The sequence below is a fragment of the Saccostrea echinata genome, unplaced genomic scaffold (assembly GCF_033153115.1).
Source record: "Saccostrea echinata isolate AGI-Se365-2 ecotype Australia unplaced genomic scaffold, CSIRO_AGI_Sech_v1 ptg000009l, whole genome shotgun sequence".
NCBI lineage: Eukaryota > Metazoa > Mollusca > Bivalvia > Ostreida > Ostreidae > Saccostrea > Saccostrea echinata.
Genome location: NW_026889758.1, coordinates 21,897,587 through 21,969,675, shown reverse-complemented (window position 1 = coordinate 21,969,675; position 72,089 = coordinate 21,897,587). Strand labels below are relative to the sequence as shown.

Sequence of the window (72,089 nt, the reverse complement as noted above, 5' to 3'; positions counted from 1 at the left end):
TCTTTGTTATGTTTGATAGTTTTCAATGCTTTTAGTTGTATTAAAGTAACTTTCCTATTTGTCCTTTTAAAAGATTAAATTTGTTTTTATTAAATTACAATGTCAATCTAGACTTGAAATCACTAGGTTTTCAAATATAATTTGCTAAAGAATTATGAAATCTTTTTTTTACAATCTGTAGTAAGAGACAAAAACACAAGAGAAGGAAAACGTCGTCCTGTATCAGCCATGTCTGTAAACTACCCAGTACGTCCGTACTCAGCTATGACTGGCCATGATGAGGATATTTATGATGAAGATCAGTGGGTAAGAACAAATGGTTTGAAAATTTGATGTATAAATAAGATTGGTTGGAGAAGAGATGTGGCGATTTTATTTATTCTGAGGGCATATGTTTACATTTGTATGTTTTTAAAGAAAGAATGGTTTAGGATAGTTAAAATCATGTTCCAGGGCGATGTTGATCTGTAGTTTAAATCATATTCCAGGGCAATGTTGAACTATAGTTTAAATCATGTTCCAGGGCGATGTTGATCTATAGTTTAAATCATGTTCCAGGGTGATGTTGACCTATAGTTTAAATTATGTTCCAGGGCGATGTTGATCCTGATGATGAAGTTGAAAAACAAGTAAGGGAGATAATGCGTATGAAGCTCCAGACAAAGTCAGCAAATCAGATCCGCAGTGCAAATGCCACTTATGGTGGTTCTCCATATTATTCCAGTAGACTTGACCACACTGGCCACCCTCGTCCAGCCTCTGCTCGATCATCAGCTCGGTCAGTCCACTCTGCCAGGTACAGTATGGGGGGGACTGCCATGCCTACAAAGACCATCAGCCAGAAGACATATGATGGGGATGTCATTGATAAACACAATCATGTATTCACTCAACCAGAAAAACCATTCACTCCCCGTCTCTTGAAATCAAATCGTGTGTCCCGCATAGCACAAAGCAAATACTACACTGCTCCTCCACAAAAGAGGGAAACAAATGAAAGCACAAATGCCAAAGAAGTAGAGACTACATCATCAAACCCGAAACCCAGGGCCAAACCACGCAAGAGTGCTCCACTGGACAAATCTGGTGAGATGACTGATACACTAATGTTTGAGTCTCTACAGAGTAGAGATTTCTCTAGGTATAGTGATGAGAGAGAGCAGGTCGTTCCAAGGCTAGACATTTCTTTGGACAAAGATAATATGAACTGGATAAAGGAACAGGCAATGAAAGCGGAATTCCGATCCAAGAGTGGAAATCTCCGAACTGGAATGTCTCGCATCAATGAGGACCAGATGCTTGATTCTACTGACTTGGAACAGACTGGCAATATGACTCTGACTGGGGGATCCCTTAACAAAACAACACGGTAAATTTGATTCATTTTAAAAGGAGTAATTGTTTGAATTTAGTTTTGAAAAAAATGTTTTTTCTAATAATTGCTGATTGCATACTAATTGTAACATGGGACAAATTTTCTTAGTTTCATCAAATGCAAATCTGATATCAATGTCTAGCTGAATTTCTCTTTTAAGCAAACAGTAAATAGTACTGACCTATGCATTTACAGATCTTTTGGTACCAAAACACTTCACAGCAGCCAGAGACTGAATACAGAGTGAGTTTACCAAAAACTCTTATTTTTCTTGTGTAACCATTCCTTCTCTGTTCTCTAATTTTAATGTAGCAGTATGCACTGATACCTTAAACATTCCCTCCACTGTATACTGTAGTGCTTTTACCTGTTATCTTTTCAATGCATGATACCTAAAATTTCAGCTTGTTAAATGTAACTAGGTTGTAGAAAATTTTCACAAATTTTAGACTCTTAACATCTACAAGAGCATGACACAAAAACTCGAATCACATTTAGAAAATGTATGTACAATGAAGCAATGTCCCAATATAATCTGTATAGTATTTTCAGTAAAAGTAGAGTTACAATTTTTTGACATGGCATGAAATGAGCTCATTATCCATCATATTCTCTCTTCCAGTAGAATTTTCAAATATCCTATCTTGTAGATAGGATACTCTTGATATATAAAATAATTTTCACTGTACAAAAAATCACGGCAAAAATATGAAAAGTCACATTTTACATAAAGTACATTTTAAAAGGGAAAAAATGTTATGAAGAAAGAAATAGAACTTAAACTTTAAAAGAGAAAGTAACCAGAACACTGAGTAGAAACAGTGTCAATATTCTCTTGAACACCTTAAAGTTGTTAATTATTTTCCAGTATACAGCCTCGGAGGAAACATTCGCCTGTCCATTGAGGGGGCCCGTGCATGTCATGTGTCTGTTAGCATGGCATGCTGGTGTAAGGACTTTTGACAGAAGTGAAAATATTTTACTGAATGATTGTGATTTTCCGTTTGACACTCTAGTCTTGACTGCACAAACTTTTCTTGAGTCATACTTCAAATTGTTATATGAACCTGGTAGTATGCTAGGAATTTAACCCAGAAATACTGTGATGCATGTTAGTCATAATAGATTTTATTTTATATAGTCTTTGACTATTAGTATTTACAGATATTTTTATACTATTTATAATTGATGTGTATGCCATAAGGAACTTAACAAGTATTTAACTCTGTTTTGATTTAGAATTTAAAATTTGCAATGTTAATATAAGGTAACCCAGAAAAATTTAATCTAGTTCAAAGTATGAATTTTTCTGTAAATTTTGAAAGTTGCATTGTACATCAAAGAGCTGCAATAAAGTAAATATGTGGCCTGTTTGTGTTGTATTTTTATTTGTTGTCCAAATGTTTCAGATGAATTGTCAAAAGAAACTTTTCCATGAGTACTAACCTAGGACATTTCCCTCTCTGACATGTTGTTTCACAGTTTCTGCTTTATTGCACCAACTATTTTGCCTTTCTAATCTTTCAGCTTTAACAATCTAAAGAAACCAGCCAAAGGAAAAAGGTAACTGTGTGCATATGATGTATATTAGCAATAAGTACTTTTTGATATGTGCACACTTCAAATTTATTTATTTATTTATATTTGTTTAATTTTTTTCTTTTAGTCATTTATATATTGATATGAAAACATCTGTACTATACAACAATGAACACTCACTGTATTTAAGTTTTAACACATAACACTGCTTCCAATGAAAACATGCAATTTGATTTTTTATCACTTCTTGCTAAAAATTCCATTATTTTGACAAGGGCACTTGTGAAAGATTTCTGCTTATTTATAATTTGAGGGAATGATGATGTAAATTGTTATGTGGAAATATTGTATGCTGTGTGTAACAGAAATAGACACAATATAATGGTGGTCAGTATGAATTTGTCCTTGATTTATTTCATGGTCTTTTTGTCTTCAAATTTTTTCTGTCAAGAGTTGTAATCTATTGAGACAATTTTTCAGATTTGTAATATCAACGATTAGATAAAATTCTAGCACCAAATCATATAAACAACTTTTTTAGAGAGATTTCATGTTTGTTAGTATTGATTTTTACTACTATTATTAATCTTGACTGTTTCTGGTGATAGGGAAGAAGAGCTACAGTATGTGGAGTTCATTAAGGAGGTCACAGATGATGTTCTCAATCGAGGGGTGTTCACAGACAGGTAGAATACTGGACACTAATAATTAAAGCTCTTCAGTCTTTTGCAATTGTTTGAAAAGAAAAATTCCGCTAAATAACATTTATTTTTACTGAAAACATTTCAATTAAGTAGGTAAGACTTGATAGGCTCTTTATTATAGGATTGATTCATATTGTAGAGTGCTGAAGCAGGTGTTTGAGTCTCACATAGCTAAGAAGAAAGGCAAATTAAATGAGGTTAGTTGATCTAACTAGTTAATGTATATGTTTATATGAATTATATTAATTACTCCTGATATAATTATATATAAAACTCAGTTGCTCTTTGTACAAATTGCCCAATGCCAGCTTTACAGCAAAAGAAACATTGCTGGCCTGGCAGTAGATACTGTAAATTCCTTATTTTACGTGAGTACTTAATATTGCGAAATGGCCCAAGGGCGTCAAATCGCGGGAACAATAATTCGCGAATCGGTGATTTATCTAGAGATTTTATACACATTAAAGCACCATAAAAATAAAAGCGAGTAATTTTATTTCGCGAGTGGTGCTTCTCGCGTAATTACGCGATAATTTATTCCTCGCGTATATTTAGGAATCTACAGTAAATGACAGGTGTCGCAAAAAAATTAATAAATACATGTATCATACGATACAAATAATTGAATGTGTTTAATTAAAAACAAGATGTGTTTGTGAAACACTGATGCCCCCGTATTGCAGCTTTTAGTGAAGGTTAAACTTTCTCAAATGCAAATCAAATATATTGGTACCCAAAGTAAGGTCTTGTACCGAGGAATATACCTGTGAAATATGAAAGCCCTAGCAGCAACCATTGAACAGATATGGAAAAGGTTAAAGTTTTCCAAAAGCGAGTCAAACATCAAGGTCAAGGTCAATGGGCTATAATTGTTGGTATCTAAAGAAAGGTCTTGTCACAAGGATTACACATGTGAAGTATGAAAGCCCTAGCATTAACCATTCAAAAGTTATAGCCAATGTTAAAGTTTTTCAAAAGTAGGTCAAACTCATAGGTCAAGGTCAAAGTTGTTGGTATCAAAAGGAAGGACTTGTCACAAGGATTACACCTGTGAAGATTGAAAACCCTAGCTCCAACTGTTCAAAAGATATGGCCAATGTTAAAGTTTTTCAAAAGTAGGTCAAACTCTAAGGTCAAAGGTTCAAAGTTGTTGGTATCCAAAGGAAGGTCTTGTTACAAGAATTACACATGTGAAGTATGAAAGCCCTAGCATTAACCATTCAAAAGTTATAGCCAATGTTAAAGTTTTTCAAAAGTAGGTTAAACTCCAAGGTCAAGGTCAAAGGGACAAAGTTGTTGGTATCCAAAGAAAGGACTTGTCACAAGGATTACACATGTGAAGTATGAAAGCCCTGGCACCAACCGTTCAAAAGTTATGGCCAAGTTTAATGTGGGGAAAATATTTGTAAAACTGGGTCAAACTCCAAGATCAAAAGGTCAAATATGATGGTACCCAAAGAAATATCTTGTCACATGGAATACACATATGAAATATGAAAGCCCTAGCTCCAACCAATCAAAAGTTATGAGCAATGTTAAAGTTTTTGCGGACAAACAGACAGACAGACGGACGGACAGGGCGAAAACTATATACCCTCGAATCTTCAATACGGGGGGCATAAAAAAAATCAAGATCTAATTACATGTATTTACTTATTGAAATGAGCATGGGACCTGGATGAGCATACTTTGGGAGAATCAAATGAACATGATGGATGTGTCAGATTGATAATTTTATCTGAAGTAAATGCTTTTTAGCTCACCTGAGCCGAAGGCTCAAGTGAGCTCTTGTGATCATTGCCGTCCATCTAGCTGTCCTTCAGTCTGTCTGTTTGTAAACTTTTTACATTTTCAACTTCTTTTCAAGAACAACTGAGCCAATTTCAAACAAACTTGCCACAAAGTATCTTTGGGTAAAGGGGATTCAACTTTGTTCAAATGAATGCCTTCTTCCAAGGAAAGATAATTACAAATTAGTGAAAAATTATTGACCTCTTTTAGAAATCTTAAGAACTACTGGGCTAGAAAATGTGAAATTTATGTGAAAGCATCCTCAGGTAGTGTAGGTTCATAGATTCAGGTTTGTTCAAATCATGACTCCCGGGGTACCCGGTAGGGTAAAAATGTATATCCAGCCTTTCTTTTTCTGAGGAAAATTTTCTCGGCAAAAGTTTTCTTTTATTAAAAAAAAAATAATGTGGTATTCCTGGGGTTCGAACCCTAGCAATAAAAATCTTCAGTATCATTTTCTTTCAAGACTAGCGCGCGCGTGCCGGTGGGGCCACAATGGATGATCAAAGTTTTACATAGGAATACACTGGAAAAATCTTCATCTCAAGAAGAGCAAAGCCTTGATTGGTCATATTTGAATGGAAGCATCCTCAGGTAGTGAAGAATCAAGTTTGTTCAAATCATGACACCAGGGGATAGGATGGGGCCACAATGGGGGATGAAAGTTTTACATTGGAAAATATCTTTAAAACTCTTCTTCTTAAGAATAGCAAAGCCATGATTAGTCATATTAATTTAGAAGCATCCTCAGGCAGGTAGTGCAGATATAAGTGTGTTCCAATCATGTCCTCCAGGGTAGTGGAAGGCCACAGCCCCCCCCCCCCCCCCCCAACCTGCCCTTTTAATTTAAACTTTTCAACACTGAACTGATTTTTGCGTTTGCTAGTGAGAGTGCTCAAGTGTCAATGTTGCCCATGAGCCTCCTCTTTGTACATGTATATTTGATATACATGTATTAATAATTGTTTTAATGTTGATTGGGAAAAGGAAGAAGTAAATTTTTTTGGACTTGGTTAGTATTTGTAGGAAAAGATGCACTCTGTGCCCAGTTTCTACTTTTCACTGCGTCTCCAAATCATTGCAAGACAATATTAATTATTTTAAGAGCAGATAGGTAAAATATGAACAATTATCGATCAATTATCACCTTGCAGTACAAGTGTCACCTAAATAAATATCCCGTTCCTTGGGTCCCATGGCTAATGCCTGGGGCCATTTAAATGTCCAGGTAAAGGTGTTAATTAATAAATTATGTAATGCTTGCATACATATTGACACTTCGAGGTATCTAGGGTAAATTCCAAAAGATTGTGCATAGCAGGACTGCATTTTGCATTGGAGGGATCAAGGGTTTCGAGAGATTGAGAGTTCAGGACATCAAGAGTAAATTTGCTTAGAGGTATAGGGTTTGCGCATGCCCGACATGTAGGACGTTAATTTTTATCGGCAGCAAAAGTTGAGCCAAAAACCTGGAAATTTATTAATTTGTGTGTTGAAAAAAGTGTTGCTTGTATGTAATATGTTTTAAAGTGTGTTGGAGTGAGTTTTAAACGAAAAACAAACGAAATAGGCTCGGGAATTTGAAGGCACAAAAGTTGTGAACATATTTGTTTGTGAGCACCGGTGAGCGATATTCATACTGTGTCTTTAAACGTTTGACTGTTACAAGCATGGCTAGCCAGTTAAATCAATCAAAAAAGAGAGGGCTTGATGATATGGACACTCATACTAGCGATGGGGAGATTTCGGAAAAAACTGGAGACTTTCATATGAGAGATGTTATGCATGGTATAAATAATATTCAAAACACTCTGGCCAACCTGTTACTAAGGATAGATGGGCAAGGTCGCCATCTTGATGAAGTCACAAAGGATATCAGAGGAAAACATGGCATTCAGGAGAGATTAGAAAGTGTACAAGAACAAGCGAACGATACGATATATATAACCACTGAGCTGCATGAAAAACAGAAGAAGATGGAAAGAGAACTTAGCCGAATGAAGGATGACATAGTTCGACTGGAGTATTGTGTAAAGACTCAAAGTGAGCAAATTCTAGAGCTTAAAACTAGAGCAATGGAAGATAATATCATAGTGAGTGGAGTAGATGAAAAGGCGCCCGAGATTAAAAATCCAGAAAACCTTGCCAAGATCATTAGCAACGTGTTCACTGCAGAGATGGAGATACCAGCAGAGACTGTGGATAACCTACAGATCTATAAATTGTTCAGAATGGGTGAGTACGATAAACAACGAAAATATCCTAGGCCAATTTGTGTTCAATTTGCGAACAAATCACACAAAGATATCGTAATGAGGCACATTAAAATTCTTAAGGATAAGCAGTCACCAATAAGAGTGTCCCAACATCAACCGGAAGAAATCAGAGAAAAAAGGAAACACCTATATGATGTACAGAAACAATACGCGGACCGTAACATAGAGACCGTGTTGAAGGGTCAAAAACTCATTTTCACACAAAGCAAATCTGTGTATAGAGATAAAATTGGTAGCCGACCTATGGCCGATGAGATCATCAGTGGAGAAGAGGTAAAGATCGCGATCAGTACGGGGAAGACCACAGAAGATAATGGAAACCGGTTTGCTGCCCACTCAACGCCAGTAGATTCCTATAAACAGGTGAGGCGATCGCTTGTGGAAGTTATGCGTACAGAAAACACTGCCAGTGCAAGTCACAATATATATGCGTTCCGATTTTCCACTAGTGATGGAACAGCGCATGAGGGATCTGAAGATGACGGCGAGCACGGAGCCGGGAGAATGTTACTCAAAGCACTCGCTGATAATGATATAAATAACGCACTGGTGGTCGTCTCGCGGTGGTGTGGTAGTAAAATCGGACCCAGACGTTTCACACATATCAACGAGGTTGGGTTAAGTGCAGCAAGAAATATGCCAGTCCCCGTCTGACGCTAAAATCAAAATCATGAACAGTCACAGGTTAAATATATATTAATAGTAACTCACAGTTAACTCACAGTTAACAGTTGTGTACATTTTTTTTTAACTTTCATGGCAAATTTGTAATGCCTAAAATATTTATTTCAGTAGTTTTTCATAGGGTTATATTCATGCTGCATGTATATATTTATTTAAGTTTGTGTTTGATATTTTCCGGAATTTGCTAGTTTATGCATCGCAATTTTGGATTATTTTTAAAGTCTTGATTTCCGGTGTAGAAATCGTGCAACATGGATCGTGTTTACTTGTAAGTTTCGATCAATTTTCTACCTTATCACTCAACACAGGGCGGATCTATGTGCATAATTTCAATTTTAATCTAGTGTATAGTATAAAAATATGGTATGGATAAATATTTGTTGTAATTACATTGCAGACATATTCCGTTAATAGATATAACAAACATGGTAACTACAACAAACTGGAAAAAAAAACGAACAGGAAAGGAATTGAGTATATAGGTTTCCTCCCAACCGAAACTACTTTTCTATAATTTTAACAATTCTTTTTTTTAAGGTTAGCATAAAGTTAGGTTTTTGGTAAACTTTGCATATTTTTGAAATGACAGTAGGCGTGTTTGAGCTCAACTACTTCTTTGTATTGTATATAGATTTGAACTTTTTTATCAACTCTTTTTTTTCTTGCTGTTGGGGAACAGTAAATTTTGCTAAGCATCCACTTTGGAATGGATGACAATCCACATGAAAACTTCCTAAAAATACTTACATTAAATTGCCAAGGATTAGGGGATATGAATAAAAGGAGGGATGTCTTCAAAATTTTAAAAGGAAAAAAATTAAATGTGTATTTTCTTCAAGATACACACTTTGTTGAAAAAGATGAAAGCATAATTAAAATATTATGGGGATATAAGGCTTTTTTTAGTTCGTACAAATCAAATTCACGAGGAGTAGCTATCCTCATTAATAATAATTGTGATATGACATTAGTTAAAGAATATAAAGATGACAATGGCAATTATCTCATTCTAGATGTAACCATAGACAATCTTCCTTTTTTGTTAGTAAATATATATGGACCAAATTTAGATACACCAACCTTTTATACAAATCTTTTAAACATGATTCAAGATTACTACTCATCACAATATGTGATTATAGGTGGTGATTTTAATTTGATTTTAGATAAGGATCTGGATTCTATGAATTATAAAAACCTAAATAACCCGAAATCAAGAATGGAAGTCTTGAAGATGATGGAGACACTAAATTTAAAAGATATTTTCCGTGAAAATAGTCCAAATTTAAAAAGATTTACCTGGAGAAGAAAAAATCCAATAAAACAAGCAAGACTTGATTATTTCCTAATATCAGAATCATTACTCAATTTGGCCCCTTACGTAAAATTTGAAAATAGTTATCGTTCAGATCACTGTCCAGTTGTCATGGGTGTTAAAACAGATGAATTTCTTAAAGGGAGAGGGTTTTGGAAATTGAATAATTCTTTACTTGCTGATAAAGAATATGTAAATCTCATAAAAGAAAAAATTAAAAATATTAAATTACAATATGCCTGCCCTGTCTATAATTTTGATAATATTGACTCTATTGAAACTGATACAATTCAATTTACTATAAGTGATCAATTGTTTTTAGATACATTACTGATGGAAATAAGAGGAAAATCAATTTCTTTTTCAACTTATAAGAAAAAGAAAATAGCTGAACAAGAATTGCGATTAGAAAAAGAAATCTTAAAATTGGAACAGAACTTGACCCAAGAATCTACTGAAGAACTAGAAAATAAACATGAAGAATTAGAGAACATTAGAAAAATCAAATTTAAGGGTCAATGTATTAGGTCAAAAGTAAAATGGATAGAAGAAGGAGAAAAACCTTCAAAATATTTTACCAGTCTAGAGTCAAGAAACTATCAGAGTAAAGTTATACCTAAAATTGAAAAGGAGGATGGAACAATTATTTTTAACCAATTTGATATTTTGAATGAAGTTAAAATGTTCTATGAAAATCTTTATAAAAGTAGGGAGAATGTGGATTCTGGAAGTATTCATGACAAATTAAAAATATATGATGTCCCAAAATTAAATAAAAAAGAATCAGAAAGTCTTGAAGGCCCATTGACCAATTCTGAAGTCCTTAATTATTTGAAAAATATGAAAAATGAGAAAAGTCCTGGACCAGATGGTTTTACTTGCGAATTTTTCAAATTCTTTTGGCAGGATATAGGTGCCTTTATTACAAGAGCAATAAACAACTCATATGAATTATCACACTTTACTGAATCAAATAAGTTAGGTGTAATAACTTGCCTACCAAAACCAGGAAAACAAAAACAATTCTTAAAAAACTGGCGCCCAATCAGTTTGTTGAATGTGATTTATAAAATAGCCTCAGGCTGTATTGCTGAACGATTGAAAACCGTATTGAATAAAATAATAAATAAGGACCAAACTGGCTTTTTAAAGGGAAGATTTATAGGTGAAAATATTAGACTGGTTTATGATTTAATGCATTACACAGAACAAAAGCAGATTCCAGGCTTATTAATGTTAATTGATTTTGAAAAAGCTTTTGACACTATATCATGGAAGTTTATATACCAAACATTAGACTTTTTTAATTTTGGGAAGTCAATTAAAAATTGGATTCAAACTTTTTATAATGGAATTAAATCATGTGTAATACAGAATGGAATTTCTTCTGACTACCTGCTCCCTCAGAGGGGATGTAGACAGGGGGACCCAATTTCCCCATATCTTTTTCTAATTTGTGCTGAAGTTCTTGGGATTCTGATTCGAAATAATAAAGACATAAAAGGAATTATAATTGATGGGGAGGAATATAAACTTTCACAATATGCTGATGATACTTCAATTATATCTGATGGATCACCACAGTCTATGGATGGTATATTAAGAGAACTTGACTATTTTGCACTTATATCTGGTCTGAAAATTAATTTCACTAAAACTAAAATGGTTTGGATTGGCAGTAAAAAATTTTCCAAAGAAGTTTTTCATCACTCGAGATGGAAGTTAGATTGGAATAATTCTACTTTTGATCTTCTTGGTGTAAAATTTTCTATTAATTTAGATGAAATGGTTGATCTGAATTACCCCTCAAAATTAAATGAAATAAAGCAGTTGATAAAACAATGGCAGTTAAGAAAACTTACTCCAGTTGGTAGATTAGCAGTGATTAAATCCCTGATTATACCAAAAATGAACCATTTGATATTGACTATTCCGAACCCTTACAAGGAACTCCTAGACGAATTTGAGAAAGACCTGTACTACTTTTTATGGGGAAGTAAAATTCATAAGGTTAAGAAAAATGTTATGATTCAAGATTATAGAAATGGGGGGTTGAAAATGATTGAATATGTAGATTTTCTATGTGCATTAAAATCAACATGGATCCGAAGACTAATTAACTCAGATACAAAATGGCTAAAACTTCTTGAATCAGAATTAGGAATAAAAGTTGAATCTCTATGGGTAAGAGGTTTAGACTTTACTGTTAATATGTGTAATAAAATAAGTAACAAGTTTTGGAAAGAGGTTTTACTTAATTGGGTAAAGATCATTGACTCTGGTCAAAATAATATGCAAATTCTTCATGAACATATATGGTTTAATTCAAGAATTAAAATGAACAACTCATCCATATTTTTGAAAAGTTATTTCGATGCAGGCTTTGTTTTTGTAAGAGATCTGTTTGACTCTGAAGGAAAATTTGTAAGCCTTGAGTACCTCACAAATCTTAACGTAAAAACAAATTTTGTAGAATATGCAGGTTTAAAAGTAGCTGTTTTAAAAACATTGAAAAGTATTGATATTGAAAAAAGAGAAACTGGACCTTTTATCCCTAATTCACTTTATATTTTTTATAAAAGTACAAAAGGCTGTAAAGACATGTATAGTTTACTCATTAAGAAGAAAAAGGAAGCAATTAAGGCACTAGAAAAATGGGAAAATAATGGAATATTTTTTGGCGATATAGACTGGAATAAAATATTTGAACTTCCTTTTAAAGTAACAAAAGAAGCAAAATTTCAGTGGATGCAATTTCAAATTCTGCATAGGATTATTGCAACAAATAAATACCTTTACAATCTCAAACTAATTGATTCACCTGTATGTTCCTTTTGTAAACAAGATGTCGAAACGATTGAACACTTATTTTTTGAGTGTTTCTGCGTTAAAAAAAATATGGTGTCACATTGAGGAATGGTTTATAAATAAGTTTCATTTTACCATTAATTTTGATAGAAAGGATATACTTTTTGGCAAATTCAACAACAAAAACATGTTTAGACTACACAATATATTAATACTTACTGTTAAGCAATTTATTTTTGCTAGTAGGTTTAAAAATGTGCCTAAACTAAGCATCTCAATGCTAGAAAAAAATATTGTGGATAGAATATTAGTCGAAAAAGTTATACTTTTAAGAAACTGTAAATTTTCAGAATATGAAAAATATTGGAAAATTATTTGTGATATGATATAATGTATTTATTTTTCTCAAGTTTATATACAAATGTACAAGTATGTTAAAATACTTAATACTGTTCCCCCCACCTCACTTTTTTGCACCCTTTCACCCCCTTTTTCCTTTCTTTAATTTTATCTCTGTATATAAAGCTTTCACAGTGAATATTCATTAAAATGTACAATATGTCATATACAATTTTAATGTGATTTTGAAATGCAACATATATTTACTACAAAGAAATTATATTTAATATGAAGTATCAGGCAGTAGAAATGAAAGTATGTATTGAATGTTAACTAATATATTGTATAGTCTGTATATGTGAAAGCACAAATAAAATCTATGAATTAAAAAAAAAAAAAAAAAAAAAAAACTTCGAGCGATCAAGAACTTTGAGAGATTGAAGTTCGAGCCATCAAGAGCTACCTGTATATAAGATATATTAACAATTGTTTTAATGTTGATTGTAATAAGGAAAGAGTAAATTTTTGGGGAATTGGTTTATATTTGTAGGAAAAGATGCGCTCAATGCTCAGTCAAGTGCGACAGGATTTGGATATCAAGGATGAATCAGAGGGTGCTGATTTCTCACCACTGGACACAACTTCCTCCCTAGAGTCAAGACTCCACACCAAGTATAGTCGTGGGAGAATCGGGGAGCAAACGTTTGGATCCACTATGGACTCTCAAAACACATATAACTTCAGAGACACCTCATCAGGGGATATGTTCAGCACCATCCACTCTGAGAATGATGATCTATCTGCTACACAGGCACTCAAGAGCTACCAGTTAGACATTACAAGGCATGTAGAAAATGATGAAGGGAATGAGAGTCCAGGAGAAATTGTCCAGTCTGATGATGAACTGGGAAAGACAGCTCATGGCATAGAGGTTGATAACAAATCTGTTAAATCAAGCAAGTCTGCAAAATCATCCAAGTCAGCTCACAACAGTGCTCATCTTCCTGATGACAGATCTGTTAAGTCGGGAAAGTCATCAGGTCAACGGAGTGTAAAATCATCCAACCATATCCAGGATCATCAGTCTATAAAGTCTGAAAAATCGCAAACAAGTCAGAAGAGTGAGGGCTTTAAACCAGCACCCCGACCCAGGGCCTTGTCTCAAAATGAGGATTTCACAGGTAAAGAAGTTTCAAATATATACCAGATTAGATTAAATTTGACATTAGTACCCTATTAGTATAAACAGCTGTATGGTGAGACTCATATATTTTTGTGTGGCATATGAATTATATTCAGTTATGCTGTGTTGTGTAGAATCATCAGAAAATCAGTCCACAATACATGGAGATGATGATGAGGATGCGGAGTATGAGGAGTCGGGTACAGAAGATGGGAACAAGACCACTCACAGGACCGAGGAGGAGGACTTCTAAAGCATGGACTCCATCACTAGAGGAGCTGTTTTATTATGCCATAGGTTTCAGGAAAAAATTTATATCCAGTCAGAGAGTTTATAGCTGCACATTTTGCAGACATTCTGATTTTATGGATCATTAAATGTACATATTGGGGTTATTGTAGATATTAGGAGGTTATACACAAAAAAAAGTTATTTTTCTACAACAAAAATGTTTTCGCTACCATAGGTCATAAGTATTAAGCAGACATTTTTGAAGAATTGTTTAGTGACAATAAAGGTTTTGACATTTAGTCAATAAGATACATAGAATGATGTCTTACTGAATCTGACTTCTACAAGGAATTCTGGTTAATTTCTTTTCGGGATGCTCTGTAGATATCAGTGTTAGATGAAAATGTATGAAACTGTATCATATACATGTATGTATCCGCCTCAGTGATAGGTTTAAATTTGACAACAAAAGAGCATGACATTCACTTTAAGTTCTACAGGAATGTGAATATTTCTTTACAATTCTTGTACAGTACTTTGTTTTTACTTGGTAGATCCAGGATTGTGTTTAATATTAAGACAATACTGTTCTTTATTCAAGTTTTTCAAGGAGCAGCATTTGGCAAGTTTCAGCATCTATATGTACACATATCTACATTAAGCATTAGTTTTATATTAAATGCAAACTAAGGCCAATGTCAAAACTTTGGTTGGTTGCCCTCTCCCGACCAACTGGTTAAAAATGGCCCGATTGAAACCTTTTTTTTAGCCTCCAGTAAGCAATTTTTTTTATGCATTCCGGAAAATAAATTTTGAAAATTCAGCATTTATTTTGAAATTTTCTTTGAAAAAAAAATTCTCACCTACTTACCGACTCAATTTTGTCATCCTGAGTCGGGAGAAGGCAAGCAAACATTATTTTAAAGTTGGCCAAAGTTATTTACATTAAGGATTTTAAGGAGGGTTGTGTAGACCATATTTGGTATAGATACTCGGAGTCACATAGTGTTTCATTTTTCCTCATTATTAGTTTCAATCATCACAGCCCATATCAAAAAATAATACATAAAAGTATATTTTTAATATATTTTTAATACAATCATTTTCGTATTGTTTAAAATTAATACAGAAAAAATATATTATTTTTGTATCACCAACAAATAGGTAGATTATTTTTGTATTAAAATCTGACTTTGATTTTTTACAGGGTATTATTTTTGTATTTTTTGGGACTTAGATTATTTTCAGTATATCATTTTTGTATTTTTGTGGACTTAGTTTTTTTCAAGTGTATTTTTTCTGTATTAAAATAGAACTTAGTAATTTTACAGAAAATTACATACAGTTAATCTGTATTATTTTTGTATTAAAATTGAACTTAGTAATTTTACAGAAAATTACATACAGTTAGTCTGTATTATTTTTGTATTAAATTTGGACTTAATAATTTTTCAAAAAATACTATACAGTCAGTATGTATTTTTTTTATATTTATTTTGGACTTAGTGTTTTCTTTTACTGAAATTTGTATTTCTTTGAACTTAGGAAAATTTACAGAATGTCCTTGCAATAAGTCTGTTGGAATTAATATTTTTTCTCAGATTTTATTAATTAAGACCACTGCTATAAAGGTTGCTTTTATACTATTTACATTTAATTGCTATTTAGAACAGAAAATTTCAGTAGTTTAAATTTGTTAACTAAACAATTTCATTTTTAAAACGTCTTTACTAGGTGTGAAATTGTCATTTGGAAAGAGATAGATACGTCTAAGGGAACACCTATGCTGTACATGATAGTTGTAAACACGCGGTAAATTTTGAAGTTTCAGAGTTTCAGACTTTCTTTTTGTGTTGAAAATTTTACAGCGTGTTTACAACCGAGTGTTTACACTATCGCCAACAGCACAGGTGGCCACCTGCAGGCTTACAATAGACGAGTACATGTTATACTACTCAAAGAAATAGTTCATGATTTACCCGTGAAAACACATCCCAACCAAAAAACAAAAACAAACAACATGGAGAGTTCCACTAATTACAGTACCTACGATGTTTTCTTGACTATACAACTCAATTTAGTATACATTATATTTAATTCAGTACGTATTACAATTACATGGAATAGAACTATTTAATTATCCGCTTTTAAAAAAAAAATAAATAAGAAATTATTACGAAAGAATATCATAAAGTAATATAGAAAACGTTGTGAAATTGGTGTAAAGGATAGTTGTTAAACATTATTTCAATTTCTGGTACGTATGAGTTAAGTTGTCCGTCAAAAAGGCTATATATTATGTATCTCCCGCTCGTTTTGATCATTATATTTGAACTTTATGGTCTACTTCACAGGTCAACTTGAATATAAAAATGGCTGCTCTCAGCGGAAATGATGACCGGAAATAACGATGTTTCGTAATCGGTAAATTCCGTAAGGAATAAAAAAATGATTCTGATGATTAAATTGAACATCGTTTTTTTCTAACATAATTTTAGGTTTGTTCAATTGATTCAAGATATTTAAAACCATGTAAATATGTTTTCTCTAACTGTTCCGATCTCAACATCGGTAATTTTCGTATATATGATACAATATGATTGGTCAGATTTTAAAACTCTTCCGTACTGTTCTCTGATTGGTCAACAATATTTCACCCACGCCATTTTGAAAATTCTTCCCGGGACGTGTTGAGAAAGCTGGAGGTGATTTTGAATAAACTCTCATTTGCTCGCGAGTAAAATGGATCGAAAAACAGAAGTTCAGCATAATCATGGTACACAGGATCATATATATGAACCAAGGAAAGCAAATACATAAGGAGACTGACGTTTTTTAGGCATCATATCCGGACTTTTCTGGTGTAAACAACGACAGTTGCGGTAAGATTATGTATATTTTAGCACATTAAAGTTTCAGTTTTTTAAATAAAAACTTAGTACAAAGATAGAGGAACAAAGGATGCCTTTTTTACCCATTTGTAGTATTGTAGAAAGATAAAATAGTACGGTTATTGGCCATGTGGGGAACAAGGGTTTTTGTGATAAATTCTGATTGGGGAGGGAGGGGTGGAAGATGGGGGTAATTTTCAAGCCTTTGGCTTCCTATTTCTAATTCATTCCAATTTTTTCAAGTTTACCAGAGACGAATTATTTATTTTCCCTTCAAAAACAATTCTGTAATTTGTATAAACTCAAATTTTTTCGGGGGGGGGGGGGGTAGGTTGGGTTCGGGGGGGGGGGGGGGGGCAGTTTATTTTAATAACATTGGGGCACACATTTTGTTTACTCTTTCAACGTTTTCAAGGACAGATTGTTTATTACAAATATTTTTTAAAAAATATTATATAAATCAGCCCCCCCCTTTTTCTTCTCCAGATTGTCAAATCAAATGGTTGTCCCCTAAGAAACACCCCCGATTAAAGAAAAGTAATTTCAATGGTACAATTGTATGGAATTTGGTGAACTCCGCTGGATCTTTTGGAATTTCAATTTATAATTATTGTTAATTTCAGTCAGCAGAACATTGAAGAAAAGCTGATTAGTCATGGAGGAAGAAGATCCCTCTCAAGAAAATATTGCAGGTGTGTGAGCTAAACAAAATCTATAGAGAATTATTTTGGATGTGAAAATGTGTGTTTTGTTGAGGTAATGGTTCATTAAATTTTATTATTATATCATTCTGTTCTATATTTCACAGTGATGAAGTCAGATGAGATGACAGGTTGTGTGATTTGAAGATGGACTTCTGCAACAAAGTAAACACTCCTCTACCTTTTCCATACAAAAGAAACAGCAAAGCAGAGAGATCGAAACAGTTGGTAAAAGTACAAAGAAAACAGGATTAGTTAAACTTGTGAAAAATATCAAGACTATTGAAGAGCAGATTATATGTAAAAAGAAAGATCAAGACTAGAATTGGTAGCTGAATCAGTAGCCTGGCCACATTAATTACTTTTTAATTAGCTATTTGTACATTTAAGGTAATCTGACTGAGTTACTAAAATTGTTATTTAACAAATATTTCAAATAAATAAAAGATTTTTGAATAACAATCAATAGATGCTATTAAGAACCTCAATCTCCAACCCTTTTTCTTCAAATAACAATTTTTGCCCATGATCATTTTTGTATTTTTTAAAACTCTGTTTTGTATTATTTTAAGCATTTAAATGTATTTTTTGTCTATCATTCTTGTACTTTTTTGATATTTTTGAAATCGATCCTTCATGCTGATAAAAATACAAAAACAATACATATTAATACAAAATTAATACATTCTATATTTTTTTCATACTTTTTTGTGTACTGTATTATTTTCATATTTTATATCTTTTTTGTACTTTTAATTGTTCCAGATGAAAAAATACAAAAATAATATATGTGATACAAAATTAATATATTCTATATTTTTTTGTATTTTAATTCTTAAAGGTGAAAAAATACAAAAATAATATATGCTAATACAAAATTAATACATTCTGTATTTTTTTCTATACTTTTCTATGGACTGTATTATTTTTATACTTTGGAGAGGAAAATAGAGAAATAATACAAAAGTACAAAAACAATACGTTTTTACAGGTCATGTGTATCATTTCTGTATTATTTCGAAAAAATAAAGTATATTAAAAATATATTTTTCTGTGTTTGGCTTTTAAAAAGTCTATTATTTTTGACCTAAATTGGAACCAAGATTTAGAGGGTTCCAAATTTGGTCATTAAAAATATACTTTTTTTGTATTATTTTAGTATTTTTTTCTTGTATTATTTTTGTATTCATTTTCGATATGGGAGTGCAATGTTTCATATGTCTCAATAATTTTTTTACATGAAGGAGAAAGGGCTTTATTTGTTGATTTTAATTTATAAATTATTTCTATTGTGATATTTTATCCAAGAATACTGTTAACATGGAATTAGAGTTATAAAGATTCTCAAAATAATCTGCTGTGTGTACAGTATTCTGAGGATTCTTTTATTCCGTCCCAAGAGAAGTTCCCAGGTTTATCTCAAAAAGGATTTTCATCTGTGAATTTCATTATTTTTAGGTATCTTTGATTCACTGTATGTGTGATCATATGTATATAATTTAATAGGCCATTTCATTGCTTATTATTTTTTTATTTAGTTTTACATTTTTATTTATTTGAAAGAATATGCTATCTTCTATTTTCATTTCTAACACCACCGTCCATTGATATAGTTTCCTGTTAAATCTGAGTAAATGTCTTAAGCTTGATTTGAATTAAAGCTGTGCCTACATTTGCTGTTCAGTTTGTCATGGTTTGTGTATGTTTTTTCAATACCCTTTGTGCTTGGGAACCAGCCTGAGTACTCTTGCCCGATTCCTACCATAAATGATGCAAAATTGAAAAAATCGGAGGGAAAACTGCATCTACACCTTTACTCAATTCTGATTCTTTAACTAGGGCCCGCAAGGATTTGCGGGTGCCCTATAGTAATCACTCTGTCTGTCTGTCTGTCCGTCCACAAATTTTCTGTTTTTTTCTAATAACTTTTTTTAGGGTTGACCAATTAAGTTCAAATTTGGTATGTTGGTTGAATAGGCAGTAAGACAAATTTTGATGCTAAGTTTGGTTCTCTCTGTCATCCGGTTTGGAGCTGGGGTGGTGGGGTAGATTCCTTAACTTTAAATAAGAGTGAATAGGCAAAGAGAGATAACTGCTGAGAATGTTCCTATTGTAAACTAGGAAAGGCTGCAATGAGTCTCTTGGGATTAATTAACTTTCCTCTTGAAGAAAATCCAAAGCATTTATCTTTATCTGCCACATTGAGATAAATTAACACCTCTGTCTGCAAATGAAGTTTGTTTTGAAGTAATTCTGAATGATGTTTACATTCTCTGAAATGTGGATTTAAATAATGTTCATACTTTATTTTGGTAAAATACACAATGAGTTATGATTTTATTGAATTCTAAAAACAAGATATAGACAAAGATATCTTTTTTATTATTTTTTATTATTTTTTTTTTTTTTCTGCCTTATGTAAATTCAAGAATACTCTTTATTTTAACAGGTATTCAAATAATAATCTCATACTATCACTGCTGAAAAAGTTCTTATTGTAAACCTAGAAGAAAAAGGTTGAGAGAGCAGTATAATTAATCTCGTGGGTTTGATTATCTTGCTGGTTTGCAGAAAATTTTAGAGGGTTAACTTTCTGTTACTTTATGATAAATTAACACCTTTGTCTGCTACTGAAATTTGTTTTGAAGTTAAGGTCAAGCCTGGGTGATATTTACATTCACTGAAGGCTGGCATTTTAGAAAACACATGCTTCATTCTTCCTTAAATACCAGTATACATTTAATTGAGTTATTATAGATATGGTGTTTTTTACTGCCTTATATAAATACAAGAATACTATTTACAGATTGTTGGATATTTAGCAGTTGCTGTTGCTTATTCTTTATATATTTTTAAATTTTTTGTAATCAAGTAAAATTCTCATCCCCTAATCTGCACCCTTATATTTCTACCCCTCGGCAGGGCCCTTGCTGACTGGTCAGATTTCTAGTTTTGACTCTTTTTGCTACATGGTTTGAAAAATCATCCACAATCTTGGAAGTGGATAGAAGAAAGACACAATTTGCATGCAATCTTGTTTATCTCTGCCGTCATTATCATTGAAGCTGGTCATACTTTGCTGTAATTACGCTTGCTTGTCAATTTGACAATCATGTTTTTCTTAGGCAGAGTTTTTTGTTTTGTTTTGTTTGTTTTGGTTTTGTTTTCGCTTTTGCATCCTGATCTAGATCTCCAAACCAGGATGGCCAACTTGGTCCTAAAAGCATGATTTAAACAAAATTAATTAACACTAAGGAAGTGTTCCATAACTTATTTGACTCGTTGGAGAGATTTTTTTTAGGGATCTGTTGTACCTATATGGAATATCCCCAACCCCATCTTAAGTTTAAGGTAAAGCAAAACAGAGACTCTGGCCTATCTGTATATAAGTATAGTTTGTTTCAAGTTTTGTTGAAATTGATCAAATTGCATGGTTCTGGAGGGAGAAATCATCTGGGATGAGGATGAAGCCCTCACGTTAAATAAATCTGGTATCTGTCCAAAGTAGGGGGTATTGTATATCGTACAGAAATCTTTGCTGATACAAACTACAGGTAGATGGGAGAAAAGATCTGATATCAGGGTTATAACCTCATGTTCAATGAATATTTAGACTGTCAAAATTACATAGGATTTTAGGGTGTGTTTTGCAGGTGATTTAGCTGGTGAAAACTACAGGTAGGTGGGGGGAAACAGGCGCGGATCCAGGAATTTTTTCCAGGGGGGTCCACCCCAGTCAAAAAAATTTCGTAAGCAAAAACAAAAAACAAAAAAAACCCTAAATTCTCCTCCCAAACATATTAAATCCCAAAAAATACTTGACAAGCAAAATTAAAAAAAAACAAAAATAAAAACGTTCCATTTTCCAAACGTGAAAAACACCTTTTCCGTGGTGGTGATGGTGGGGTCCACGTTTTCTAGGGGAGGTCCAAAGTCATTTCTTATCATACCCCCCTGCAAACAAAGTTTGGGGGGGGGGTATTGGAATCACCATGTCCGTCTGTCTGTCTGTAGACAAGATTTTGTCCGGACCTGTTCTTGGAGACTATTGCATGTATTTGTCTGAAAATTTGTACACTTATTATTCACCATATGAAGGTGTGCACCTGGTATTTTCATCATAATTGGATAATATTTCTGCATTTTACAGGTGTTTTCATTTTTAGCTCACCTGAGCTGAAAGCTCAAGTGAGCTTTTCTGATCACCCATCGTCCATCCGTCTGTCTGTCCATCCGTCTGTAAACTTTTCACATTTTCAACTTCTTCTCAAGAACCACTGGGCCAATTTTAACCAAACTTGGTACAAAGTATCCTTGGGTGAAGGGGAGTTTAAATTGTTAAAATAAAGGGCCAAGTCCCCTTACAAGGGGAGATAATCAAGAAAAGACAAAAATAGGGTGGGGTCATTAAAAAATCTTCTCAAGAACCACTGGGCCAGAAAAGCTGAAACTTATGTGGAAGCATCCTGGGATAGTGTAGATTTTAAATTGTAAAAATCATGACCCTTGGGGGTAGGGCGGGGCCACAATAGGGAATCCAAGTTTTACATTGAAATATATAGGAAAAATCTTCTTCTCAAGAACCACTGGGCTAGAAAAACTGAAACTTATGTGGAAGCATCCTGGGGTAGTGGAGATTCTAAATTGTTAAAATCATGACCCCCGGGGGTAGGGCGGGACCACAATAGGGAATCCAAGTTTTACATTGAAATATGTAAGAAAAATCTTTAAAAATCTTCTCAAGAACCACTGGGCAAGAAAAGCTGAAACTTATAAGGAAGCATCCTGGGGTAGTGTAGATGCTAAATTGTAAAAATCATGACCCCAGTGGGTAGGGCGGGGCCACAATAGGGAATCCAAGTTTTACATTGAAATATGTAAGAAAAATCTTCTGCTCAAGATTAACTGGGCCAGAAAAACTGAAACTTATGTGGAAGCATCCTGGGATAGTGTAGATTTTAAATTGTTAAAATCATGACCCCCGGGGGTAGGGCGGGGCCACAATAAGTATTACAAGGGGGAAATCTGGTAAAGAACAGCATGGTCAAAGTTACTCAGGTGAGCGATGTGGCCCATGGGCCTCTTGTTATTACATTATTTTGTCCGGTCCTGCTCTCGGAGACTATTGCATAGATTTATCTGAAAATTTGTACACTTATTATGCACCATATGAAAGTGTGCACCTGCTATTTTCTTCATTATTGGATAATTTTTCTGCATTTTACATGTGTTTTTTTTTTTCATTTTTATTGACAGTCATTTTGGGTTTATGTAGGTTTGAGACATAGAATCTAGAACTGCCAGTTGGTACATCTGTACAGAAATACGAACTGCAGCTTAAAACTACTCTTTAAAACTAAAAATAAAATCAAGTATGAAAAAAAGTTTTTTGATAGATAATCCCTACAAATCCAAGAGTCATGCAGTAACCTTATTAAAAAAATGTTGCAACAACGTTACATAGTTGTTGGATTTTTTTTCATTATATAAAGCTTTGTAACAAATTAAAAGAAAAAATTCTTTGTTTTGAACATAATGTTTTACTATGTTTTTTACTTGATGAATGGAGAATTTAAAATCGATTTAATTTACAATGTGGAACAATAATCCGCACTTTAATTATGTAATTGTGCACTTACTCATTTCTTTTCATTAATTCCCTAATACTTGATATTTTTTCACACCAAATACCCTAAAATTATTACAGTAATTGTACCTGTTGCCTTCTTTCTCAAATTCCGATCTTCCCTCACATTCAAAGGAAGTGGGGGTGGGGGACGAGCACCTTCATTGATCTCTCCCCTTTCGATTTCGATTCCTTTTTTCAATCAATGGGCATACTTGTATATTATTTTTATAATAAATTCAAATAAATTTGAAATAGGACATTAAAAAACTGAACTTGTTAAGACTCCATGTTGATCATTATTTTTATAAATTCTCGGTTGTGAAACCAAAGGTAGTACGGTTTAAGTTTTTGTGAAACAGTACACAAGGCAGGTTGTAAAAACGAAATTGATCAAAATACATGTAAAGTCAATAGATACACAGAAAATACAATACACATTATACTTATTTCATGAATATATATAATTAAATGCTCATCCACTCAATTAAGTGTATTATATTAAGTAATGTTACAATTACAGTTCATTGATATATGCATGCATGTATAAATTAATAAACACTATTAAATAGCACCATTTTGCTGAGTCTGGGAAAGTAGTGAGTACTGTATAACTGATTTCCCCCTGCCAGGAGTTAATTTCTATTTCTGGAATACGCATGCTCGACTTCACGGTCGGGCATTCTGGGAAAACTACTGTAGATTGTGCGATAAGATACAAATATAGATATGATCGGAATTTACACTAGCCTTTCCTGTCTGATATGTGCGATATACATTTCTTACGTTAGAGACAGGCAATAAAACCAGTCTAGATCCGGATTCTGAATTTTTTTTTTATTTATTGTCTAACCTACACATAAAAGTACAAGAAAAACTTAGGTCATATAATGCCAAGATTCTAGACATCTAGCTTTCCTCACAGTTATACCACCTTCCTGGATAATTTCGGCAAGCTCGGAAAAAAATCTTTTCAGAGTATGTCGGAAAGACATGTCAGTTTAGTTTTTATCATCTGAAAATACATCTGATCTGAAGTTTCGGGTTTTGTTGTCTATCCTGAACGTAAATGAACAAAAAGTAACAGTTGCTCGGGTCTTATAAAACGAAGACTGTTATTTCTAAAATTGTAATGAATACCTAGCTTTTCTAATCTACCTTCATTGATTTTCCGGCAAGTTCGGAAAACCGCCGCAACCTCGGATATGTTTACCGAGCTTGCCGGAAAGTTCCGAGAAGATGCGATTTGCTAATAAACAGTACCACACTGGAATATTTTAAACTAGGTGCTAGTTGGTTCTACTGACCTTTTTTTCACCTCCAAATTGAAATTACAGTAGAATACAGAATGCTTAAAGCACAGTTAGGAGTTATGTCATTGCCTACGTGAAGCCCACTCTTAGATTCACCATTCTGAATTATGACCCCCCCCCCCCCGACTCAACCCCCAGTGCTCCAATGTGCCTTCTTATTAATAATTAATCGATTCAGCAAATTTAACAAATGGTTCAGATATCTTCTGCATTTTATTATGCTACAGCGCTAGCTCACCAATACTTTTAAAAGATAAGCTTGTCTGTATATAATCTTGATGGACAGCTGAGTGATACAGGTCACGCAGTGGAAAATTTTCTCTTTATATATATATATCGCATTTCTCTTTATATATATCCGGGTTTTGTTTATACATATCGCATTTCCTTTATATATATCCAGGTTTTGTTTATATATTTTGCATTTCCTTTATATATATATATAGAGAGAGAGAGAGAGATTTTGTTTTTATATTTCGCATTTCCTTTACATATCGAGGTTTGCTTTTATATATGGCTTTTCCTTTATATATACAGGTTGGCACTAATGGGATTCCGTGCCAACAGATTGTCACGTATGTTTTAAAAGACGCAGTAAATATTGTTCCAAGATTTCATATTTTGTATAGATCTACAGATCAACTTTCTTTCGGCATTCAACGTCAACAATGAAACGGCATCAATATTTATGCGTCATCGATTTGGGTAGAAATCAATCAACATAGTATTACATAGGATAGGATTACAATCAACATTGTATTACATAGGATAGGATAACAATCAACATAGTATTACATAGGATTACAATCAACATAGTATTACATAGGATAGGATTACAATCAACATAGTATTACATTGGATAGGATTACAATCAATATAGTATTACATAGGATTACAATCAACATAGTATTACATAGGATAGGATTACAATCAACATAGTATTACGGGGGGAACTCAAAATTTTGTTAAAAACTAAAATCGTATGAGATATTAGAACATCTATTACTATTCTCTATTGAGAAGTTGATGGGTCGTTTTATACTCCCCCTCAATGGGAGTATAAAACGACCCATCAACTTCTCAATAGATAATAATCTATTACCAACTCGGTTGAAATGGTTTATATTTTGTTCGGCAAGCTTGGCAAATATACACTATTTCAACTTGTTGAATACAGCAAATATAAAATCACACAATATAGATTCCTTTATTTATTAGGTCACCTGAGTCCCTCGGGTGACCTTTTGCTATCTGTTTTCGTCTTTCTTTGTGCAACATGGACTGCTGGTCGGTCGTAATAATTCAGCTTCTTCTATTGAAGCACTGAACCAGTTTCAACCGATTTTGGCAAATAATATTAATGGGTATATAAAGGGGTACTACATGGTCCCTGCCAACATGGGGCCCGAGGTGTGGGGCTAAAATCATCCAAATTAATTATTGAATCTTTAAACCTGGACATCAAGCAGTCAGATTGTTGGCATGATTGTAATAAGAATTGAGCCCTCTACCAAAATTTTGAAATTCACGGCCAAAGGGGCAGATGTTTGGATTTAGGGTAGACTAAAACGATCATATAGAGAAAATGCAAGAATTCATTAAAAGTTGTGGCCCTAGGGTCAAGGGTTCTGGTGGGGTGGGTGGTTCTATTGATTCTACAGTGGAAATGCATGATGATGATTGTTACGTGATTTTTTGTTTGTTTGTTTGTTTGTTTTTTTTTGTTTGTTTGTTTGTTTGTTTTTTTTTTTTGAAAACCTTCATCTCTGCTCCTGGGTATTTAGCAGATAAACTAATTGCATAGTTATGATAAGCAAAGGGTGTCTCTTCCAAAACTGTGAATTCCATGGCCCTGGGTCAAGGGTTCTGGTGTTGGGGCGGGACTTTATTTACTATGTAGTGACAATGCATTAATTCTTTGAAAAACCTCACTGCTCCTGTGTATTTAGCAGATAAACTGAGTGCACACTTGTGGTGAGCAAAGGCGCTTCATCCAAAGTTGTGAAATTTGTAGCCCAAGGGTCAGAGTTTCTGGTGTGTGTGTGTGTGTGTGTGTGTGTGTGTGGGAGGGGGTGGGCTTTATTGATTATATAGTGAAAATACATTATTTCTATAGCAGATAAACTAAATACATAGCTATGATAAGCTAGCGTGCCTCTTTCAAAATTGTGAATTTCATGACTCCTGAGTCAAAAATTCTGGTGTTAGCTCTGTTGAATCTGTAGTTAAAATACATTATTTATTTGAAAATTTTTGCTCATGGGCATCTAGGGGACAAACAGAGTACAATGTAATAAGCAAGGGTTCTTTTTATCCAGATTTTAAAAGTCTGGACCATTTAGTCCCGTGTTCTTGTGCTGGGCAGAGCTCAATTTATTTGTATCCTACTGAGAAAATTATTCCCTTTTGCTATTCACGTAATTTATGATATACAGTATGTATGATAATTAAGCACTGTAAATAATCTAATTGAAAGGTCAATTGAATAAATGTATTATTAAAAAAATTTATAATACATGATACAGAAAGTACTTTCATGGCAGATTGTAAATAATAGATAAATAAAAATTTTTTTTACAGTCTGCAGCTATATACTCAGGTGACCGTTAAGACCTTTGGACCTCTTGTCTATTTGACCTGCAATTGCATGCGTTAATTATGTTCCCCAAACGAAGTTTGGAAACATATTGTTTTTACTTTCTTTTTTGAAAATTTCTTCTCCGGTACTTTTTTATCTGCGAGTGTTCTCGGAAACTACTCATCCAATTGAGTTGAAACCTTTTAGGGTCAATAGGCATGTTGTGTAAATTTGCGGAACGAATGTCAGTTTGCGCGCACGTGCAGGCGTGTGCGATGAGTGAAATGACTGATAAAATTGGAAAAGCTATAACTTCCCTATTTTTTTTTATTAAATGCTTTGAAACTCAGAATATAAATATATTTTAGTAGTGTACATAAGATGATTGTGTTAAATAAGCATGAACGCACGCGCATGCACGTGTGCTACGCTCTGAATGGCTGAAACAAAAATCTGAATATCTTGTTTTTTGATGAAATACTTTGAAATTTAAAACATAGTCAAACATTAGGAGGTTCTGCAATATGATTTATATATGAAATGTCGTGAAAACACGCGCTTGCTCGTGTCCATGCTGCAATTTGATTGGCTTAAACTTTAAATGGCCTTAACATTCTTAGTTTTCAACAAAACAGAGTGAAAATTTTGAATATTGATAGGTATTATAGGTTCCTACATTATGTAACTATCAAAATTGAATGCAAGAACAGGTATGCACTTGTGCTGGATTCTGATTGGCTAATACTAATTTGGCTGTATCTTTCATAGTTTTCATTGAAAATTTGAGATTTCACACATAGGTATTTATTGTGAGTCTCTTTACGAGGAAGATATGTGAAATGTCTAGAAAACATGGACATGCACGTGCGCTAAAATCTGATTGGCTAAAACTCAAAGGACAGTACCGGCGTTTTTTTTTTTTTTTCGATAAAATACTTCTGAAAATAAACAGTAGATTAATTAATCAAACGAATATCGCATAATTTTATGAAGCTTATAGGGGAATGGGGCCCATAGGGGGTTGGGAAGCGTTTGAGGAACATCTGTAACAGTTCCCGTTACAAGTAGAAATAGTTCATATAGCATTTTCATGCTACAAAAACGGCGACAAAAACCAATGACGTTAGAAGAGGGACAAAAAAAAAGACCACTTGACGAAATTAAAAACTCTTTACTTATCCTTTTACTCTGCTTAAAAATATTTAGTAATTTCCTTACTAAATAATCGAAATACGAACAAAACATTTAATTTCCTACTAACCAAAAATATTTCCAGTAACTTGTTTCATTTCCTGCACTAATCATGGATCCTACTGCTGTCGATGGTTTTGAAACTGTCAGATACAGACTTAATATAACAGTTGAATTTCGGGTTTAAAAAATCCCAGCTATAGAAAAAGTTTTGTCATTAGATATATAGTAAAAGTACAGATTGCTAAGAATGTTTTCCTGGCATTTGCAACAAAATACCGGTAAAATTAATAGGTAAGAATTATTTTCTTTTCTCCCCTTTTTTCAACCAATTTTTTTATCCCTGAGAAAATGATGTGTAAAGTTAGGCTACAGCTTTTTTGCCTATGTGGAATATACGCCAACGTTTATAATGTTGTTTTTTTTTAAATAGTTCCGATTATTAACTAAATTCCTTTAAATTATCCATCTTCTATTTATGTTCTTATTGTCACAAATACCAGAGGAACGGTGATTTTTCTTCAAATATGAAGGCATTTTGGTTGAGGTGCATGCATTATTGAATGAATCCAGTGACGGAATAAATTGTATTTAGCATTTAACACACCTTTACTTAATTTAATAATTATTATGATCTTTTTCTCCGCCTTCGCTAACCAGGTGTTTCTGATTCGCTCCTTGGCACAGGCACCTGATGAATGGTTGGTGTAACCCCCCCCCCCTTCCGAGTTTCTTTTTTTGGACACGATAAATTGGCATATATACATGAATGCCTAGCCTACCATACCAATACTTCGATATTTGATATCATTTTCCGTTTTTGTCAAGTTTTAGAGATTGTTCCTTAAGGGTATATAAAAATACTTTATATACGCTAAAGGGGCAATTTCTAAAACTTGAAAAAAGGGAAATGATATTAAATATCGAAGTATTGGTACGGTAGGCTAGGAATTCATGTACTAGTATATAAGCTAAGTTATCGTGCCCATAAAAAATTCTCAGAAGGAAAGGGAGGGGGGGGGGGTTACATCAACCATTCATTAGGTGCCTGTACTCCTTGGGAATAGAGCGAATCGTATACTCTTGGCTACACTAGCAAAATGTTTTTCCCTTACCTTTCTCTGTTTGCTTCTTCTCAAACTATTATAAAAATTAAATATATCATTTCCAATGGATCTTCACATCAAATGCAAAATATTGAGCACTGTAACTTTACATAATTTAATTTAAAATTGAATTATAATTAAGTAAAATCTGTACATTGTTAACATCAATATTCATAAAAATTTTTAAAAAAAATTGAACACTTCATAAATTATGAAAAAAACATAACAAAGTCAGCAAGGAAAGAAAGGAAGACAAAGGCATACACAGAATGGATGTACACAGGCCAAACTAGAGGGTTTCATAACAATCAAGTGTAAAAAAAAAAAAAAAAAAAAAAAAAAAAAAAAAAAAAAAAAAGCATTAAATAGAAATACTGATCAAGATATTATAAAATATTATTATACAAAAATTAGTATAAGATTCTGTCAATGGTCGAGACAATGTATATATGTACTGCACCAATTCTTTTAGTGTTTGCTCTTTAATTAAACAAGCTTTATGTTTACGATTATTCAAATAAGTAAATTCTGTGAACATTTCAAACACATCGAATGTATATCTTCTGAAGACAATCGCGTATATATTATTTAGAGTTGAATAACGTTCAAATATATTAAAATGTCAAAATAATCGACATTTCTGTTTCGTTTTCTTTAAGTTTGCTTATTCTACTGCATATGAACAAGGCACTAGAAGTATTTCTGAAATTACTTCTATTCTTTAGTCTTAGCACTGTTAAACCAGCTACACGGAAGTCAAGGGAACTTCCTTATATTCTAAGAGACGTCACGGAAAAAAAGCTTGATCACAGAATTGCACACTTAAATCTTCTGCCTGACGACGCTTTCTTCTTCACTTTCGGATCTAACACTGCTATAAGGGCTTCGTCAAAGACGTCCTTTAAGCCTTGTCGTGTTAATGCTGAACACTCTACATAACAGTCACAATTGAACTTTTTCGCCATTTTTTGTCCCTCTTCTAACGTCACTGGTTTTTGTCGCCGTTTTTGTAGCTTTTGACCTATTTTTTCATCGTCTCTTAAGTCAACTTGTGTACCCACTAAAATGTAGGCTGCTTCCGGCACTTGGTGTCTCACTTCAGGAATCCATTTTAGTTCTAAATTTTTCAAGGATTCTGGCATCACAACAGAGAAACACATGAGAAAAACATGAGTTCCTGGGTATGACAAGAGACGAAGACCCTGATATTCTTCCTGTAATATAAAGAAAATTAAATGTAATAAAAGAAAAAATGTGTTCAGATGCGCAGTTTATTATTGTTACTGTACTTCCTTTTACGCCTGATAACTGGACAGAGCCTCCTATATGCTTAGGTTTCTTATTTTTACCTGCTGTCTACCTGGTCGACAGAAGGCAGATTAAAATAACTCAGCATACCTGTTGGTCACTCCTATCTTATTTAATATTCATAAAGTATTCAGAGCCATCTCGAAATGAATCATGAAACAATTATAATCGAAACTGTGTATTAACTACACTACAGAGGTTTTATCAAAGATACTGGCACAACCATAACCAAATCGTCCGGGGGGTCCAGACTCTTATATGGACCTTAAAATCCCACCCCTCCCTGAATAGTTATAACTCATTTTACACGGCCCTCCATGGGGGAGGGGGGGGGGTGGCGGCTACCCCCTCTTGCCAGCTATAGCTATGCCACTGTCTCTAATCATCCCTGGCCTTATATATACTATACTTATTTGTTCAAGGTGATTCCCTCTAGAAATACACTCTGTTTCTTTTATTCAAATTAAATTACCCAGTATCTAACAAAAATGAACAGTTTTGGTCTTTACAGCAAGATCTTTTGTATAAGGGAGAAAAATTTCCTTGTTTGATGTACCAATTTTATATCGCAGTACCTAAGTATTACGTTAAAGCATGAAATGAGGGCTTTGAAAACCGAAAGGGTCTCTTTATGAATCGACCAACATTACATAATTACTGACGCTAATATCTGGTCATCAGAGATGCATAGATTAATGATGTCCTTTAACCTTCGAAATTCACGTAATTTTTGAAATTCTATTATAAATAAATTATCTAAACACAAAGTTCAGCAAAATTTAACATAAGGAAGATATACAAACACTAGATAACAAAGCGATAACAGCAATTCAATTCCCTCTTAAAGGAAGATGTGCAACATATATAAAGTGATCAATAACTTCCAGATTTACCAGAAAGTGGTCGCATGCAGACTTGTCCTTACCTGACCCGCAGTGTCAAACAGTCCTAGCTGATAATCTTGTTCTTTTACTTTCACATTAACTGCCAAAAAAAATTGTACAGATTAGCTCAATTATATAGCCTTAAATAAACACAAAATACACCACAAGATACATATATATATAATGTACTTTGTATTCCTCATTACATTCCAAAGCTGCTTTTCTTATGAAGTCTTACAGATGTACTGACTTGGTTTTGCTTTCAAATGCAGAATTAACTCAGGAAGGCACATTGTACCTACATGTTCGGGGCAGGGGTTTATTTACACGTATATATATATACTTTTTGATGAAAATAGATGGCTCTCATACATAAAATAAATATAGAATCATCTGATTTGTAGCGCTATCCAACAATTGTAGTAGATTATAACACTTTTTATAGTGTAATCATGTGCTTTTAACTTCACCAATCAACTGCTGTTTCTCGAAAATGAAAAAGTCTTAATTAATTGTGATACTTTGTAGCTTGTTAACCCCCACCCAACCCCCAGGTTCTGTCCTTTCACCCGAGATAGCATATATTATCTAGTTTTTTGTTTTTTGTTTTGTTTTTTTTAATTTGACAAGATATTTTTGCACATATCCCCCACTCTCTACAATATGACCTTTACATTGGTCAAGTTCTTTCTCGCTTACTTCTTTGTATTCTGAATCAAAAAGACGAATCGTAACCTTAAGAAACAATATTATTAAGTTTTCTCACCCTTTGTCCATTAAAAAGAATGCATTTATCTAAATGTAATGTTAGAAAACTGTGATATTGAATTTAATGGTCTGTATAAATAAATGATCATCATCAAAATAGATATTTAAAGAAATTGCTCATGATAGTACGAATAGTTATATTTACAAGTAACATTTCTGTGTTATTTAGGTGTTAACAAGTATAACTCAATAAGAACATGTTTTCGTTTGTAGTTTTCTGATAGCAGAAATGCATCCTAAAAGATGAACGCCCATAGCCCCTTTGTTGGAATGCCTCAGACATGATAAATATTGTATAGCCCAGCTGTATGTGACGTTGAATTGATGCGATAAGACTTGTCATTCGGTTACTTAATTCCCATAGTCACAAACGTGCAAGTACTTATTAATTACAGGAAGTGACTGTTTTTACAGTCATTATATACGGCACTGTGAATTCATTCATCGTTCAACGTACCATAAAGTGGTAAGGCTCCACAGAGAAGTACAGGTGACGATCCCATGGTATAACTAGGCCCTCCGGTCACTGTACATTTGTACTCATTTCTGTTTTGTTACATTTAAAATCCTAATACCATAAGATATTGGGGTCAATGATGCACATAGCGTATCAAAATAACAAACATCAAACCCTGCCTTGTTCTAGTTAATTTATGATCATAGCTGATCTTTTCACTTTAAACCCACCCCCGCATTTTCATATGGTAAAATTTACAGCTACATACACACAATACACAAATTAATACACAGCTCTGACAATATTATATCCGTCTTGTCCCATGGACTGGACCACTTCAGTGTTTACAGCATAATCACATACCTGCATAATTGTCGAACACAGTGGGCACGTATTCCGTGGGGAACTTGTTAGTGGCGTAGCTCATTAACATACAAGTCTTACCCACCGCCCCATCCCCTACAACCACACACTTTATAAATTTTATGTCGCCCTCATTCGACATTCTAGCAACCCAGCCGAATGGACTCTACACAGTGTTGATATAACCAATCCACGTCCGCTTACTATTAATAGAAAATGTCTCATCTTAGGGATTACCACTCGATTGCGCAGACGCGATTAAATTGAACCAAAGCGCGGAAAATTGTGAACAGTTTGAATAATAACCAATCCCTGTTGTATGTCTGTCTGTTTGTTTGTTTTTTGCTTTGCTTTGTTGTTATTGTTTTTTTTTTTTTTTTTTTTGATTTGGGATATTCTTCTGTCACATATGAAATTGATCGAGTTTATTAATTAATTTTTTTAATAGTTTTTATGCCTCTGTAATTCAGTGATATATAGTTTTTGGTTTGTTCGTCTGTCTGCCTTCTCTCCGCAATTACCCATAACTTTAATTTTACATGTGTAATCCTCAATTGTGACAAGACGTACCTTTCTTTAAATTAATTGGGAGTTTAACTTTGTTTCGAAGAACTATAGCTTTTACCAAACTTAACCTTGGCCATAAATATAACTTTTAAACGGTTGGTGCTAGGGCTTTCAGATCACGTCGAATACGTCGTGTATATCTTGTGCAGGCCCGTAGGAAGCAGTTTCAGTTTGGAGGAGCACAGCCATACATTTTCAGTTAAGGTTGAGAGGGCACTACAAAAATTTTCCCTTAAAAAAAAATCCATCAGACGTTTTTTTTTAGGGGGCACAAGCATATACATGTAGTATCTAAGTTTACCATAGTAATCTATATATCGGCAAAATTATTGGGGGGGGCACCCCCCCCCCCCGGTTCCTACGGCCATATGTTGTTACAAGACCTTTCTTTGGATGCTAACACGTGACTGGTCTTGCGTACATGCATTTCACATAAAAGTATTCCTTGGAGAAGACTTTCCCTGCATGGGTACTAATATTTTTTACCGCTTGGCCTTTGGGGGGGGGGGGGGGGGATTAACATTGGTCATAACTTCTTATAATGCTTGGTGCTAGGGCTTTCATATATTTTTTTCATTTATTTATTCCGTGTGAGAAGAACTGTATTTGGGTATACCAACATAGCAAATATGCAATCATTTGCCTACGACAATTCATTGCAACAATCATCGTTTAATTTATTAGATATAGAATTCAGGTTAAACTATAATCTTGATGCCTTAGATAAATGGTCGAGTAAATGACTTTTAAGATTTAATCCATCAAAATCAAAGATTGTATTTTTCCCCCTTAAAAAATAGATTTGATTTACCAAATTTGTATTTCCAAGGCAATACACTGGAATTTGTATCGGTGCATCGCCACTTGGGTATATATATTAGTTGGTCTGAGTATATTGATAGTATTGTATAGAATGCATATAGGAAACGGGGGTTATTTATGAAATCAAAATTTTCAATAGGTACGAAAAACCTTTCTATATTGTATAAAACATTTATGAGACCTACACTCTAATACGCTTCAATTGTTTGGGATGACTGTTCTCTATCTGATGTGGAAAAACTTGAAAAATTACACTTATGGCCGCTAGGATAGTTACTGGTCTTCAAATACTAGCCTCAAAGGAATCACTTTATTTTGAAACAGGATGGGTATCTTTGAAGAACCGTCGTTACCTATAGCAAAAATGACCACAATGTTAAAAATTAATAGTCTCAAAGAAAAGAGAAAACATATCAAGATACAATACACGAAATAAAGATCAATTAAATATTCGAAGGGGTAGGTTGGAAATATTTTACAATCATTTGTATCTGATGCTGTTAAAAAATGGAATCTATTGGATACGGATACAAGAGAAGCCAGCTCAGTTAATTCTTCTCGTAAGATTATAAGTGTGATGTTTGCTTCACAAGCACCTTCTTATTTTTTATATGGTAAACGCATTACAAATATAATCCATACTGTGTACTGAACCAAGATTTATATAAAAGCAATTAATATCACTGACAATTCTTATTTGATTTAGACATCTTAGATGTACACCTACTACTCTGGGGCAATGAAAATCTTTCATTAGAGTTAAACACTGGCTTTTTTGCCGCTGTTCATAAATTCATAATTGAATCATGTAGGTTAATATATATATATATATATATAGAGAGAGAGAGAGAGAGAGAGAGAGAGAGAGAGAGAGAGACTATTTTATTTGTATACGGTTTTGTAAATATTTTGCACGACAATTATTATATGTGACATGTTTTAATAAAGAGAGAAGTAGTAAGTTGATAGAACTTGTTTCTGATCCTTTTGATTGTCAATAAAATATGTTCAAAACACAATTTTTGGTTTCATGACATCGACCTTGAAGTTTGATTTACTTTTGGAAAACTTTTAACATGGCCATAACTTGAACAATTTTAACCTTGGCCATAAGCTGTCGTTTGCGGGCATCATTGATTATCAAACACATCTTGTTTGTTGTTGTTTTCGTTTTTAATTTATTTTACACCCTCATTGGAGATTTGGGGGTATATAGTCCTTGGTCTGTCTGTTTATCCGTTTGTCCACAAAAACTTTAAGCTTGGTCATTAACTTCTGAACGATTGGTGCTGGGGATTTCATATATTTCACAGGTGCATTCCTTGTGACTTTGGGTATCGACATTTTTTACCTTGACCTTGGAGTCTGACCTACTATTGAAAAACTTTAACCTTAACCAAAGGTGCTAGGCCTTTCATATTTCACAAGTGCATTCCTTGTGATAAGACCTTTCCTTGGGTATCAACATTTTTGACCACGTGACCTTAACCTTGGCATTTGAATTATTTTTGAAAGACTCTTACCTTGGCCTTGAGGTACCACACAGTGGCCTGAGTGATTCACAAACATGCGTATATTTCGATCAAGAAAATATTTATCAGAAAATTGTATTTCCCCTTTATATCATATATCAAATTAAATAACGTGATTTTGAAAACTGAAGAAAGCAAAGTTTACAACCTCAGATTTCATGAAAACAGGGACTGATTAATTAAATTGAAGTTTGATATATGACCTTTAGCCCTAGTCATTGTATTCAGCAAACAATGCGTGAATATGAGGTCAATTCTGTTTTTAACATTTAAAATTACTGAAGACTGAAAAGGGTAATTGATGATAATAAATATATATTTGTATCGCTGTAGTTTTTATGGGTCTTTCAAAGGCCTTTAATTGCATGCTTACCACACCATGCACCTGTTGCTGCTGCAGAAAATAAAAATGTACAGCCTCTCAGACTCTGCTTTATCACTAATACAAAGTTATTTGTCTGAAAGGAGACAAGGTGTTAGAGTAGGGGGCATTTTTAGCACAATTAAAGACATTTATGAGGGTATACCACAAGGTTCTTTATTAGGTCCTTTTCTTTTTAACATATTTTTAAATGACATATTTAGCTTTGTTGATGAAGGCAGTTATATAATTATGCTGATGTCAATTCATTGTCACACTTAGACTCAGATATCACCAAAATTGTTAAAGTTTTATAAAAGGAAAGCTTAGACTTAATAAATTGTTTCTGAAACAACCAAATGAAAGCAAACCCAGAAAAAATTTCAGGAACTCTCAATAGAAAATAAAACCTGTAAAGAAAATATTATAGTTTACTTGGACGGTATTAATGTAAAATGTAAGGAAAAGGTTAAGCTCCTGGGTGTGACAATTGATAGTCAATTAAAATCTAATACTCATGCATATTTCAAACATTTGCAAAAAAAAGCAGTAAAACAGCTTAATGTATTAAAACGCGTCTACAGGTAATCACCTAACCAAACTGGACAAATTAACCATTTATTATTCTTTTATTTGAGCAATTTCAATTACTGTGGCATTTTTGTGGGGAAAATAACACAAGAACAAGATGTGTTTGTGAAAAACTGATGCCCCCTTATGACAGCTTATGGCGAAGGTTAAAGTTTCTCCAATGCAAGTTAAACTCAAGGTCAAGAAATAAAAAAAATGTTTGTACCCAAAGAAAGGTCTTAATTGTCTCGAGGAATATACCAGTGAAATAGAAATGCCCTAGTACAAACCGTTGAAAAGTTATGGCAAGGGTTAAATTTTTTTCAAAGTAAGTTAAACGGCAAGGTCAAGGTCAAATGGTGCTCAAGGGAAGGTCTTGTCACAAGTGATACACATGTTCGTGAAATGTGAAAGCCTAAAACCAAACGTTTAAATGTTATGGCCAATATTAAATTTTTTTAAAAGTAGGTCAAACTCCAAGGTCAAGGTCAATCCCAAAATTGTTGGTATCCAAAAGAAGGTCTTGTCACAAGGAATGTACATGTGAGGTATGAAAGCCCCAACACCAACTGTTCAAAAGTTATGGCCAAGGTTAAAGTTTTTTAAAAGTAGGTCAAACTTCAAGGTCAAGGTGAAAGAGTCAAAGTTGTTGGTAACTAAAGGAAGGTATTGTCACAAGGAATGCATATGTGAAGTATGAAAGCCCTAACACCAATTGTTCAAAAGTTATGGCCAAGGTTAAAGTTTTTCAAAAGTAGGTCAAACTTCAAGGTCAAAGGGTCAAAGTTGTTGGTAACTAAAGGAAGGTCTTGTCACAAGGAATGCATATGTGAAGTATAAAAACCCCAGCACTAACTGTTCAAAAGTTATGGCCAAGGTTAAAATTGTTCAAAATTGAAGTAGGTCAAATTCCTATGTCAAGGTCGAAAGGTCAAAGTTGTGGGTATCCAAAGAAAGGTCTTGTCACAAGGAGTAAACTTGCGAAGTATGAAAGACCTAGCACAAAATGTTCAAAAGTTATGTCCAAGGTTAAAGTTTTTTCAACAGTAGGTCAAACTCCAAGGTCAAAGTCAAAGGGTCAAAGGTGTTTGTATTTAGAGGAAGATCTTGTCACAAGGAATACACTTGTGAACTTTGAACGCCCAAGCTCCAACTGTTCAAAAGTTATGGCCAAGGTTAAAGTCTCATAAAATTTTGCAAAAGTGGGTCAAACTCCAAGGTCAAAAGGTCAAATATGATGGTACCCAAAGAAAGGTCTTGTCACAAGGAATACACATGTGAAATATGAAAGCCATAGCTCCGACCACTCAAAAGTTATGGGCAATGTTAAAGTTTTTGCGGACAGACAGACGGACGGACAGAGCAAAAACTATATGCCCCCGAATCTTCGATTACGGGGGCATAAAAATAGGGGGAAAATCCAAGAAAGGGCTCTTAGATTTACCTATAATGATCAAAACAGTATACCTATGAAGAACTATTTAATAATCAAGTCGGGACTACCAACATTAAAAATCATAAGATTAAGAACAATGGTTACAGAAGTGTTTTTTTTTTTAATTCTAAAAAATGAAAGCCCAGATTATCTGCTTTGATTATTCGCCTTTAAAGAAATTTCATATAATTTAAGGAAAAGCAACTGAGTTAGGTGCCAGGGTAAGATTAACTAAACATGGCCTACACTCTCTTAGATATGCGGGAGCCAAACTCTGGAATAAACTTCAAGCAGAAATTAGAAATGTCACAGCATTAAGTCAGTCCAAAAGTCTCCTAAATAACTGGAATGGCGATTCCTGTAAGTGTGGCTCCTGCAGATCTTAGATCGTAGAATTCAAAATTCAGTTATTTTTCATTTCAGTTTTCAAAATTTTCAAACCTCTGTTTTTATGTTCAGTATGTTTGCTCATTTTAATAAATAAAACTATCGTCATAGTTTACTATTTAAATCAAGTTAAAGTGTTATCTTATCTTAATACAACAAAACTAGATTATAGCCCCCTTAAGACACCCAACTGAAAATATCCCATTGCCCTGATAATATAAAAATCAAAAGCCTGAAAGGCTTCAATGGCATCGAACATAAAAAACAATTTCAAAAGTTCTTTGTGAATTTGATATAAAATTTTATAAACCGATGCCATAACAATGTACAAAACAAACACTAAAATAATTGAAAGATAAATGATTTTTTTTTGTTGGTATTTTTATAGAGCATATATATTTCAGCCCCACTATTAGACTTACTGTTGGTGATCTTTGTTGTGTGTTTGATTAATAAGAGCTTCTCCTTTATTAAAACATTCTTTGGCTAAAATAGAATAAAATATGCCAATTATAGTTAACATAATACTTTTAAGTAGATACCTATATCCCATTTTAGAAAATTTTACCACGTGTAATGGGAATCTATCTGAAGTCATAGTACATGTACATGTCCTATGTAAATGTACTAGCTAGTATGTTATACGTTATGTCTGTTTCTGTGTGTGTAAATTACATCCTATGTTCTGCATGTTATTGTCATTTTAACTATCTTATAGTGTACATGTATATCTGTCACTTGTGTACATGTATGTGTATGTTTTACTAGTCATGTCGGTCAAAAGCTCTAGAGAGCTTATATGGTGGTTTTAAAAAGTGTCATTTTTGTGTCGCCAGCAGAGTATAGCGGCACTAAGGGATCACTTTACCCGCTGTCTGTCTGTCCGTCTGTCTGTCTGTCATTTTTTTTTCCTCTACGATGCATCCCTCCTATTTTACAGAAATGTTTAAATATATTTTTAATGTATTTAATTTTCTTCATTTTTAATCGCTTACCACTTCATCTTCATGTTCCTGTTCAAAAATCAAATTACAATTACGAAACAGATTCAAATTCTAATAATATTTCTCTGTTTAGTAATATGTTGACGACCCAGATCCTTAATTGATAGCATTAATCACAGATTACATTTTTTAAATTATATATTATATGTAGTACACATGTATATTTTTGCACGTTTTGTGAAACTATGATTAAAATATAGTTAACGAATAAGGGTGGATTTAAAGGGGAAAGGGGGGCAGTCGACACCCCCTCCTATAATTTTTTTCAAATTAAAACAGTGGTTCCTTTTTTGAAAAGAAATGATTTATCGATAAAGGGGTTTAAATAAAAGACTTTATTTCTTTAATTTTGCATTTAGAAACTTCTGGGGGCTTAACTCCTAGGCGATACCGGGAAATCCCGGTCATTTTCAACAGCGATGAAGTCAATAAAAGTGTAATTGAGGCTAATCCCCATATTCCCCTAAGAGTGACGTGAAAATCAATGACAGCAGCTTTGAGGGGGCGGATCCTACGTTTTCGGATTTCTTAGTTAAAGCCTATAAAAATTTCTACACAAAGAGTCATATAAACTTTGGAGCACCTGTAATGGAACTCTTGACATTTGATCATGAGAACTGAGTCAAATGTCAAGGTCATTGGAAATCTTAGAGAAATTGCTGTTACAAACCTTTCTTAAATGACCTTGGCCTTTGACCTTGATCACAGGTTAGAATTATATTCAGGACATGTATGTAGATTTAGGTTTTGGTCTTCATCTTTGAAAGGTAAGATAAAACTTTTTTTCTTTTTTTTTAAGAAAATCTACAATTTTAATACACCTCAATCTCATCTGTCGGAACTATTTCCTACGGGGCACTATATAAACAAACATGTCACCGTGCCCGATGTTTATTTGTTTATTCAGAGCATTTTTGTGTTTTATTTATTTATTTTGCATTTCCCCCTAGTTTTCTTTTCCCATTCCAAATAATAGAAACATAAAAGAAGGTGGAAAGGCCTCTGATTGTTCACGGAACAATCAGTTTACTGGTTTTTGATCTTGATATTTGTATTTTATTTTATAACCGCATATGATATGGAAACCCCCCCCCCCCCTCCAAAAAAGAAAATGGAATGGAAATGCTTCTGAATAATTAGTATCCTAGCTTTAATTAAAAACCTGTAAAACTTGAGTTCCCTCCCTCAAAACCGCTGAAATTTATTTCTTCACCCTATTCTCTGGGGAAAATTCACAGATTAACTATAGTACCGCTAATTGCACTTTCTTAATCTAGAGTGTGTATACCTTTTCTCCGCATGCTTAATTTCTCTACCTTAAAATATTCGCAATTACATTAATTCTCATCATTAATCATGACGACAAAAGTAGTAAAAATGAATGTGGATATGGGTGAATGGATTTTGCTTTTTTTTCTTTGAAATATTTTTGTCAGACTCTTTTGCTGCATGTTTTTCACCTTGTTATTTCTAATAGGAATAAATAAATCCATTATATCAACTTTAATGTTACATAACTAAGTTTCTACAGTAATAAGGCATTTAAAGGCTCGATGATTTTTTGATTTTTTTTTCTGATCAATTTTTAAACCAAAATATGTAAAAACTAGATCTAGATGAATCAGTTTGACTCGAATGCCTCGCCAACACTCTTAATTTCGAACTTGATAACTAATGATAATTTACAAGAAAGAGAAATCATGTAGCTCAACGATAGGAAGTGCAATTTTTTCTTTTAAACTTGGAAAAAAAAAGAATAAACCACGTACGCCGGGTTTAAAGTGTTAATAGACTGGTACCCTGACATTGGTTAACGGGCGCAAGCGCCCAGAAAATTCCTAGCGGCAGCGAATGGAATCAAGGGCAGAGAACCAGTGCTAATGTGTTAATGCATTCGAAACTTCTCGGATGTCTAATACACTCAACAGGAAGACATTCGAGAAGTTCCGATTTATTGTAAAATGTGTACACTTCCGTTTATTATATATTCTGGAGATGGGAGTCAATCAGGCAAGTGATAAACAATTGTGAATAACTTACTTTGACAGCATGAGGCGAGTGGGCTACTGGCTTAGTGAGAAAAAGAAGAAGAGGCTTAATTTTGAGGACCAGATTTCAACATTCAGGTATGCTTTCTGCATCGTTTGCACAGTGAGTCATTGTTTATTTTTGTGTTAGCAATAACACAAGGAACTGAAACAGGTGCCCGGAAATCTGTGCCTGATTTTCTCTTCATAGGCAAGTTATATTATAAAGAAAAAAATACAATAATCTGATTATTATAATATTAATAGTCAGATGATTTTTTTTTAAAAAGTATTCAATAATAACCAAACATTGGAAACATTCCAAGATAGTACTGGATTTTACCGGTCTAAAACTTTAGACTAAATATTTTATTAGACCTACTCAGCAAAAACCTTTAAATACAATGTCGACCATTATTGTGCAAACTTGTAAAATCCTTTTTCTTATGTAATATAAATGTTGATCTCTGTGAATGTGATATGATATAGAATTGTTTTAGTCTTATGGGCTAACAGGCAAACAATTTTAAGTATTACACAGAATTATATCTAAAGCTGTTAACACTTGTTGTTTATTCTGTCCCCACTAAATTAATACCAGTGAGTCCACTAGGTTGAGAAGTCTAATCACTGACCTTTTCTGTGTGTGTACTCAGTGAAGATAGACGTTGTGTAAATCAATGAAGTGAAGAAAGATTTTACCTTTATATTACTGTAAATCACTTTTTATTCAGAAGAACTTTATTTTTTAATTTTTTTTTTAAATAATTATAAAGAGCAGTAACCAAAATTAGTGTTTAAAAAAATATTGTCTTGCTTATAAAATGTTAGTAGGGTATTGCGAAAATTTCGTGATCCACAGGTGTGACGGTATATGTCAGACTGTATAGCAATGCTTTTATTGTGTGTGTGTGTATTTTTTTTTTTCTTTTTTTTTTTGAAATCCTGCAGTAGAGTTAAGGTGCACAATAGAAATATTGGCAATTTTTTATGATAAAAAGTACATTCTTAATCAGGATGGCAATTCTTTTTAACATTTTACAGATATCACTGATGTCTATAAAATAGATATTTAATTATTAGAAAAATATAATATGTTTAGTTACTATACATTGAAGATAATAAGATTTTCTATTTAGAGTTGTCACATGATGTGTCAGTCACATGTTTTTGGCAAATATACTTGCAGTATTAAGATTACCTATAAATTTCAGTAGTGCAAGGACATAACATGCATATTTGAATTCTAAGTTTCTTTTATAAATAGTTTCAACACCCATTGTAGTTTGTGCAAAAATCCTATATGGATTCTACTATTTAATTGTTAAAATTATAAGACCACATCCTAATAGTAAACTGCATTAATAGAAATAATTCATTTTTAAGATTTCACCAGCATGGCAGCATTTTCCAAATAGCTTAAACTTCTAAAATTTATGTGAAAAACTTAATTATTGTGATCCAATGAGTGTATTCCCTTACCACTGACATTAGATCAATTTATTAAGACCCTTACACTACCCTCCAGTGTAACTGCATTTAAATATACAGCAGCATCACTTAACTAGGGAATGTATGGAAAATAAATGAATAAAATCATAAAAAAAGACATCTTAATCCAATTGAATGGCCTTTTGAATATCTACAATGATATTTTATTTCATTATAAAATACATTTTTTGTTATAAAAATATTACTTGATCCACCTCTCACTGCATACATACTGCGTCAAATTTTGTGGAATGACATCACATCGACAAGTGCATGTAGTTGAATGCTTCAAACAGTTTAGAATTGCAGATCATTTTGTTTTGTGGTATTTTTTAAAATTGTTAGTTTTGTGTGATGATGTAATATTTAATATTTCCTGTATAAATTAAACTCCACCTCCTTTTATGTAGCCTTAATTTGTGCTGTGCCATAAAGATTAATCTTAAGATTAATTGTGACTTATTGCTTATATTATAAGACACAACAAATTTGAAAATGAGAAATCATGAAAATTTTGTCACATTCATTCATTAATTTGTAATTACTGGTAGGTTATTTTATATTTTTTTTTTCTATAAATACATATAGGTGTAGACTGGATGTTTAATAATTAGTAGGATGTTCAAAAAGAAGCATTAATTTTCCTTAAAAAAAGAGAGATAGTTTAACAAAGCATATATTTCAATGCTCTGACATTTATTAAAGATTCATCATTGTCATAGTTTCAAATATAATCAGCATAGTAATGGCCATGGAGCAGAAATAAAGGTCAGGGTTAGAGGTAAATAATATACTTTACTTGTCTTCCAGAAAATGCAAAATTATGTCATTTCACAAAGATATTTCACCCTTCATACAGGTGTTGAAATTATGGTTCAAAATATCAAGCTTTTCTAGGTTGATTTACTTGTGATTAGTGTGTGAAACACAGTGTACTTGACTGTGTTATAATGCATGATTACACTTCCCAGAAATATATGAAGTAGGAGGCTTTATATATTTAGGAAAAAAAAAAATCTCTGAAATATTGGAAATAAGAATATATATTGTACATGTATAAGAAATTCAGTAATCTTTTTAATCATGAAATATGGGATAAAGTGCTAGCTATTCAAATGTATTATAAGTGCACTTATGGCACTTTCAAAGTTGGAGAATGAAATCCAGGTAAGCAATAAGCACTGACAAATTCAATGCCTCCAAGTTCTTAAGTCAGAACTCAATTTTAAAAGTGTGACACAGTCTTAAATTAATATCTAACACACTTATAACCCACAAAAAATATTTAGGACAGCAGAGAATTAAAAAAAAGTTCCTGTATGATCATGTCACAGGATTTTGAACTTTGGGCCACCATAAATGATACCTTAGAATGTTACATTTTCAAAAAAAAAATGTTTGATGATGCTTAGCAGTTTGAGTATATTTAAAATTTACAAAACTACAGCTGTTACTTTGTAATGCTTCTGAAGAGTTGAATACCTGTGAATTTTTAAAAGTTTAAATTCTGTATAACAACTGTCAGAAGAAAGTACCAAAAGCTCTATCATGTCTATAGGTAAAATGTAGTAATTACACATTACATGTACTAAGAAGAGTAATACATTTTATAAAATGGCTATTGTGGTGGTAGTTGAATGATGGAGCACTTTGTAATCAGTCTTACTGTCATTGTATCTTTTATTAACTGATGTAAATATAGTTGAGTCTTTAAACATATTTATACAGCCATGTCTTTGGCTCTAAACTTGATCAAGACAGATGAACAACAGAGATAAGTACCACCCACACAAACTTTACATCTCTTCCATTATACTCTTCTGACATGTTGGCCAGGCATTGTGCAATTTAAAAAAAAAGCTACTGTATTCATGTTATTGTACAATGATTCAATATATTAAATATGTGTTTGTGGTGGCCAAATGCAAATTCTTTAGACTGGAAATGTTGTCTTGAATATATTAACAGACCGGTATTTACTAGCATCCTGAATTAATAATATTTTTAATATGAATAGAAATTATTCTGCCATATATCAGTATATAATTGAGTATTCGTTTTATTAACCCTGATTGTAGTACCTGCAAGTTATATATGTATAATATATAATTCAAATTGTCCACAGAGCTCAATGAGCATGTGTGTAGAATATTATGTATTATTGTATATATACTATTCAAATTATTTTAAGCATAAAAATTTTTAATAGGGTTTTCCATTACATATTTTACCAGCTTTAGCTTTAGAAATATAACTAGTTCCTGAAGTAATAGGGTTGATACCAGCAGTCATGGTTGTTTTGGCTTTTATAGATTAGCATTTTAACCTCACTTCAGTATGTTTTCTGAAAATTGTTTTGGAGTCCACCCTCTTTTGGGCAACTAAGGAGAGAGTGAGAAATATAAAGAAATCTACCTTTACCATATGCTGCAAAGATTACAACATTCAGAGGAAAACAAATTGATCTAGAACATGAAGTACCCTGTGATTTCACATTAAAATAAAGTACTCTTCAATATAAACAAAGTTTTTGTCCAACTACAATCTACTTCTTAAAGAATTGAACATCTGTGTATATGTAATACATAAGTAATACAGAGAGTCATCACAATGGAATTGAATTGCTGTATGTCTATAATTTCAGAGATGCAGGGATTGAACTTGTTAAAGTAAGTCGTCTTCATCATCTTTATCTGAAGGAAGTTGATATTGACGTAAAGTGCATGACACATTTCTTTTTTCTTACAAAGTACATGTATGAGAAAGGGTTTTTAACCTTGATGCATTCTTTTATCTCTCATTTATCTCTGTTGCCAGTCTGAATATAAACAAGTGTCCTTGTGTTATGTTGTAATTTAGATAGGATATATATGGATAGCATTATAATATGTTAAATCTATTGAGAGCTATATTGTATTGACATGAACCCTCATGATCCTTAAATGACAAAGTGGTTTATACTGAGAGAATAACCTTGTTCCAAAATGCTACTAGTTTATGTGTTAAATGAACACTTCCATTGCTTTCTAAGTTGGACGTTGACAAGAGCTTGGAGCCTCAGGGACCATTTGACCTCATTCTCCATAAGTGTACCCTACTGATGGTAGATGCTGAGGATGGCGATGTACAGTCACTTACAGCCATCAACAACATCAAGGTGAAGGAACAATCAAAACATCAAAGTAAATATAGCTGTATCAATTAACACTGGAATAATATCAGTATAAAAACAACCACTGCCAATAACCTCTACCCTCGAAGAACAACCAGTGCTCAATATTAAAGCACGTCCAACCGACTCAGACTTGAGTAAAAGTTTGGTCTAGTTTATTTTGTGTCAAGGTAGCCCTACTGGTTGTGTAAATATACCTCAAAGTTCAAATAAAGCAAAACTATTATTTAAGGACTTTTAAACATGCTAATAAGTTTATTCAATCATATCAATGAACATTAAGATAATCATGAAAAGATTTATTTTGAAAAAACTTTACACGTTTTATTGTACTAGAATACTTACCGTTTGAGAGACATTATGTTGAAAAAACTTAGATAGGTAGTCATTTTGATGTAATATGAAAGTCAATAGTTAAATGATATATAACAACTTCAGGACAATATATAAATAAAAAAAAAAGTCAGAACCACTGAGATAACATATCAATAAAGAAGTCAGTACCACTGAGATAACATATCAATAAAGAAGTCAGTACCACTGAGATAACATATCAATAAAGAAGTCAGTACCACTGAGATATCATATCAATAAAGAAGTCAGTACCACTGAGATAACATGTCAATAAAAAAGTCAGTACCACTGAGATAACATATCAATAAAGAAGTCAGTACCACTGAGATAACATATCAATAAAGAAGTCAGAACCACTGAGATAACATATCAATAAAGAAGTCAGAACCACTGAGATATCATATCAATAAAGAAGTCAGTACCACTGAGATAACATATCAATAAAGAAGTCAGTACCACTGAGATAACATATCAATAAAGAAGTCAGTACCACTGAGATAACATATCAATAAAGAAGTCAGAACCACTGAGATAACATATCAATAAAGAAGTCAGTACCACTGAGATAACATATCAATAAAGAAGTCAGTACCACTGAGATAACATATCAATAAAGAAGTCAGTACCACTGAGATAACATGTCAATAAAGAAGTCAGTACCACTGAGATAACATATCAATAAAGAAGTCAGTACCACTGAGATAACATATCAATAAAGAAGTCAGTACCACTGAGATAACATAAAAAAAGTAAGTATCACTGAGCTGAACTCAGGGTGTTTAAGGTGAACATTTTTGTCTTATAAAATCTAGTTTATGCAACATCAAATAATAAAGTTAACGATTTTTTTTCCTTCGATTAATTGCCACATCAAATTCAGTGTCGAACTAAAGCATGCAGCTACTAATGCAAGTATATTATCACTGCAAGAAAGTAAAACAATGTCATCCAGATAGGATCATAAGCTTGAGGATATCAGATAAGCTAAGGGCTGTGTCATTGACTTCTTTACTAATATCATTCAACTTTGAACTGTTGTATTATGTCTATGAATCACTATTGATTGTCTGGCATTTAGTACATCTACTTAAGTAGCTAAGATGTATAGAAAGAAAACATTTACAAATGCAAATGTTTAAAATAGCAATCTTGTTAATGTATGTGTATTTAAAATGGTTAAAATGATTTATCATAACAAATACTTTGAAAAAAGAAATTCTATATATATTGATATTTATATTCCCATCCATCTTTCACATATTCTTGCCATCACAACACCTCCATTATTTTGAGTGGTGGCCAAAAAATTTCTTTTTGCAATGAGTGACCATGCCAATTTCATGTGTAGTAAGATTTTGGAATTTTGATTTTGGCTCCAGGAGTCCTTGAGAGCCTTAAAGGGTGTCAAAGAGTGGTATCTTTTGTTAAGGACATACGCAACGTACCTTACCTACTGATAATTTTTCAAGATATTCTTAATTTAAGATTTTAGTGCCATCAGATGTTCATAGATAAAAAAATCAGCATACATTACCAGGGGTCTTGAAAAGATATCAATTGATGAAAATTCTTGTATAATTCAAAGAAAAATACACAAAAATTAGTAAACATATATTGTAGATGTTTTGTTTATCCAAACTTGTTTAAGAAGAAGTGCACAACAGCATATATAGACACTAAAATGTAGCACACAGTTCCTTTAAGTATTGGAACTCTTCAACTCCAGGGAAAAAGACAATGAAGTTCAAACTACGTTGCGTATGTCCTTAAACAGGTCTGGGCGGCCTCCGTTTTTGGAGGATAGCTAAATTCAATATGGCGGCCAAATTTTTTACCATATAAGGAAACCGCGTTGCATTGTGGGATAGTTTATCCTCCGATTTCAGAGGATAATACAGGTAATTTTCAAAGGCCTCGTGCCTACCTTTAATCAAAAAGTGCAAGCACCAGAGTACATGCAAATAAAAGTTCAAACATTAAACTATCGATTGTATGTGGCGATTTGAGATTCTATGTCTAGATATTTTGCAATTTATTTTCAAAGTTAGCACTTTTTGCGCTCCATTATTACTGAATATTTCTCGTTATTTTGTTTTATTTTTTATGATTTTTCCCTATTTAGACAAACAAAAAAGGACTTTGATATTTCTTTTATATTTTCTTTCAATATAAAAAAAGGAAACACGAAAGGAAACGCATTTTAAGCGTATTTAAAACACAAAATATACTCTGCCTTATAATTTAAGCAAATAAAAGTATAAACAGATAGATTGAATGAAAAATTATAAAAATAAATAATTAATTTGAATAGCATAAGTAAATAAAATAAATAAATTAACATGTTTACTAAGAAATTAACATATATTCATACAGCCATGTGTATACATAAACAAATAAAATATTACAAAGTGATGTGCTTAAGAATTATTAAATGAAAGAAATAATAAATGATTAAAATTAATTTTTCAAAAAAAAAATTGTTTATCAAAATTTCCAAACTGCTTATCACATAATTACGGTACTGGAAAATCAGCGTGGTTAAAATTAACCTCAGTCACAGGCAGGTAAGTGCAATAATTGTTTTCCAAGCTGTATACCGAATAACTGATTGACGGCAAATTACAAAAATATAGTTATATTGATTTAATATCTGGAATTATTCATCATCATATGAAATTGTACCTTTTATTTGTTTTGATTTCAAAATCAGCGTACGGTTCATAAATGCAAGAGTTGCTGTTATTTGTTTGGTTAAGAGTTAACTGCCCTTAGTTTTTAAAATTCCGGTAGGTTGCAAGACCGCTATCCTCTGTTTTCAGAGGATAAAATCTATCCTCCAAAAACAGAGGCTGCCTAGACCTGTTAAAAGTAGAAATTTAGTTTCTGTGATATCATTCCTCAGAATGTTTAGGGTTAGATTATTATACCCCCGCTCCGAAGGAGAGGGGGGTATACTGTTTTACCCTTGTGTGTCTGTCTGTCTGTCTGTGTGTCTGTCTGTCCATAACAAATTTTGGTCGCAGTTTTCTCAGCATCTACTCATTGCAGATGCTTGAAATTTTAGCACAATCTTTGTTTAGGCATGCCATATGGTGGGATTCATTTTTGTATGAATCCGATGTCAACTTCCTGTTTATCCGTGCGTCTGTCCGTACCACACATACCAAACTTTGGTCGCAGTTTTCTCAGCAACTACTCATCACAGGTGCTTGAAATTTTAACACATTCTTTGTTTAGGCATGCCATATGGTGGGATTCATTTCTGTACAAATCCGATGTCAACTTCCTGTTTATCCGTGCATCTGTCCGTACCATACATAACAAATTTTGGTCATAGTTTTCTCAGTAACTACTCATCGCAGATGCTTGAAATTTTAGCACAATCTTTGTTTAGGCATGCCATATGGTGGGATTTATTTTTGTACTAATCCAGTGTCAACTTCCTGTTTATTCATGCGTCTGTCCGTACCACACATAACAAACTTTGGTCACAGTTTTCTCAGCAACTACTCATCACAGGTGCTTGAAATTTTAACACACTCTTTGTTTAGGCATGCCATATGGTGGGATTCATTTCTGTACAAATCCGATGTCAACTTCCTGTTTATCTGTGCGTCTGTCCGTACCATACATAACAAATTTTGGTCGTAGTTTTCTCAGCAACTACTCATTGCAGATGCTTGAAATTTTAATACAATCTTTGTTTAGGTATGCCATATAATGGGATTCATTTTTGGAACAAATCCAATGTCAACTTCCTGTTTATTCGTGCGTCTGTCTGAAACATACATAGCAAATTTTGGTCGTAGTTTTCTCAGCAACTACTTATCACAGATGCTTGAAACTTTAGCACAATCTTTGTTTAGGCATGCCATATGTTGCGATTCAGTTTTTACAAATCCGATGTCAATTTCCTGATTATCACTGTCTTTGTCTATAACCGAACTTGTGTATTCACATCAGAGTGGGGGTATTATTAGTGAGCATTGGCTCACAGACTTCTTGTTTATAGCTGACCAATACCTTGTTCTGATAAAGATTCTGACTGAGGTTCATTTGTGGATCAAAGAATGTTGCATCTTTAATTAAAAAAATGTATTATTTTTCTGATGTAACTCAGGTCATTCAACTGGATCAAAAGTATTTTGGCAATTGAGAGAAAGATGTGTTTTTTTTACCCAGCTATGAGTAACACAAAGGGTTTGTGACATGTAGGGAGGTTATTTAAGGGGAATAATGCTAGGTAAAAAAAATCAGCATAATAATCGGGTGACATTAAAGGCCCAAGGGCCTATTGTAAATGTTCATTCCTGACAATAGTGTATAGTTCAACATTGTAAAGCTTAAAGAAAATGAATTCAAACATACATGCCCATGTAGTAATAATGCACGTATAGTCAAATTTTTTAAATCCTTTTTTTTTTAAAATCATGTCTCAAATTTACAAGCACATACAATGCATTTTCATGCACTCGTAGCCACATTCACACACAAACACAAACTCACACAAACAAACAAAATTTTGATTTAGGCCTTAACATTTAATTTTTGACTGATTTTGTAGAAATACATATCTAGTCATCCAGAATGTATCCTGGTGGATTCGTTTGAATCGATAGAGAAGTTAATTGACAGACACGAGCAATACAAGCTGCTTCTTCAGTGCAAAACTCTTCTTAATTCAGGTATTTAGTCATGACTACTGTTGTAGCCTTAAAAATTGAAGGAATGACCTAGTGTTTCTTATGAATTTGTGAACATGTATACATGTTATCATTTGGAAACATTGATTTGCTCATATTTTGTTCTATCAAAGAACACTTGACCTTGAGACAAATATATGAAGCCGAAGTGATTTATTTATAGAATCTGAAGTATGCACACCTACTTTTGTTGAATTGTCCACAAAAGACATAGAAACGAATAAACAAAAACTTAAGGAGGCTGATGTCAAGTACCCTTTTGGTAAGTGATACTCAAATAAAATTAAATTCAGTGAAATAAAAATAGCAAGATAAAGAAAATCTCACTCTGAGGTCTACAAGATATATATATATAAGGATTGAAGTGAAGGTGTATTTAAGTACAGTTGAACTTCGGTATCTCAAACACGAATACCAGTATCTTGAATACAGTGGATATGTCAAAATTATTGGAAAGTCCTAAGCCCTTTTTCTTTAAGTATTTTACCATCAATATCTCGAACCCACAGATATCTCAAAGTTTTTTTCTCAGTTTCATCGAATATGAGATGAGGTTTGACTGAATATTATAGTTCTCAGACGGCGACAATAAAATAATGTAATTTTAGAAATTCCAAATTATTTGTCATATACTTTTTCAAGACTTAAATGAACAAGTACAACAGTATAACAGTGATAGAAGTATATTTTCTAACAACCACTTTAAAGTCATATCCCAGTAAAACATGGGGTTAAATGTGTGTACATTGTAACAAACATGATTTCATTTTAGTGTGCAAACCAATTGTGGCCCACGGATCTTCAGCATCTCATAAGGTGATCATTGTAGAGAAATATAATCAAATCATACTCACAATTTATTGGATTAATGCAACTGCTATACCTATTGCATGTGGATATCTAATATTTCTGTGATGCAAGAGTTAAAGTTCTTTGTTTCATTGCAGATGGCAATAATTTTCAATGACAGGGGGCTAGATGATATAGATCCACCATGTGTGGCCCAGACATTTCATAATCACAATGCAGTCTTATATAAAGTTTTTGTCATAGGAGAAAAAAATCACATTGTGGAAAGACCCTCCATTAAAAACTTCTCATCTAGGGGTAAGCAGAATTCAAGAAGATATTTTCCTTGTTTGGTATTTCTCAACTTTTTCTTTGATGTCTTTTTTGAGTTGAATGTATTATTATTTTTGTAGATCAGTCAACAATTTACTTTGATTCAAATGATGTTTCAAAGCCAAACTGTGCAAATTTTCTTACAGAGGTAAGACTTTAGGACCAAAAGTAAAAGAAACCAAGCAGAAACTAAGAAAAGGAATTCATTATAGATTTGAACTGCATTTTACCCCTTTAGTTATTTTCCACACCTAAAGCTGTATTCTACCCAGCTAACAAAGAGCTTACCCATTAAAAGGCTGTGAAATCATGCTTTTTACCTGAATCTTTCATGGATCACATGAGAATGTTTTCTTTAATAACTATTAACAGCTTGATGAAGAAGATTTGCTACGAACCCCTATCACACCCAACAAACAGATTCTGAGTGATCTAGCAAGGGCTGTCAGACAGGAACTGAAGATGGAACTGTTTGGAATTGATGTCATCATTGACTGTGATACCAAGAAGTATGCTGTGATAGACATCAATGCCTTCCCAGGTAACATACAACAAAAAGTATGCTGTGATAGACATCAATGCCTTCCCAGGTAACATATAACAAAAAGTATGCTGTGATAGACATCAATGCCTTCCCAGGTAAAAGATAACAAAAGTATTCTGTGATAGACATCAATGCCTTCCCAGGTAAAACATAAAAAGTATGCTGTGATAGACATCAATGCCTTCCCAGGTAAAACATAACAAAAAGTATGCTGTAATAGACATCAATGCCTTCCCAGGTAAAACATAACAAAAAGTATGCCGCGATAGACATCAATGTCTTCCCAGGTAACACATAGCAAAAAGTATGCTGTGATAGACATCAATGCCTTCCCAGGTAAAACATAACAAAAGTATGCTGTGATAGACATCAATGCCTTCCCAGGTAAAACATAACAAAAAGTATGCTGTGATAGACATCAATGCCTTCCCAGGTAAAACATAACAAAAAGTATGCCACGATAGACATCAATGTCTTCCCAGGTAACACATAGCAAAAAGTATGCTGTGATAGACATCAATGTCTTCCCAGGTAACACATAACAAAAAGTATGCCGCGATAGACATCAATGCCTTCCCAGGTAAAACATAACAAAAAGTATGCCGCGATAGACATCAATGTCTTCCCAGGTAACACATAACAAAAAGTATGCCGCGATAGACATCAATGTCTTCCCAGGTAACACATAGCAAAAAGTATGCTGTGATAGACATCAATGCCTTCCCAGGTAAAACATAACAAAAAGTATGCTGCGATAGACATCAATGCCTTCCCAGGTAACACATAGCAAAAAGTATGCCGCGATAGACATCAATGCCTTCCCAGGTAAAACATAACAAAAAGTATGCCGCGATAGACATCAATGTCTTCCCAGGTAACACATAGCAAAAAGTATGCTGTGATAGACATCAATACCTTCCCAGGTAAAACATAACAAAAGTATGCTGTGATAGACAAGTGTTGGGTGGGATTTAATCTCATCTATCTTCCTGTTTGCATGTCTTTCCATTCATCCTCCTGTCAGTATGTAAAAAAAAACTTTAAATTGGTCATGATTTTTAAATAAGAAAAGATATGGCTTTCATATTTCACATGTGCATTAAATGTCACAGGCCTTTCTAAATATACCTTGGCTTTTGACCTAATAACCTTAAAGTTTGATCAACTTTTCAAAAATTTCAACATTGGTAATGAGAGAAGCTAGAGGTTTCATATTTCAACATGTGCATTACATGTGACAAGACCTGAATTAATTTTTTTGACCGTGACCTTGAAGTTCATGTAGTTTTCAAAATTTAATCTTGGCCATAACTTTGCATCAGATAATATTACTTCAAAAATTTAACACTTTTTTGTATGATGGAAAGACAACATTGAATAGACAAGACAGTTACAATATGCCACAAGTCACTGCACCCAAACCAATAAGGCTCCAAAAGTGGAGAGACTACAATTCTCTGAATTTGCTTGTTCTCATGATTTTTCACTTTAAATTATTTGTTGGTAAATCTTCTAATTTATAATCTTCCTTTTTTTTTTGGTGATTTGGTTTTATTTTTGCAAATACATGTGTATATTTGGTTATTTTCTTTCTAGGTTATGAAGGTGTTGATAACTTCATGGAAATTTTATGTGACCTACTTAAATCTCTGATGAACAGACGGGATAAGGTGAAAAGTGAGAATGAACAAATGAGCAGAAAAAGACCAGAGAGTTCAGAAAAAGGTGACTCAAAGAAACCTAAGCTGCACAATGGTGATAAAAATGGCAACTCTGAACTGGAACCAGCAACTTGTTTTGAAAGAAACCCCGACATCATTGAAGGTGACATATTGTTACCATGGAAACCACCAATAAATGCACTTTTAGAACATTAGACATTACACTGAAGTTATTAAGGGAACAAATTAAACACCTTTGAATCTTTACACAAAGCCATTTAGGGTTGGGGGAATACCAACAATTTATGTAATAAATATGATCTCTCCTTCCAAGCATAGTGGGTTTGTTCACTGTATGCATTACAATGAAAACCTTAATTACATTGTATTTCAATACTTGAATTTGATAGCAATAAGCAAATATCAGTAATAAAACACTAATGGCTTCCACGAGTCAACCAGGATTATTATACCTCAGAAGTTGTGTTATTTCTTACATGAAAAGTAATAATACTTAGTTTGCCCATACTTTTGCATTGATTACAAAGAACTTAAAAAGCCAAGGTTTATAATGATATACAGATAGGAACAAAAGTACCGAAATTCTGTTGAAATAACTTAATGAAAAGGAACTTTCAGCTTCCAAGTTATGACAAAATGAAATTATTTCATATAAATTAATTTTCACTTTTGGTAGAAATTTCATTTAGGGGGAGGGGGGTTGTTTAAAGCACTTTGTTAAGATCTGAAGACAAAATTCTAGTCCTTTTTATTTTTAAGCATTTCTGATGAGTGCTTAAAGGCTTTGAAGAATAAGAGTTTTATTTACACAGGATATTGATGGTCATAGGAAAGGGCATTGTTTTTGTATATATTAGATTATTCACTTTTAAATGTTTTAAGGATTAGGTGTTTTTACAATATATGAATATACATATAGGTGAATGGGAATGTGTGTTATAATACATGTCTTTGCTGATCTTTATAACTAAAAAGCAATAAGAACTTTACCAGTATTGTAAATCGTTCCTTGTATTGTATCATATTCTAGGGTAGTAGAGTCGGCCATCATTAGAACATTGTTATTGAATCCATTTAGGAGGGGTTTATCAAGAAGTTTGTGGACAGGTGCGATAAAAATCAACACTGTGATACTATCGATACAAAATTAATAAGGTTTGGAAAACAACAAAAGATTAAGAAGTTTTGAAAATTTCACTTTGATACATTGATAATTTGTCAACTTAACCTCAAATACAAAAGACATTATATGGTCACCCAGTCCTTTATGACGTTTGACAACATCATTGCTTCTCAATATCCGTTTCCTCTGTCTCTATACGCTTGTATTTATGAGATTTCCTAATGTTAAGTAAAGACTAAAAACCTGTCTTATTTATGTGATTTACAATGTCATAAGAGCTGGTTTTAATGCATAATATAGTAAATGGATCTGTGCAAAAGGGAAAGACTCTTGCTTAATTGACTGTGTCAGATTAATTTATTTGTCGGGGTTAAATTTTTACCACACACAAACGTCACTTTTCGACGTAACTGACTTTGGACACCCGGACTACGAATTGGCATTAAATGTGACTGTGTCTCTTCTCATTATTTTTTATGGCATTGAAAGAGAGGTAATCTGGATGTATTTTATTTCTTTCTAGCCTGTTTAAAAAATTTCAAACAAAAATAAACAATAAACAAAATATACCCCAAAAATAATAATAATAATTAAAAAAATAAACAATAAATAAACAAAAAAAGTACCCCCACCCTCACCATTTCTGATGTCATTTTAACCCCTTAATATTTGAGCATTCTATATAAAATTTACAATAAATTTTAATGGAAATCACAGAATGAGGTAAAAATTTGCAAACTTTATGAAACATTGTGTCACGCTACATGAGTGAACTAATGTGATTATTGCATATCAAAATATATTTTTTCTCAGGTAGAAATATGTCGTATTTTGAGGTTGCGCCGCTTGGTCATACTATTGCTTACAAAAACATTGACAATTTATTTAAAAATAAGACGTGTGATTTATAGTTTATTTTGTAGATAGAAAAGATGATGCTTACGAAATGTGTAAAAATTCATTGATGTAACTTGAGCAGTTTTAATTTAATGGCACTAATTCACAAACTTTTTGATAAACCCTTGTATAATTATACAGTTTGTTGACTTATGCTGTGTAAGCTGTTTAATTGTTTTAGATAGAAAAAAACAAATTTTGTAGACAATTTCCATACCTCCAAATCAGTGTTATAGTTGTATTGTATACTATAAATTACATTATATTGCTGAGAACACTTAATTGAAGCACTGTTTTCTGAAAATCTTCACTTAGCAAAGAAAAAGCCAATTTATGACAAAGGAAAATTATTATTATTACTTATACAGTGAATGAAAAGTAAATATTGAGAATACAAATGTAATGTTGTCATCTTAATGAAAACAAAGCAACATGGAATGTGTTATTTACAGTAATATATACATAAGAAAGGTGACACAGAAAGAAAAATGACATGACATTCAATAATGGTAAACAGTTCATATTTTTTTGAAAAGGTTAAAAAAATGTTTAGAATAAGCACCTATGTAGTAATAAATACATGCTTATATAAGGATTTCAGAAATTGAATTACAAATAAACTGAATATGATGAATTGTGGATATAAATCAGTTATTTTGATTTTACATACGAGTTCATGGAAACCTTGTTTTAATGTGACTGTGTAGATTATATATCTAGTTATTTACATACTCTGTGCCTAGATGATCAGGAAAATCTCAGAAATTTCCTATATATTTATAGAATGTAATGTTAATGTTATTTCTTTATGGATTAACTTTTTTTAAGCAAAAATTCTGTGCTCTTTATTATATCCATGATAACATTTTCAATTTGTATTTATTTTGGACAAGGAATCTCTGTTGTTATTTCAAATACAGCCAGGAAAAAGCTACGAAATCTTCATTATTATTAAGGTGTGGGGTATCAATTCTTCTCATTAATCGGCTTTTTATGTTTGGCAATGTCTGGTAGATTTGTGAAAAGTACAGGTAAAAATTGTAAATCTTTCCAAAGATTCTAGAGAAATACATGTATATTGCAAGAGTTCAGCGTGTTTTTCCATGAGGCAAAATAATTGTTCTTTATAGTAAAAATTATGTCTCAATATTTCACAAAAGGCCTTGACCAGTAGGAGAATTCTTTAAATAAATTAATAATTGTAAAGAGAGAAGCCAATTAAAGTTGTAAATGTTTGAGGATCTGTCATTTACATGTACAATGCATCAGTACACAGAGATTTGTGTTTGGCTTGAATTGAATAGAATAAATTACAATGCTGTTGACATGGTTGATTTTACACGTTTTAATTTTTCTCTTTTAGTCTGTTTTTAAGATTTATTTTGATAAGATTTCAGTGTCATGGAATTGAACACAGCTTTAGACAAGTCTGATATATTTACTTTATTTTGAAATTAATATAAATGCTATTGCTCAAATTCCCTATACAGAATTAAAAAAAATTGCTTGATTTATGTATCATTGAAATAAAGACAACCAGTATCTATGATATTTTACAACAGAGCTATACTATATATTGTTATGACTTTATTATTACGGTGTTTTTAGATTTTTATTGTTTGATATTGCATTTATTGTGATCATGTGACACACCCATGTGATGTGAAGAGAAGAACATTACAGGCTGTATAAGTTTCCCTTTATTGGACCATATTTTTGGTTTGACATAGGTACATTATTTATTGGACATCCTTTGCTGAGTGATATAAGTATTAACAGTGTTGTTTATGATTTACATACATGCATGTTTGTTATGCAGCTTTTCTTGTAAGTGTAAACATAGCTGATTTGTTAATAAATTTTATATTAGATGAATTTATTTTTGCATTTATTGGTGGAGAATCTTCAAGTTACGAAACTCTCCACTGACGTCTGTCTAACTGCTTTAGATTTCCACTGGTGGATAACTTTTGAATGTGTAATTCTGCACTATTCAAAATTTTGCAGTAGTTATAAATGCAAAAAAATGTATTGTCTCAAGTATTGAAAATCAGTACATTCATGTTTTAGAGTTGGTATTTCAAACAATGAGCGTTCATTTTGTCACTTTTCAGAGAAAAATATAAAACTCAAAAATGAAAATAAATGTCATAGTCTAAAACCTTATCACTTAAGGAGGAATGCCACACCAGAATTTTATTTAATAGATCTTTAAGACATCCCTTTTGAACTATGGTTTCAGCATTGAAAGACTGATATTAGCTCTTAATTATTTTATATGATTTTTTTTTTGCATTTTTTCAAAAAAAAAATGTTTTAATTGCAAATAAGATGCTTTATGGTTTAAAATTTGCTATTAATAAATGCATAATATGAATGTCTAATAAAATATGTAAAGAAGGCTGGATAGACATTTTAATTTTTTAGATAAGAAATATTTTATGAAAATAAAACACATTATTTGTTAATATTTTTTAAACCTATGGATAAAACCTTCATAAATTTGGAGATGGGTGAACATGACGAGCGATAAGCCTATAGTGTGACAAACATGAAGATGAAAAATTAAATTTCAATTATATCAAAATTTTCCTTGATATTTCGTCTAACATTAAATTATACTTTATGTAAAATCTCTATAATTTGCAAAAATCCCCCAAAGATTGAAATTATTTGCCTGTGAAATATTAGACACACACTAAAGCGGGCAAAAAGAGTCATTTTCTCATACTATAATACTATTTTTCGATATGAGTGGGTCTTCGCTCCACCTTTTTGAAAGTTAATCCTCAAAGTTTGCATAAAAATATACATTTTTGGTTACCAAAAATATGGAGCAATGACCCACTATACCTTAAAAATATACTTTTATGACATAACATTCGCATCTTTTCGAGAAACACTTTAAGTCCATTAAGTCAAGGGTCATATCACAAACATGATTTAAATGCCACTATTCATCAGGTCTTGTGTAGTCCAGTGGTTAGCGTGTTAGTCTCGAAAGAAAATAATACTCAGGATTTTTATTGTTAGGGTTCGAACCCACGAATACCACATTAATTTTTTTAATAAAAGAATAATTTTTGCCGAGAAAATTTTCCTCAGAAAAGTTTTGTTTATCATAATTTCATAAATGTCAATAATGAGAACTTTACTCTAAATACTAAATTCACAAACTGAACATGATTTTTATATATATCTGAAGCTATAGGCTTTCTGCACGCTATGTTCGCCCATCTCCATTAGTCACAAAGAGGGAGAACATGTTAGTCAATCATATTTTAAAAAGAAATTGAAATGAAATTGCAAAATTTTAGAGAAAATACTTATTTTAATATTTGGACCAATCCCAATCAGAATTAAACTGATCCCCATCAAAATTAACACAATATAAATAAAATAATTTATTGCCTTCTTTATGTATTTACCACTAAGAAATCTATTTGATTGTCAAATTCAATTACTTTTTAACCCGTATTACACCTAAACAAACTAGTATTCTTGTGAAAATGTTATTCATTTCTTATTATAAAATTCTGGTTGCGATCAGTTTAATTTCGATCGGAATTGGCTAACATTCAAAAATATATTTTCTCTAAAATTTCGCTATTTCATTTCAATTTCTTTTTAAAATATAATTGTCTAACATATCCTTTGTAGTTGTAACTTGTACCGGTATTTTGAATATATTATCCATAGGTTTTGAAAATATTCACAAATAATGTGTTTTATTTTCATAATTATTTTTTAGTAAGAAAATCAAAATGTCTGTCTTTTCTTTACATATTTTATTAGATGTTAATATTATGTAATTATTAACAGCAAATTTTTAACTCAAAAGCATCTTACTTGCAAATAATACATTTTTTTTTTCATTTTCTATGAAAAATTGGGAAAAAAATCTTATAGAATAATTAACAGCTAATATCGGCCTTTTAATGCTGAAACCATAACTTAACAGGGATGTATTAAAGATCTATGAAATAAAATTTTGGTGTGGACTTGCTTTTACTCGCGTCACACCGAACAGCCAATGTACATCGAACCCTTGGATAAAGAGATAACTATCACAAGTTTGTCCACAAAATTGATGAAACCTGTAGATTTTAATTCGCATTGTTATGCATGAATATTGTTTTAATAAGGAGAGGAACCAGTAAGTTGTTAGATCTTGTTTTTAATCCTTTTGATTTATTCAATAAAATATGTTCAAAACTATCACAAGGATAAATGAATATTATTCCTTTGTAAAATTTTCAAGATAGGTCGAAAATTTTGTTTATCATTTTTTTTTTCATTTCAATTAAATAAAACAATTTATAATCTATCGAAAAAGCCCATGTAAAACAAACTAAGAGTACATACTTCTCAAAATTCAACAGCCATATCTATACTTATAAATTAATAAATTTTGCAAATAAACTCCGAAACGGGTGCACCAGAGTTCTTACTTACTCCTCTAACAATACACTAGATACAAGCTGATGTCCGTAAACTATATTTAGATTTCACTCGCACAGTAAGTGTCGTACATTAAATTAAAAGTCTACTTTTATTTTCTATAAACAGCCATGAAATAGCAAAAACGTGAGTATGGTGGCGTTTCCGATTGGCGGATCTAAGTAAGTGGCAGTTTTTAATGAAACTGATAACAAGCAATTGTTTATTTATTTCATAAAACGCCATCACTTTATTATTCAATCAAAACTTGATTTAAATGATATAAAAGAAATAAGGTGTGATAACCGATTAAAAAGTGAAATGTGCAAATTATTTTCGTCATTCGCCGATCTTAATATTGATGGAAGCTTCTAGAACATCAGATAGCATCGAGTCCGAAGTTAAAAAGAAAAACGAGGCGATTATAGCTGCATGAAAATAAAAAAAAGCTTTTGTCATTGAAATAATGGTAAGTCATTGAAAACACTTATAAGTTGTGAATATATTTATATATCGAAAGACTATTACATATATGTAGTAGGTTTTTCTAATACATTTATCGGTAAAATTTGTAACTTTATCGGTAAAATCTGTATTTTCCTTACTGAGAGCATCGTGGCAACGAACCCGAAGTACAATTTGTACTTCGTAACAAACTTGCTTACATGAAAAGAGAAAATCAATGAATAAGATATTGTTCAAATATAATTAAAGCTGTAAAATTTTGTGCTTTAATCAAAACTTTTCATTTTTTTTCTGAATACAGTCTTTTGTATCAAATACTCGGCCTATTCATAGGAGTTAAGCAGCTAATTTTTACACAGGTACTTGGGTCTCGGTATATAAACATGTATGTACCGGGTACCTTATTGATATGTAAAAAAGGTAAAGTACATTTTTTTTTACATATCAATAAGGTACATACATATTTATAAACCAAGACCCAGTACCTGTGAATTTTTAACCCCCCCCCCCCCCATCAATTTATCAGTAAAATGTGCATACATGTGTATTCGCTCCTTTTATCCTTGGCGGAAATGAAATAAGAGCATCTGAAGTACAATATCCATAACATTATATAACAGATTTCACAATAAACGTCAATTAAATGAAATTGTTATTTTTCAAGTTTTTACAAAAAGGGGGTGGGGTGGGGTGGAGACGTACATTTACTTCCTGTGTGATTTTGAACAATGTATTTCTTCCTTCTATAAGCATGTAGACTGTCAGTAGAAACTACAACATATTTTCTGTCGGTAGTGTTATAAATTCAATTCCCCGCGCTTGCGCGGGATTTCATCTAGTTTTAACAGAAATGTATCTCATGTTTAATGTTATGCACTTAAGCACATCATATTAGATTATCATTTATCAATAGTTACTTTCATTCATAAGTTGATTCGATATATCCAAGTGAACTTGAAATAAAAGACAACACAGAGTCTGACACATCTGTTTCATATTTGGATATTTTACTAGAAAAAGACGTTAATAGTAACCTAACAACAAAACTTTATGATAGATGTGATTTCAACTTTTCTATCGTCAACTTCCGTTATTTATGTAGCAATATACCCTTATCACCTGCATATGGGGTTTTTGTCTCCCAGTTGATTCGATACAAGAGCATGCTCTACGTTCGATCAATTTCTAAAACGAGTCAAGCTATTAACCAACAAGTTGATGAAACAAGGATATCATCAGTCTCGTTTGAAGTCATCATTTTGCAAGGTCTATGGGCGATACAATGACCGTATCAGCAAACACAATCTATCATCGGGTCAAATGCTGACTGACGTTTTTCTTACTAATTGTTAGGCCATTATTTACATGCAGAAATTTCTACGGATTTTTCCGTTTACCCGATCATGACAAGGAGCACACGGCGGGTGTGACCGGTCGATAGGGGATGCTTATTCCTCCATGGCACCTGATTCCGACACAGGCACCTGACGTTATTTATTTTTCTTTTATAATAAAAAAAATATATACCCTTTACCTAATAACTCACTAATAAGGTAGGGAGTATATAATTTTTTTCTTTATTAAAAGAAAAATAAGAAACGTCAGGTGCCTGTGGTTTTTGGAGGTCTTATATGTTTGCTCTGCTCCTGATTAGTATTCTTTGAATGGACTGTGAGCTCGAATACTGTTCGTTGTCTCCATATTTAATATGATTATATCATACTTACTGTATAAATAAATTGAATTTGATTCGTCGAAAAAAAAAAGTAGATGGGTGAACAAGGCGTGCAGAATGCCTATAGCTTCGAAAATATAAATTTATATTCAATTTGTAAATTTAGTATTTAGAGTAAAGTTCTCATGAGATTTATAAAATTACTCAGTATGTTAAACAAAACTTTCCTGTGGAAAATTTTCTCGGTAAAAAAGTGTTCGGTTATAAATGAAATAATGTGGTACTCATGGGATTCGAACCCTAGCAATAAAAATCCTGAGTGTCATTTTCCTTTGAGATTAACACGCTAACCACTATGCTACACAACTCTTGAGGAATATCGGCATTCAAATCATGTTTGTGATATGACCCTTGACTAAACGGACCAAGTATTTCTCGGAAAGATGTGAATGTTATGTCATAACAGTATATTTTCAAGGTATAGTGGGTCTTCCCTCCATGTTTTTGTTCACTAAAAAATGTATATTTTTACGCAAACTTTGAGGATAAACTTTCAAAAAAATGGAGCGAAGACCCACTCATATCGAAAAATGGTGTTATGATGTGAGAAAATGATCATTTTTGCCCTTTTGAGTGTGTGTATACTATTTCATAGGCATTGTGAGATTTTTGCAAATTGTGGAGATTTTACATAAAGTATACTTTAATGTTAGATGAAATATGGAAGAAAATTTTGCTCTAATTGAGATTTAATTTTTCACCTTCATGTTTGTTGCACTATAGGCATTTCGCTCGCCTTGTTCGCCCATCTTCTTTAATTTGTTTTTTAAAAAAAAAACACACACACAAAAAAACATTTTTAAACCTTTAACAATTGTGTCCTATGTGAATTTATACTAAAAAAAAGTCTAACATTTCCATTGTTTTACTGAGTGGTCAAGAAAAGAACCGTTAACCACTGAGTGCGACATTGAGATATTGGACCTTAATGACGTTTTTACGTATGTTACACTTGGTGTTCAGCTATATCTTATTTGCATCCGTTCGTAATCGACAGTAATCGAATTAATAGCGGTGCGGGTAAACGAAGTTTTCTTCATGGAAACCAGCGAAAGATTTGTCAAAATAAAAAGGAAAAAATATAACAGAACATTTTTTTGACTGTGTTCTAGGACAAAATGTGTTTTGTCGACCCCTCGAAACAAACTGCTTGCATTCGGCCTAACGGCTTCAGGCATACAGTATTGGTTCTTGGGTCCGACAAAATGCATGTTGCTGCCGATAATGATAAATATGTATCGAAATTTCACAAGCAATATTTTTGTGTGTCTCAAAAAAAATATCATCTACCTTATGTAGGAGACTATTTTTGTGATAAGAAAGAAATATTTTGTCAAGTACCCTTGGAATATACACATGTAAATTTATGCAATTTAGTTGACGTCATGTAATACATTTAGGTAAAGATTAGGACTTTGGGGGGGGGGGGGGGTTCCCATGAAAGTTTGCTATATGGCTTCTAAAAACTGCAAGCAAGAATGCACATTGTAGTTTGTTAATTATAATTTTTTTTTCCTCTTTTTTAGCCTTGATAAATAGTTTGAAAATCCACAATTACTTTACTATACTTTGAGTCTTTCACAGTTATTCTGGATTGATTAAATAGACAGTAGTAGATCACAGTGACTACACACCATGTTTCTGTAGGTCTGCACTGTAAAGTACCGTAGCCAACAGGCTTATATCACCCCGCAGAATATTCTAGCTGTTTACAAGAAAACAATGCTAACTTCTGCACTCGGTCATACACATGTTAACCGTTACCAGTAGTAACTAAGAATTCCTCTCATCTCTATCTCCCCAGAACTGGAGTCAGCAAAGAAACAAGTAAGTAAATATTTCTCAGATACAGTTTTGTAAGCGCTGAATTCTCACTTCATTCTCTTTGTTGTTGATATGGATTGAAATGCAATATACATTAGCATCGGCATGATTTACAGGTGAAAAGGCTAATTCGAAATGGATTTCACCAAAAAATTACTATCGTATTCAAGTGATGTAATACCGGTAATACAATAACGTGGAAACAATACATCATGCAGTATTTTGAGGATAACATGAACATATCTCAATACCTAATGTGATCTGCATGTATAAGTGTTCTGGAAGCCATGCATTCTGATGATGTTTCTTAGGTTTATTGAAAATGTCAGGACTGTACATAGAAAAATACATGTGAATCAAGATTCGAAAAGCAAGTTTTGTGTGAAAATAATATAAATATTAAAACAGAACTAGATGCTTCATCATAACGCAATCAGTAACACTTGCGCATTAGAGTTTGTATCTAAATATACTCTCCTTTGTAACTTGCAAAGAAGCCACAATAATTATTCTATAATTTACGTAAATATACGTGTAAAAAGGCAACATATTTAATGCGTAGAAAAACATGTGTCCATGGTCTCTTAATTACGTTAGAATTTCATATACATGTGTAATAGATTCAGTACCATCTGAAATTGAGAAAATTAATGAAGCATGAATTCTGATTTAAAAAAAAAAATGAAAGAAGCTTTATGTATTAAAATAATTTTCGGTCCCCAATCGGCCCTCTGGATGAAAATGAAAATTAAAAACCTTATTGCAGATCTACAGGACACTAACCAATCATATTCTAAAAGATAATTCCGCTACTGCGAAAAACTGAGAGAATAGTTCTGGGAATATGGTTTTTATAGAATTTTTTTTTTTGTCCCCTAATGGCCTCCCCTATCAAAATGAGTTGAAAATCTTATTGCACATATTCAAGACACCACCAATCATATTTTGAATGGTGATTTCGTACTGTCCGTCTGTCGTACCATTTTCTTCCTCAAGCTCCTCTTACATTTTAGGCAGTAGCCAAACCATCTTTTGTAATATGATTGGTGATGTACTATATACAGGCAATAAGTTTTTGGAATATTGATTTTCATCCGAGAGTTGTGGCGTGGGGCTGTAAAACATTTTACACAAAACCTGGTTCCCAGAATCCCTCTTTCATTTTACGCAGTAGCCAAATCATCCTTTGAAAATTGGTTGGTGATGTCATGTACGAGTAGATGTGCAATAAGGTTTCAGGATTTTCAGTATCTGTTTGGCCAGTTAGGAGCCGAAGAACAACGTCATTCTACTAAATCATGCTCCCAGAACTATTCATGCATTTTAGACAGTAGCCAAATTATCTTTTGAAACATAATTGGTGGTGTCCTGTAGATATGCAGTAAGGTTTTTTCATCCCAGGAGCAAATCTGTGGCAAAAAACCTTTTTTTTTGAAATCAAGAAGAACTCTTACATTTTAAGCAGATCTAAACGACATGTTTGAATATGATTCTTGTGTCCTGTAGATGCGCATTACGGGTTAGGAATTTTCATCCTAGGGACTAATTAGGGGCCGGAATTATAAAATGCCTTTTTTAAAAACACAAAAACCTTCACAAGACTCCTTTCATAATAGAATTTATGCGCTTCCTATAGTTCTTTAATTTTGGAGTGGTAATGAATTCATTATATATGAAATACTTTATGGAGCTCATGGGCCACGTGCTCACCTGAGCACTTTATGCTCAATTTAATACATGTATAATATATTTGTGTAAATTTTTTATTGTGACTTCCCCTCTCCTTGCTCAGATACGAAGGAGTGCCTTAGTGACAAAACACGGCACGGAATGACAGCATCTAGATTACTGTTACACAAAGCATGTTATTAAACCCTCCCTCCTTTTTTTTTTTTTTTTTTTTTTTTTTTTTTTTTTGTTGAGCCGTTTAGTTTCTTCCGAAATTCAAGGATCATTATAAGTTCACAATAATGTTTGAATATAGAAGAAATATTTAATTAAATTCTAAACAATTAAAAATTAGAATAATTGAAAGAAATCAATTATTTTCAAAATAAAGAATAATTTAATTTATTGTAGGAAAGAGTTTGTTTAACTATGTTTACTATAGAAGAATATAGTTCAGTAGTGTTTTTTTAATCAATTTTTTATACCTTAAACAAACAACAATATTTCAATATATGTAAAACGAACAAAAAGAGTGTTTCATAATAAATTATAAAGTTTGAAATGGAGACACTTTAATTTATGAATTGAATCAATTTTGCACTCACATCTTTAAAATCTATTCACAGATATGGAAAATGGTTATGGTAGACGAAGTGTACCTCAATATTTAAAATTATGACCATCTGCACCGATTTTACAAACTTTGCAAAAGTTCATAACATTTAATGGGACCGCCTCCCTGTTCTGATAATGTTTAAGATTGCTGTGAATCATAATTGTTCACCATAAATGACATTATCGTTCTTGAAAGTGAGGGGACCAGCCAGAAAAAAATGACAACTTACCTGAAAATCTTCGACAAGCTAAATAAAAGTCCAAACTCGAAAATCTTAATTCGTTGGGGGAGGGGCGGGGTTGGGGACGTGTTAGTTTTTTTCCCACAATTTTTTTTATTGGAATACATTGCATACATTGGGATAGGGGTAGGGTGTGTGCTTTCAATTGTGACGTGCAACGCGACCGAGCTGGTTTCTGTTCATATGTGTTCTATATCTGAGGCGTTTAAATATATTCAGGGTTCGTTAACCTGTTAACTCAGGTTTTTGTTGACCACAATAATATATATCAAATATATTGCAACTACAAAGGGGTTCTTCTACATGTAGATTGGCCTACCGCTACATGTGGTTTACGGTATCTCACTATCTCACGTAATCAAATTTCTCTGGTCCTGCCACTCCACGGGAACTGGTCACCTGGTATTTCCCCCTTCACAGTGGTATGCCACCTCTCTCAGAAACCTATTGAATGCCTTTTTCAGGTCTTATGTATATGGCTCCTGTTATAAGCTTAGCTGAGTATCGTCCGCAACTGTTTGCCTTATTCATGATCAGGTCTTATAACAATGTTTAAGACGACACACAGCAAAGAACTATAAACACCGTCACAAGAGAGGTTTCTTACACACTATAATAGCAGTGCACGCTCTCCATAACTTGGCAGTTCCGTCCAGGTCCTACTTAAATGATCATATAATTAATGATTTATAGTGTTTAAAAAAATCCAACGTTTTTGACAAAACTAAATGAAAATCAATTCCGTTTTTATCATGAACATTTTCATACTAAATCAACAGTAACATATTATGTTTGGGGAAAAAAGTGGGCGGGGTCACCATGCCCCCTTCCCCTCTTATACTACCTGCCTATTTATAGTATAGAGTTGCAAAAATTGGAATTGTACTATAAAGAAATGCACATGACGATTGGAATCTATGATACCCAATCTCAAAGTTTTAATTTTGAATTGAGAAACCAGAGTTTTGAAATGCAAAATTATTTCGATGTCTTTACCAAACTTAAAATCGGAAATAAATCTTTTTTATCATCATTTTTAATGAAAAACTCTTATTTTGTATTTCTTTCTTCTGCATGTAGAAGTCAAAATGGACGATACAACGGAACTTCAACACAGAATCCTGGCTCTCAAAGTGCAAGAATGCATTGCAAACAAAAATAAAGAAATGCTAGCTAGTCTGTTGGAGGACATGTCAAAAAACAAGAGAAAAATAATAGTGGATCACGAAATTCAAGGAAAATCAGCACTGTTTCTTGCTTGTGAGTTGGAGGAAGATGAAATAGTCAAATACCTAGTTGAGAAATGTGATGCCAATGTTGAGCAGAAAGGGTTGCTAGATGACGCCATGTATAATGTTCACGTGACACCGTTATGGATGGCGGCCGAACGTGGTTCTTTCGATGTCGTCAAATGCTTAATTGAAAATGGAGCAAGTTGTAATAACATGTCACAAGGAGGGCTTTCTCCCCTAATGGCAGCCTGTCAAAGTGACAGTGCGGATATTGTATATTTCCTTTGTGAACATGGTGCAGATGTCAATAACATTTCGGAGGCAGGGGACACCTGTTTAAGGAAAGCTGCCGGTAACCCCGAACTTTGCAAATTTTTTATATCCCAAGGATCAGATGTCAACCAAGGAGTAAAAGGACAGTATCCTATCCTTCATCTAGGAATAAAAAGCAAACATCTGGACTCCGTAAAAGAACTGTTACGGGCGGGAGCAGATCCAGAGTCAGTTGACTTTGAGGGAAACGACGCCTTACAATTTGCAGCCATGGTGGCTGCTGTGGATATTGTTCATTATTTGATTGAAATGTTAGAATATAACAAAGATAGAATTTCTAAAACGTACAGATTACTGGGAGCATGTGCTATTGCTAAGGAAGACATCGATACTGGAGTTGAACTCTGGGAAAAGGTCATAGCTTCTGGGGGCTCTGATTTGACACGGGAATCTCCATTAAACGCTATTTACAGAGGAGTTACCGAACCAAAAACCCTGTCTGATTTGGATGAGTTAAAAAAATGCAACAATGATTTAAGTCTTGCTAGCTTAATTGTATTAGAAAAAATACTTGGAAAGACTCACGGTGAAACAATCCATCAAATATTAATGTACGGAACAGCTTTGTCCTATGATGAGATCGGGGAGGATTCAACAAGAATTATCTTGTACGCTTACGACTTGCTGAGAGAAAAACACTCTGGACTTCACAGAATGACAGAATATGCATTGTCTCAGGTTGTACGCTGTTTGTTTGATATATATCGAGAGAGCATTATTGACGAAGATATCGATACATCGTCTTTACATCAATTACACCTAGAAGTATTGTCACGTAATGTAGACTTTGTAGCCAAGAGCCAGACTGAAATCGAGCATAACAACGGCAAGGAAAAACAGTCCATGTTTTCTACTTTACTGGAAAACACATTGAATGTAATATTTCTTTTCTCAGGAACGGAACTAAGCGAGGACGAGGATGAAAAATACGAATCATTGTTGTCCCGCTTAGTGCGCACAAATCCACACGACTGGGAAAACCGAAACCTTCTTCATTTAGCCCTTTCGAGAAAACTTGATAGAAAAATAATATTTCTGATGTCACAAGGTTCGAGGAATTGGTATGTGTATTTAACTGAAGTTTTGTTACTCCACGGCGTCGATGTTAACGACCGTGACAATGAAGGAAACACCCCTTTCCACGTTAGTGCTGACCTATATACGAAAAATTGTTTTGAGCGTGAGATCAAACTTTTTCTTGACGCAGGTGGTCACGTGGACGCGGTGAACAACGCTGGTAAAACAGTTTTGGACTGTCTGAGAGAAAGCGGTAAAACTGTGTGTGAAGTTCGCCATACTTCTTTAAAATGCTTAGCTTCCCGGGCAGTAGTTCGTTATCGAATTTCTCTTCCTCGTAACATTCCAAAACATGCAATGGATTTGCTGAATATTCACGGACTGAAAGCATAGTGACTGTGAAATAAGCACTGAAGAATGACAGAAAGAAATAAAGATGGTCGGAGCATCCCCCTTGAAGTGGATAAACTGTTACCTTCGGCACATGTCCATCTTTAATACTACAAATTTTCTCGTTTTTCTTTCAATAGTTCATTGATTATGGTACGAGTCTGAAGAGTAGTCAGAAATTATATCAATGTATCGTCGATTTAAAATTTCCTCTTTTGTTTTTGTACGGCTTCACATTTACTTAAAGTATATGTTCCTCTCTTTAAAAATTTTCTTTCATCTTGGTAAACGTTTTAGTTTAATGTCAAAATTGTTCAAATTTTAATCACTGCATTTTAGCGTGGTCATTTTCAAAAGAGTTAAGTGAAAACAACAGGATTCCTTTATCTTCATTTTCAGTTTGTCAAACAATTTAAGCTGATTGATATATCAATCAATACTTTTTTTTTTATAACTGAGTGTATCGGTATAAAATGTTTCATCAATGACAGCTCTACCAATATGTTAGTCTGTTTGTTTTTCACAATTTGGTTCAATATGATTAATAAAATTTGCTCATTAATACGTCATCAAAACTATATTCATAATGCCCGGGGTATTTTTGCAAAGTAGGTCAAGGTCAGGTGGATTGTAATGCTGGTATTCCTACAAAAGAAGAAAAAATAAAACCGGAATCTAATGATAAAGAAAAATTAAAAATTTTGAAGGGCTTGATTTTAATTTACTAAAATAAAATGTAGGAGTAAAAAATCTTTTTTTCATCTTTTTAGCTCACCTGAGCTGAAAGCTCAAGTGAGCTTTTCTGATCACCCGTTGTCCGTCGTCCGTCCGTCTGTCCGTCCGTCTGTAAACTTTTCACATTTTCGACTTCTTCTCAAGAACCACTGGGCCAATTTTAACCAAA

At 32.9% G+C, this 72,089-nt stretch overlaps 4 protein-coding genes across 6 annotated transcripts in view; 3 read left to right on the top strand and 1 right to left on the bottom strand.

The window, feature by feature from the left end:
* LOC133182029 (spermatogenesis-associated protein 7 homolog) overlaps positions 1 to 15,285 on the top strand; it is a 17,927-nt gene extending 2,642 nt beyond the window's left edge. The window contains exons 5-12 of one of the 2 annotated variants that reach the window (XM_061316731.1): positions 182 to 306; positions 594 to 1,369; positions 1,571 to 1,618; positions 2,903 to 2,938; positions 3,523 to 3,600; positions 3,758 to 3,815; positions 13,382 to 14,012; positions 14,149 to 15,285. In XM_061316731.1, the coding sequence (XP_061172715.1) occupies positions 182 to 306; positions 594 to 1,369; positions 1,571 to 1,618; positions 2,903 to 2,938; positions 3,523 to 3,600; positions 3,758 to 3,815; positions 13,382 to 14,012; positions 14,149 to 14,267 (1,871 nt within the window). In that variant the 3' untranslated portion in view covers positions 14,268 to 15,285. The remainder of the gene's footprint in view (positions 1 to 181; positions 307 to 593; positions 1,370 to 1,570; positions 1,619 to 2,902; positions 2,939 to 3,522; positions 3,601 to 3,757; positions 3,816 to 13,381; positions 14,013 to 14,148) is intronic. The other variant, XM_061316732.1, reaches the window with a different exon arrangement.
* A 14,467-nt stretch (positions 15,286 to 29,752) lies between these two features.
* On the bottom strand, positions 29,753 to 33,615 carry LOC133183448 (cdc42 homolog). The gene is made up of 3 exons (XM_061318408.1): positions 33,432 to 33,615; positions 31,885 to 31,943; positions 29,753 to 30,865 (listed from the first exon to the last, which is right to left on the bottom strand). Exons 1-3 carry the CDS (start codon positions 33,571 to 33,573, stop codon positions 30,458 to 30,460), a joined length of 609 nt encoding a protein of 202 aa, XP_061174392.1. The 5' UTR covers positions 33,574 to 33,615; the 3' UTR covers positions 29,753 to 30,457.
* Positions 33,616 to 42,051: 8,436 nt separating this feature from the next.
* Positions 42,052 to 59,099, top strand: LOC133182026 (inositol-tetrakisphosphate 1-kinase-like). 2 transcript variants are annotated; one of them, XM_061316728.1, is made up of 10 exons: positions 42,054 to 42,235; positions 46,272 to 46,296; positions 46,659 to 46,784; positions 51,718 to 51,838; positions 52,020 to 52,118; positions 52,629 to 52,672; positions 52,804 to 52,963; positions 53,059 to 53,126; positions 53,351 to 53,519; positions 55,119 to 59,099. In XM_061316728.1, exons 1-10 carry the CDS (start codon positions 42,159 to 42,161, stop codon positions 55,397 to 55,399), a joined length of 1,170 nt encoding a protein of 389 aa, XP_061172712.1. In that variant the 5' UTR covers positions 42,054 to 42,158; the 3' UTR covers positions 55,400 to 59,099. The 2 variants fall into 2 exon arrangements, with proteins under 2 accessions (XP_061172713.1, XP_061172712.1); XM_061316729.1 differs by lacking the exon at positions 46,272 to 46,296 and having other exon boundaries at positions 42,052 to 42,260.
* Positions 59,100 to 65,606: 6,507 nt separating this feature from the next.
* LOC133182025 (protein fem-1 homolog C-like) lies at positions 65,607 to 71,747 on the top strand. The gene is made up of 2 exons (XM_061316727.1): positions 65,607 to 65,691; positions 69,294 to 71,747. The coding sequence occupies exon 2, from the start codon at positions 69,302 to 69,304 to the stop codon at positions 71,186 to 71,188; it is 1,887 nt and encodes a 628-aa protein (XP_061172711.1). The 5' UTR covers positions 65,607 to 65,691; positions 69,294 to 69,301; the 3' UTR covers positions 71,189 to 71,747.
* The last annotated feature ends 342 nt before the right edge of the window (positions 71,748 to 72,089 follow it).

What these genes read in the sequence shown, in the direction of transcription:
- LOC133183448 (XM_061318408.1), bottom strand. Translation starts at nt 33,573, where the DNA reads ATGTCGAATGAGGGCGACATAAAATTTATAAAGTGTGTGGTTGTAGGG. An exon ending in TGTGTTCGACAATTATGCAG is followed by an intron (nt 31,944 to 33,431) that starts GTATGTGATTAT and finishes TTTTTTTGGCAG; the next exon opens with TTAATGTGAAAGTAAAAGAA. An exon ending in TGTTTGACACTGCGGGTCAG is followed by an intron (nt 30,866 to 31,884) that starts GTAAGGACAAGT and finishes TTTATATTACAG; the next exon opens with GAAGAATATCAGGGTCTTCG.
- LOC133182026 (XM_061316729.1), top strand. Translation starts at nt 42,159, where the DNA reads ATGAGGCGAGTGGGCTACTGGCTTAGTGAGAAAAAGAAGAAGAGGCTT. An exon ending in CAGCCATCAACAACATCAAG is followed by an intron (nt 46,785 to 51,717) that starts GTGAAGGAACAA and finishes CTGATTTTGTAG; the next exon opens with AAATACATATCTAGTCATCC. An exon ending in GTGCAAATTTTCTTACAGAG is followed by an intron (nt 53,127 to 53,350) that starts GTAAGACTTTAG and finishes AACTATTAACAG; the next exon opens with CTTGATGAAGAAGATTTGCT.
- LOC133182025 (XM_061316727.1), top strand. Translation starts at nt 69,302, where the DNA reads ATGGACGATACAACGGAACTTCAACACAGAATCCTGGCTCTCAAAGTG.